Genomic DNA, 71,719 nt, shown 5'->3' on the forward strand with positions numbered 1-71,719 from the left:
CTGATACCATAAAAGAATATTTTCATCAACGATTTCATTCACTGACTTGGAATATATACAATGTACAAGGCGTAATCTCAGGAAATTAGGAAACTAATAATAATACAAGAAACTCAGAAACTAAGATATATGTGAATATATGTTGTTATTGTTATTTAGGTAAGCATATATTTAGGAAACAAATTATATGCTTAACAAACTAAATATATTCACATATATCTTAACAGTTTTAAGCAAGGATATAAGTAGCCATTATTTGCTTTTGATAGCTTTGTGACTCTGCTAAACTTGATGACAAAAATGTAGTGTGCATAAAAAATTGTTGCTCATGATGGGTGGCACGGGCAAAAATGCTTGAGGCATTCTATCTGCAATGTCTAATGTCCAATGACATTGCTATGTGCTTATTGGTAAGTAGTGAATACCATTCCATGGATATAACACCTTTCCCAAAAGTGTTGATTTTATTCAAAGTCATTGATTCTAGTGGTGTAGCTTGCAAAGTCCAATACCTAATCACGCCGTTCCCAATGCCAATTATTGTAGTCATTGTAGCTTGCAATGATTGTAGTCATTCCCAATACTTTTCATGATGATTTTGTGACCATGTTAGTATGGTAGCATGTCTACAACGGTTTTAACACCAAACCGTCTTAGAAGAGGTTTTTTATAAAAAAAATTAAAAAAAACACTTGATTCTAAGACAGTTATTTGAAAAACTTTTAGAGAATGCATTTTCTAAGATGATTTTTCAAAGAATCGTCTTAGAATATCTTTTTTTAAAAATAATTAAAAAAATTGAGGATTCTAAGACAGTTTTCCCAAAAACCGTTTTAGAATGTAGACTTTCTAAAACCATTTTTCAAAGAACGACCTTATAATGCATTTTAAAAAAATGTATCTTGTAAGATCAAAGAGGAATAGTACATAGCCTACTCATAAGGTTGTTGGTACTTCAAATTTTGATATTCTTTGGTTACCATTTCCTGATAATATGGTATATGAAAAGATAAATAAATTAAAAATCAAAACAACTTTTATTTTAATAATGTTGGCATGGATAAATTATAAATCAAATAGTCCTAGACAAGAACAGGTTGACCTCAAAACATTCCTCGACAAAAATAAAGACATTCCAAAGTATTAAATATACGCTTCCTTGGGGAAGTAACTATTAATATTGTAGATGTAGCTAACATGTTGCTAATTGCGAAAAGAGACAAAATAGTATTGGATTACATTGGAGGCCTTCCAAAACCAAGCAATTGACCAATTAGATTAGACACCTAGTCAAAAAAATAAAATTGTTTAGACAATAAGACAATAATTATAGTCAACATTTGTAGTTTCCCATGATTTCAGAAGCAAAAACCATAATTAAGTCAGAATTTTTGTGATCCACATATAACTTAATTTGCCTTGCCTTGCATGAAATTATTAAGTCTAAGCTGGAATTTTATAAGAGATCACAAATTTAACCAGGTACTAAACCCCAATAAGATTTTGTTGAGACTTTGGCAAGTGCACCAATCGCTCTTAAGTAGTAAACCTCGGAAGTCCGAGTATCGTTTCGCAGGGATTTTATTGCACTTATTAGATACTTCTCAATTTGTAAGTAAGAGTAAAATAATAAAAGCAGGAATAAATGTAGGAATATAGTGCTATTACTAAAACAAATAAGTAAAAAGGAAAAACAATTGATAAAGATGCCAAGACCAGACAAATCCAATTGGCCTACGATGCATGTAACTATGATATTCATTATCAATGAAATGGTATTAGTTCTACCCACATCTGTTGACTACTTGCCCCTGATGCCTCACGTTGGCAAGCCTATTTTAACTACCTATCTCCCAAATGCCTTTACGAAGATTCAATAATTAAAATGCATTAAGGTTAAGTTCTAGATGTTGCTTAAATGCATGGGCAGTGTGTTATCATTCTATGCCTAGCAATGGTAACCCAAGGATTCTTTTCTTAAGATGTTCTATTAGGTGTTACCCTTTCCCAAGCGTATAACCCCTAAAACTGATGCATGCATTGAATCTTAAATATTTATTGGGGATTATCCTCTCCCGAGCGAATAAAACCCAAAAAGAAATCTAAGAATGAATGCAAGAATACAAGAAAAGAATTAGAACAGAAAAACCTGGAATAAATTCCTTTGCATTGATAACTCTTGAAGCTCATCGTACATCGTTGGCTTTTTAGGCCTGCCAGGCCCTAGCTAGGGGATTAGCCACTCATGGCCATTGAGGGCTTACAACTGGGGGTGAAAGAAGGAATGGGGATAATAAAACAAAGAATAATAAGAGAGGAAGGAAAGCTTAGGCTTGAAGTACTGGGAGTGGTGCTCTGAGACGAGGTGAAGTTTCCTTGGGACTGCCTCTCTATTTATAGTTGCTGAAGTGGGCTTATAGGCCTTCGTAGTCGCACTCAGCGCCACACCTCGCGCTTAGCGCGTTCAGATCGCGCGCTGGGCACGCCATGCACGCTTAGCCTGTGCTTCTGTTGGATCGCGCGCTGGGCGCCTAGCTGGGCTTAGCGCGCGTAACGGTTTCTACTCCTTCGTGCTTAACGCCACGCTTAGCGCCTGCAGCTAGTTGCTCGCTTAGCGCCTGTGCGCGCTTAGCGCCACTGTTGGGCTGGGCCTGCTTCAGAATTCCTTTTTTTTCTTCCTTTCTGTTGCCACTTTTGCTTAATGTACCCTTTTTTTTCGTATCTGCAACTAGAAATTCAATTAAATTAATTTTTTCAACTTTTAAATATAAATAAATGCTAAATAATTAATTTTAAGTCAAAATTTGACTATTTAACTACTATTGATTCACAATTATTTAGCAGTTATCAAAATCCCCCAAATTAAACTTTGCTTGTCCCCAAGCAAACCAAGAATAAAAATAAATTTCCAAACAAGTTCTGAGTGTTTCAACACTGTCAATGGCCTTAGTTCCTCCTTCTTCCAGTGGTCCTTTCCGCATCTGTCAACATCTCGAAATGAAAGCATAAAACACAAAAGTGGAATTAGTCAGTCCTTTGGAATCTTGATCAAATCTGGCTTGCCTTACTTTCCTCATAAGGCTGGTGTTTCCCTCTGCTCACAAGTGTACGGTTTAGTGTCTGCAATTTTGCTAACAACCTGCAAGTAAGACTCCAAAGTTTTGCATTTCCTCTTAAGTATAGTTATCTTTAGTTACCTTCAGATGGATCACTAAGGACTTTATTGGCTTGTATTGGGGCTTGGCTTACAAAAAATCATGGTTTTTCTTGAGAATTCAACTTAGGATTAAGAGAGCAAAAATTCTAATACTTTCGATGCCTTCTTCTTAACCCTTTTATTTCCCCACAACACTTTTCTTTTGACACCTCTCTTGCTCTTTGTTTCTGCCCTTTATTTTACTCATTTTCATTCTTTTTTTTTTTTGGAATGGGCTTCTAGTTTGTGAGAGGTGTCTTCCTATATGCTGTACTATTGTCTTAGCTACCTATTTTCCAAAATCCCCCAAATTAAGACCTTTATAACCCATTTTTGCTCTCTTATCATCCTAAAGGGTAGGACTATCATTTTATTGGCTCAAGGTTTAATTCAAAATAATATATAGGCTCAATCATGGGTGCAAGGGGAAAAAGATGATGTCGGGTTGGCTTTTTGGCTAAGTAGCTAGATATAACAAACATGGCCTTGATCATATCCACCTTAAGTAACTATTCTAACAATCCAAGAGTGATGCAAAACCAGGAACTTAAAAACAGGCGTTTTCTCTCACAATTAAGTTCACACTCTCACCGGAATTAAAGCAAGTATACGACATACCAGTTATGACCTTGTTCCATCAGACTAACCTTCCCACCTTGTGCTATTCATGTTCCATTTCCTGACCTGACTTGTGCTTCCAGAACCAATGTTTCCAAGGACTAGTGGCATCTCAAGTGTTTGAACCTTCCAGAACAAGCTCAAAAATTATGATTGCTCAAGTTTACCATGCAATTATTACTCAGAAAACAAATACTGAAATTCTAATATTATTACTACTACTTCTTTTTAATACCTAAACAGACCACATAAACGAAACATAAGAAAGAAGAAAACAAAACATAAAAGAAACAACAAAACATAAAAGGAAAACATCAAAAGAAAAATCAACTGCCTCCGCCCAAGTCTGCCCATGGGCCCCAGTCAGCGGTGGCTAAGTCAGCAATGAGGTCCTCATCGACCGCAGGATCCTCAGCGGCTCCAGAAGGCTCTTCCCCCCTGTCAGTGGAGGGCTGGTCTCCTGGCCAGGCAACTCGCTGACGATAAGCCTCTGGAGTGGTGAGCGAGGGGTCCATCTGCAGGTGTAGGGACAGCCTGTGCATATTCTCCATGATGAGCTGTTGTCCAACGTGAAGGGACCTCAGCATCTGCCCATGCGTGTCCATGGATGCTGAGGTGGAAGCAGATGGATGTCGCGGTCTCTGAGATGGCTGAGACGGAGGCTGGGTAGGAAGAGGGGCCTCGGATGCCGACGCTGAAGCTCTGGTGCGTGTGCAGCGAGGCCCAGGAAAGGTGATCGATGGGTCGGCGGGGTTCCAGCAATTCTTCTTCACATAGGCCAAGTTGATCGCAGGGCTGAGTGACTCAAAGATCAGGGTATCAGAAACCACCACCTGAATGTCACACAACGTTGTAATTAACGTTGGGAACCCGAGCCTCGAGGTGCTGGACTGGGCAATCTGACTGATCTGCTGTGAAATAAAGCTGCCCACATCCATATCCATGCGGCTCACCAAACCGTAGATCAAGCGGGCCCTGTCAAGATTAACATCATATGTGTGAGAAGTGGGCGCGATATCATAATAAGAAAGGACACTCTATGTCTGTGCGAGTGTCGTCATGTCCTTCCTCAGCAGCTTCCAGGGGAGTCCATCAGCATTAAGGACAAAACGCCCCCCTGGAGTACACAGTGTGGCCGCGATGGTATCAGGATCGGGGTGAGTGCTGAGGTATCTGGTGTATGCTGGGTACTCCTCCCCGTCCTCTAAGATAACCGGGGTGTCGAGGAAGTCGTTAATGGTGTCAGCATCAAAACGAACGACCTGTCCTCGCACCCTGCAGAATCTGGGACTGTGGTCCTCTGGATCATAAAGGTTCGAATAGAACTCTTTCACCATAGCCACGTCGATCAGCTTCTCCGGTAGGTGAGTCAGCACCTGGTCCCATCTGCGCCGCCTGAGTTCCTGGAGGAACTCGTCAAACATCCCGGGCCCAAGTTCAACATTCCTCTCCAGAAGGATGTTCCGGAGCTGAATGTTGTCTTGGTACCTGTGCCAAGCGATCTCAGATGTGAAGCGGGAAGTGTCCCAGTTGGACGCTTCCCTTGGTGTAGGCACGGCTCGGCGCTTGCGAGAAGCCATCTGAAAAAAAAACAGAACCACAAAAACAGACTGCAGTCAGTATACATAGGGGTGTAAAAAGCAGAAAGAGAGGGGGTGCAGTTATGGAAAATGGGGGTGCAGAAAGTAGAAAAAGGGGTGAAGTTATAAAGAATGGGGGTGCAGAAAGTAAAGAAGAAGGGGTAAGGAGAGTAGACAGGGGGTGCAAGAAGCAAGGCGCGAGGCTGCTGGGCCTTGAGGCCCAGCTCCGCGCTTGGCACGCCTGTCTGATGAAGGAGGCACGCGCTTAGCGCCACTAGAACGCGCTTAGCGCGTTCGCTGAAGTTGATGAGCGCGCTTAGCGCGGCCGTGCTGGCTAAGCGCGGGCTTCGTGGTGGCTCCTGCGTCTCGCGGCGGCTTAGCGCGCTCCTCGTTTTGTTCTCCCCCTTGTTTGTTCCCGCTAAGCCTATGTGCAAGGCTTAGCAGGATGATACCTGCAAACGCTACAGCACAATCTAGATTCAAGTATTACCTAGTTGTTCTAGTTAATCTGCTTGAAAAGCACGAGAACTAGGTGAGTACAAAAGTAATGCAGAGAAAGAGGGTTCTGAGAGTTAGAAGGCGCAGAAGAATGAAAAAAATGTGGGGTACTGGATTAAAAACCCCCTGGGAGGCAACTGAAGGGTTGGGGGGTTTCGAAAACTCCCCAAAATTAATTATACTTGCGCTTAGCGCGCCTGTGGCTGCTAAGCGCACCAAGGGAAGTGCCCCTTGGTTGCCCCTCAGATTTAAAATTCAAAATTCAAAAATTCTACCTGGGCGCGTAGCGCGAGGTCGCGCGCTAAGCGCGTGACTTCGTGCAGCCCATTTCACTTCTGCTATTGGTACCCCTCCTTTTGCTATCTATACCTGTGGGCCTTTGCTTTTCGTACCCCCTGTTTGCTGTTTGCACCTGTTGGGTTTTTTTTTTTTTTTTTTACAGAAAAAATAAAGGTACTACATTTTTACACTAAATGTTGGGTTGCCTCCTAACCAGCGCTTAGTTTATTGTCCTTAGCTAGACAGTAGGCCCTCTCAAGGATCATTTAAATAGATAATGGTCGTCAATCGCTCTAATTGTCCTCCGTTATACGGCTTTAAGCGTTGGCCATTGACGATCCATTTCTTCTCGAAGCTCCCTTCTCTAGGGTCCACCAATTCTACTGCTCTATGAGGTCTAACTTCTTTTATGATAAACGGCCTTGACCACTTGGACTTCAGCTTACCTGGGAACAGCCTTAGTCTTGAGTTAAAGAGCAATACTCGCTGTCCTGGCTGGAATTCTCTCCTCTGCAGCTTCTTATCATGATATGCCTTCGTTTTTTCCTTGTAAATTCTGGACGATTCATAGGCATTCAGTCTCATCTCTTCTAACTCCTGAAGCTGCAATTTCCTCTTTTCCCCGCATGCATTATTGTCAAAGTTAAGCAATCGGAGAGCCCAATATGCTTTATGCTCCAGCTCCACTGGTAAATGGCATGACTTCCCATACACTGGCTGAAACGGTGATAAGCCGATGGGGGTCTTGAACGTTGTCCTATAGGCCCAGAGAGTATCATTGAGCTTCAAGGCCCAATCCTTTCTGGATGATGCAACTGTCTTCTCCAAGATTCGCTTAAGCTCCCTGTTAGAGATTTCTGCTTGGCCATTCGTCTGAGGATGATAAAGTGTGGCCACCTTATGTCGGACATTATAGTGCTCCAGGACTTTCTTCAACTGGTTGTTGCAGAAGTGCGTTCCTCCATCACTGATCAAGGCTCGTGGGACTCCGAAGTGAGAGAAAATGTTCTTCTTTAGAAATTTGATTACTACCCTGGCATCGTCCTTCGGCGTAGCTATAGCCTCCACCCACTTGGAGACATAATCCACTGCTACCAAGATGTAAATATTCCCATATGACGAAGGCAGGGGTCCCATGAAGTCTATGCCCCAACAGTCAAAGATTTCCACTTCCATGATGTTCTGTAAGGGCATCTCATTTCTCCGCGATATCCCCCCTGTTCTCTGGCATCTATCACAACAATGCACAAACTCGTAAGCATCTTTAAAAAGAGAGGGCCAGAAAAAACCTGATTGTAGCACTTTTGCTGCTATTTTGTCCCCGCTATGATATGCGCCGTATGATGAACTGTGACAATGCCAAAGAATGCTTTGTGCTTCTTCCTTTGTGACACATCTTCTCAATACATTATCTGCCCCTGCTTTAAACAAATGGGGGTCATCCCACACATAGAAGCGTGCATCGTGTAGAAATTTCTTCCTCTGATTCCAAGTGTACTCCTCTGGAATGACTCCCGTGGCTTTGTAGTTTGCCATGTCTGCAAACCAAGGTCTGGTGGCAACCTGCAAAAGAAACTCATTAGGAAATTCATCTCTTACCTCTGGCTCTTCCTTGGTGACTTCTTCATTCTTTAACCGAGATAAGTGATCGGCTACCACATTCTCGGATCCTCTCTTATCCTTGATGACGATGTCAAATTCTTGCAATAAAAGGACCCATCTAATCAACCTTGGCTTCGAGTCTGTTTTGGCGAGCAGGTGCTTGATGGCAGCATGATCTGTAAAAATGGTGACCTTCGATCCTATCAAGTATGACCTGAACTTCTCCAAGGCAAAGACAACAGCTAGCATTTCCTTTTCCGTGGTGGCATAATTCAACTGTGCTTCATTCAGGACCCTGCTAGCATAATAAATAGCATGAAATACCTTATCGTGTCTCTGTCCGAGGACTGCTCCTATGGCATAATCACTGGCATCGCACATCAGCTCAAAGTCTTTACTCCAGTCGGGTGCAATCATCACAGGTGCAGTAGTGAGCTTGTCCTTCAGTGTCTGAAATGCTGCTGAACATTCTTCATCAAACTTGAAGGCCACATCTTTATTCAGCAGGTTGCTTAGGGGTCTAGCAATTTTCGAGAAATCCTTGATGAACCTCCTGTAGAACCATGCATGCCCTAAGAAACTTCTGACACCTTTAACATTCAATGGTGGTGGCAGCTTCTCTATGACATCTATCTTTGCCCGGTCAACTTCAATCCCTCTAGCTGAGATCTTGTGGCCCAGGACTATGCCCTCTTGGACCATGAAATGACACTTCTCCCAGTTCAACACTAAATTAGTCTCTACACACCTCTGAAGTACCATCTCTAGGTTCCTCAAACAACTGTCAAATGAGGATCCGAAAACCGAGAAGTCATCCATGAACACCTCGATGCTTTTCTCCACCATGTCTGAAAAAATGGCCAGCATGCACCTCTGAAACGTGGCTGGTGCATTACATAACCCGAATGGCATCCTTCTGTAAGCAAAGATGCCAAAAAGGCATGTGAAGGCCGTCTTCTCCTGGTCTCTAGGGTCCACCGCAATCTGATTATATCCCGAGTATCCATCCAAGAAACAATAATACGCCTGCCATGCGAGTCTCTCCAGCATCTGATCCATGAAAGGTAGAGGGAAGTGGTCCTTTCGGGTGGCCTCATTCAGCTTGCGATAGTCGATGCACATTTGCCAGCCAGTGACAATTCTTGTTGGTATCAAGTCATTCTTCTCATTCCGCACCACTGTCATTCCACCTTTCTTGGGAACCACCTGTACTGGGCTTACCCAAGCGCTGTCAGAGATGGGATATATGAGCCCAGCCTCCAAGAGCTTGAGCACCTCCTTTCTGACCTCTTCCTTCATTGTCGGATTTAGCCGTCTCTGGGGTTGCCGGACTGGCTTGTAATCCTCTTCCATCATTATTCTGTGCATGCAATAAGCAGGGTTGATTCCCTTGAGATCCGATATATGCCATCCAATAGCTTCCCTGTGTTTCTTGAGGATATCTACCAACCTGTTTTCTTCTTCTATCGTGAGCGCATTGCTGATTACTAGAGGCTTGTCTTCCTCCAAGAACACATACATTAGATGATCTGGCAATATCTTCAACTCTACCTTCTTCTTCTCGGACGGAACTTTCTCTTCTAGCGTCTCAAACTTGGCTTCTCCCTCCGGAATACTGTCTTGTCGATCCAAGTCTTCCAAGCAAGCCTTTAGATCTTCCTCCTCTTCACTGGTTAGACAGTCCAAAGCATTTATCATTGCTTTCTCCAGTGAAGATTGTGGTGTCTCAAGAATACTGACGTCTTCTTTATCAATCTCTTCTACTCTGAAACACTTCCAACCTTCCTGTGGATACTTCATTGCTTTGAAGAGGTCGAAGGTGATCTTCTGGTTGTCAATACTCAGCTCCAAGTTCCCATTCCCCATATCCACCACACAGTTGGCAGTCAGCATGAATGGTCTGCCTAAGATGAGGGGAATGTTTGTGTCTTCTTCGATATCCATGATGACAAAGTCCATCGGGAAAGTAAAGTGGCGTGCCTTGACTAGGACATCTTCTACCACCCCGTAAGGCCTCGTAATCGAGCGGTATGCTAGTTGAAGCGTCATCTTGATAGGATCTATCTTCAGATTCCTAATTCTTTTACACATTGACAAGGGCATCAGATTGATACTCGCTCCTAAGTCAATGAGGGCCTTGTTCACCGTCTCCTTCCCTATGGTGCATGGGATGGTAATACTTCTGAGGTCCTTAAACTTCTTGGGTAGCTTCCTCTGTATTATAGCACTGCAGTTACCCCCTAACACAATGTTCTCATTGTCAATGTACTTCCCCTTCTTGGTGAGGATGTCTTTCATAAATTTGGAGTAGAGGGGCATCTGCTGTAAGGCTTCCCCGAATGGCATAGTGATCTCCAGCCCTTTGAATATTTCCAAGAAACGCTTGAAGTAGCGTTCCTTGTTCTTCTTGGTGGGCACCACAGGATATGAGAGATCTTGTGGTGGGGCTGGTGGTTCTTCTTTCCTGGCTTCCCGCGCTTTCTAGCTCTTGGTTGTAGGTGGTGATGTCACCTTCTCTTCTTCTTCTGTCCTTACCTCCTGTGTCTCTATCCTGTATTCCTCTGTTTGGTCTTCTTCTTCAACCTTACCTTCCTCCTGTTCTTTCTTCTGCCCTCGAGTTAGCACAGCCTTGCATTCTTCCTTTGGATTCTTCTTTGTGTTAGCCCCGAAAGTTCTAGTGGGCCGTTCAGCTTTGTCTTGTGCCAATTGGCCCATTTGAACTTCCAGATTCTGAATGGCTGCATCTGTGCTCTTCTGATGGGATCGTGTTTCCTGGATGAATTGCAGCAACAGTTCTTCTATGTTGGTGGGCTTGTCTTGCTGATTGGGGCCCTGGCTAGGATGCTGGTATAGCGGTTGGTATGGTTGTTGATTCCTTTGCTCCTTGTACTAGTTTCCCTGATTCCTCCACCCTGAACCTTGCATGAAGTTTCTTCCTTGATTGAATCCTGGTAGCCCGTGATTGAATCTTGTTCCCCCTTGGTGGAATCCAGATGAGTTCCCCTGGTTGTAACCCTGGAATCCGCAATTTGGTATGCCCATATAGTTTACTTCTCGAGAAGTATCCTGTTGGCTTACACATTGTCCAAGCTCATGGGTTCCTCCGCATGTGGGGCATCCTTCTACCTGCAAAACAGATGAGTGGGAAGAACTTACCGCTTGTAACTGTTGAGGTAATTTGCTGAGGGTTTCGGTAAGGGCTTCAATCTGCCTCGTCAACAGCTTGTTCTGTGCCAATGTCGCGTCTTGCGTGCCAAGTTCCAAAAGGCTTCTTTTTGTAGGCACATAGCTTCGATCACGAAGGATTGCTTGATCACTGGCCGCCATGTTCTCGATAAGCTCCATCGCTTCTTCGGGAGTCTTCAGTTTGATTTTTCCCCCTGCGGATGCGTCTAGTAGCTATTTCGAGTGAGGTCGCAAGCCATCGATGAATATATTCAATTGTACCGGCTCGCTGTATCCGTGTGTCGGTGTCTTTCGTAACAGCCCGTGAAAACGGTCTAGTGCTTCGCTGAGGGACTCATCCGAGAATTGATGGAAAGAGGAAATCTCCATTTTCCCTTCGGCGGTCTTCGACTCTGGGAAGTACTTCTTTAAAAACTTTTCCACTACTTCTTCCTAGGTTCTTAAGCTGTTGCCTTTGAAAGAGTGCAACCATCGTTTTGCCTCTCCTGCTAGAGAAAAAGAGAAGAGGTTAAGGCGTACCGCATCTTCTGGGACTCCAGCGATTTTTACGGTGTTGCATATTTCGATGTACGAGGCAAGGTGAGCATATGGATCTTCACTTGGAAGACCATGGAAGAGGTTCCCTTGGATTAGCTGAATAAGGGAATGCGGGTAGGAGATATTTGCGGCTTGCACCTCCGGTCTTGCAATGCTCGTGAAGAACTGAGGAGTGGCGGTGTTGGAGAAGTCCTCTAGGGTGACTCTCTAGGGTGACTCTTCGTGCCGGTTCCCCGTCCATTTCAGCGTGATGTGGAGAAAGAGGAGGTGAGGTGTAACTGCTTCCTTCGGTGTCTTGTTCCCTTCTTCTTCTTGCAGCGTTGTTACGCCGACAAGTGGCTTCAATTTCTAAGTTGATAGGGACAACGTCTCCAGATGCAGTCCTAAGTCGCATAAAAACAAAAAAGGCACTACCCGTGCAATTATGGAATAAAGAAAGAATAGAAGTAAAGAGAAAAAATACTAAAAGAATAAGCCAAGAAAAGAAGAGTTGGGCTTACAAACTGATATAGTATGGTAATTAAGTGCGAAAATAAAATCCCCGGCAACGGCGCCAAAAACTTGTTGAGACTTTGGCAAGTGTACCAATCGCTCTTAAGTAGTAAACCTCGGAAGTCCGAGTATCGTTCCGCAGGGATTTTATTGCACTTATTAGATACTTCTCAATTTGTAAGTAAGAGTAAAATAATAAAAGCAGGAATAAATGTAGGAATATAGTGCTATTACTAAAACAAATAAGTAAAAAGGAAAAACAATTGATAAAGATGCCAAGACCAGACAAATCCAATTGGCCTACGATGCATGTAAATATGATATTCATTATCAATGAAATGGTATTAGTTCTACCCACATCTGTTGACTACTTGCCCCTGATGCCTCACGTTGGCAAGCCTATTTTAACTACCTATCTCCCAAATGCCTTTGCGAAGATTCAATAATTAAAATGCATTAAGGTTAAGTTCTAGATGTTGCTTAAATGCATGGGCAGTGTGTTATCATTCTATGCCTAGCAATGGTAACCCAAGGATTCTTTTCTTAAGATGTTCTATTAGGTGTTACCATTTCCCAAGCGTATAACCCATAAAACTGATGCATGCATTGAATCTTAAATATTTATTGGGGATTACCCTCTCCCGAGCGAATAAAACCCAAAAAGAAATCTAAGAATGAATGCAAGAATACAAGAAAAGAATTAGAACAGAAAAACCTGGAATAAATTCCTTTGCATTGATAACTCTTGAAGCTCATCGTACATCGTTGGCTTTTTAGACCTGCCAGGCCCTAGCTAGGGGATTAGCCACTCATGGCCATTGAGGGCTTACAACTGGGGGTGAAAGAAGGAATGGGGATAATAAAACAAAGAATAATAAGAGAGGAAGGAAAGCTCAGGCTTGAAGTACTGGGAGTGGTGCTCTGAGACGAGGTGAAGTTTCCTTGGGACTGCCTCTCTATTTATAGTTGCTGAAGTGGGCTTATGGGCCTTCGTAGTCGCGCTCAGCGCCACACCTCGCGCTTAGCACGTTCAGATCGCGCGCTGGGCACGCCATGCACGCTTAGCCTGTGCTTCTGTTGGATCGCGCGCTGGGCGCCTAGCTGGGCTTAGCGCGCGTAACGGTTTCTGCTCCTTCGTGCTTAACGTCACGCTTAGCGCTTGCAGTTAGTTGCTCGCTTAGCGCCTGATGCGCGCTTAGCGCCACTGTTGGGCTGGGCCTGCTTCAGAATTCCTTCTTTTTCTTCCTTTCTGTTGCCACTTTTGCTTAATGTACCCTCTTTTTTCGTATCTGCAACCAGAAATTCAATTAAATTAATTTTTTCAACTTTTAAATATAAATAACTGCTAAATAATTAATTTTAAGTCAAAATTTGACTATTTAACTACTATTGATTCACAATTATTTAGCAGTTATCAGATTTCAACCTATATGAGAAACTATCATAAAGCATAATGTTGAATTTAATGAGAAAAAAGAATAAGCTATAGACAACTCAGAAAGATTTAGTGATACATCCAAAAGTAAACAAAAGAAAATCTTACATGTTAGTCTTTTAAAACATAACGATCAATGCAACTATTTTCACCCATATTTAGCTCGGACTCCTTGTACTTGAGAAGAAAAAGTGATAAACATATATTATAATAGCATTCATATAGAGCCATCATCAAAACAAAGCAACAACAGACAACTCTCTTTGAGAAATTAGAAACTAATCTCCAAATTGACATTTGGAGGGCATCAAGCATGACACTTTCTTAAGCAGTTTACGTAATTAGATAAGAGTTTGAGTTTCCCTACCTATTGTCAACACACATTTTGAAACAGGTCTGGGTCATCCTGAATGGTAAAAGCAATAAAATGTTAGCCAAATGAATTATTGTGCCACAGATAAATCTTCTCAAACAAAATGCAGTCATTATTCTACATTATACTTTGTAATGGCAAACACTATCAAATATCAAGGTAAGCAAGAGCAAGGAAACCTACTTGTTGAATAATTCAAATCGATACTCATTCTCCTTTTCCAAAAAAGAAAGTTTAAACTTGGAATCACATTGGGGTGTCAAATTAACAACATCGACATTTAGATCTGTTTTTCCAAAATATGAACAAGAGAAAAGACAACATAGGTGAATCCAATTGTGTCTGACTTGGTTTCCATATAAACAACCTCTGCATAATAAAAAAAAGAATTTAAGTTCAATAATAAAAAATGAAACCAAACAAACATAATTAATTCATCCAATATTTCTGTGATAACCATCCAAAACTGAAGCATAAAACACAGTAAGGAAGTCAAAAAAAAAATACCTACAATTACGATCGATATAGTAGAGGCCATGGGTGGAGAATCCAGAGCATGTATCCAACTTGAGTGCTTGAAGTATGTGTCTGCACGAACGAGCTAAAACTTAAAAATCTGAATCCCTTACAATCATATGCCGAAAGTGAAGCGACTTCAAGCAATCGAAGTATTGAGGGATCTCTCTAACCCATGATGTGACGAAACCTCGCCAATCCTCCGATATCAGGTTGAACATCATCGCCTATGGCTTTCCCTTCAACTTTAGTGACTCGAGGTGCGGGAACTACCGTCTTAACCGGTCGGGCATGGTGGTTTAACACAATGCGATTGTCATGTGCTTACACGTGCTGCAGCACACCTACAACACGGTGTTGCGGTCCTTGGAGTCGTATATGTATAACATCACACAATCTAGCACCACATCCGATAACCTCATTGTCATTTGCTTTGCGTCTTGATCCTCCATAAATGCAAAAAAAATGTGTGAAAAACGTCACCGTCAAATCAGTTTTAAAATAACAAGAAAGGAAGATTGGGCGTTGAACGAAGATGTGAGGAATTTTTAGGAGGAGGAATTTTGCATTGAAGACGAGCCAATCGGATCATAAACGAACCGTTGAACCTGTCATCAGTGGCGAAAAGGCCAGAGTCAACGAAAGCAAAGTTCTAGAGGCCAAGGATTTGGGAAGGGGGAGAGAAATTAGAAACCCTAACGCAAGAGAGGGAGAGTGAAGCACAAGAGTAGACAAAGACATTTCAAAATTAAAAATGCATTCACTTCTAAGACGGTTTTTACAAAAGTGTCTTAGAATGACAATCTTTTAAGACGGTCTTCGAGAAACCGTCTTGGAATGACAATTTTCAAGACAGTTTTCATCAAACTATCTTCATTAAAAAATCTCGTATTTACAAAATTTTCACCACCTTATATACTAAGACGATTCTTTAGGAACCGTTATCATTTCGCCGTCATAGAATCACTTTTTCTAGTGGTGTTTTTTTATCAAACAATATAAAAAAGGATAAAGAAATAACAACGCTTTGTTATTAGAATCGGAATTAATTACATGATGTATTGGATCTTAGGCATACACAATTATTCCCAACACTGCATCCATTTGATTTTCTATAACTTCCTAGATTTCAACATGCTGCCAGACTTGCTTTGCTCTATGACAACTAACAAATATATGTAAAGAATTTTTTTTGTCATTCAGACAAAAAATACATTCAACTGGACATGATATACCTTGTTGATTCAGCCTTTCTCAGGTAGGTAAACAACATCTTAGAATTATTCATATGAAGTGTTTGATCTTTGGTTGGACTTAGAGCTTCCTGATTTCAAGTCAATTACCAACAATCTTTATGTTTTATATTTCTCTAAACAAGATCACGGTGGGATACATGAAAATGGAAAGAACGAAGTGAGAAACTTACTTCTCAAAAGATAGCCCAAGAAATGCTACAAGTTTTTTTTCGGGTTCAAGAATGTGAAAAAGATGTGTAACAGAGGGGCACCAAGATGATCCAACAAGAACAAGCTCAATCATACATACGAAAAGTTAGCGGGCAAGGAAGGACACTTCTTCCTCTCACAAAAAAGGACTATCACACCAATGGTTTCAAAACTACAAGATAACTAGCTACTACAAAAAGAGAGATAGGCACACATTAGTGAACAATGGGTAGATTGTCTTGTAATGATTAGGGTCAAGGTCAGGGACTTGAGTTACAATGAGTTACAAATAAAGCTATATTTGACAAAAGTTGGTTTAAGAGGCAAATACTTACTAATATGGCATTGTGGTTGTTTTTGTATGCACATGGGACTCCCTTATGCTCAAGCTATTCCATATTTAATAAATCTTTAATTTTAAATTGATATAACTTATGTTTAGAAGTTTTTATCCAAAAAAATTAATTAATAGTAAAATTAATTACAAAATATTTATCGATTTTTTTAAAGAGAGGTAATCTAATGGTTATCTAAAGTTGTTTTTAACTTGTAATACATGTTTAGTTTCCAGTTTCCTACATCATGTGTGCAAAGTCTCAAGTTAGAAAGAATTGTATGTGTTTTAGCCTATTTGAGGCAATAATAAGGTGCATTTCATGTCCCTAACAATTTGAAACCTACAATTAACTCCTTAGTTTAAAATTAAACACACATAAACCAAGTGATTAAACACAAATTACTAATATATTGAAGTTAAGGTTGAATGTTTGAGTAATACTTGAATTCAATCCTTGGTGGAAACAATTCTTGGTCAAGCTTTACTTACCTTCTAGTTGAACTCTGGATTAGTCAGGGTCCATTTCTCCTGATAAACTGGAGGGTTAAGATAAAAAAAAATTAAACATATAAATACTTACTAGCATGAAAGTGATTAGAAAGAAGCAAAATAATAAAACTCAATGTTACATAGAAGAATGAGATGGAAAACATGCTAAAAGCATAATTGCATGTGAGTTGAACTGAATGAAAAATTACAAAAATTGCTTAATTCTATTTTGGGTTAAAATAATGTTAAAATTGAAATATTGTTGGTCATTTGTTGTCCAAGAAATTGACATGATTACAGAATGTAAGACATTTTAGAACTAAAAGTTGTTATTCAATAGTAGAGATGTCATAAATATTGTCAAGTTAAGCCATCTCAAAATATTGAGCATTTTCATTGTTGGTTCAAAGTAAGGTTTGGGTTGACAGAATAATCAAATGACTTAAATATAGGAGGCAAACAACATATTAGATGCCGTGAGAATGTTTGCAGTGTATTAGATGTTATGCAAGCAAATTTGACGAGTAAGAAGAAGTTGAATTACTCATGTAGAGTTTAGATTTTGTTTGTTATCATCACGCAATTATCTATGAGCATTAAGGACAACCTCTTCTCAATATCAACCAATCATGGATTTAACACAATTGTGGTACTTGAATTTTTATAAAATTTGTATAACAAGCTTGCTTAACTCTATTTATTGGTTGCAAACATTGAAACTAGGAGATTTTTGGTTCCTTTGTGATAAGAACACGAAAATGGGATGGATCGCCTTGAAGATTTCAAACTTAGAAATTGATTTAGTTTTCTTTTAGAGAAGGATATTGATGTCATACTCAAGAAATATGTGAGTGATAAGTCATAGGTTTGATTGTCACAAGTTACCTTGATAAGATTAGATCCAGTTCTTTGCCCAATAACCAAGGAAAGCTCGCACAAAGAGAGAAAACTCAAACTTTTATTCACACTTTATCTCCTCAAAGCTATAAAGTTTCTCCTATTTATAGGCTAGGATTTTCTCTAAATATCTAACTAGGAATTAATTCCCACTAAAAACTAAATTCCATTTGCATTTATTTCCCACAATAAAAACCCCACTAACCAATATAATGGCTTAGGAAGCCTAAAAATATAAAAACTGACCCAAAACATATCATGAGTCATGAAATTATTACATGATAAATAAATATGAAAATTCATAGGAAAATTAGAAAATGATCTTTAATTGATTCTTTATCCCAAAAGTTATGTAATTCATCCAAATAAATTTCAACTCAGAGTTGTATCTTGAGTATAAACTCTTAAGCTCATTATGCTCTTCAAATTATTGCCTTTAAGTTTATTAAATTTATCTTGTTCTAAAAATGACACAATTTTTCATTTGTGAGCTTGCATCATATCACTTTGGAATATCTTCTTTTTCTTTTCGATCTTACTTTAGACATTGGGTCTTTCATCAATTACAAAAGATACTTAAGTAATTGAACCTTTCTAAAATGATATCACTTTGTTGTCCAAAGACTTGACACAATTACAAGATGTAAGACATCTAATAATGATTAGAAGACGTTCTTCAATAATAGAGATGACCCAATTATTAGCAAGCTAATGGGATATGATGATAAAGTGATTTTGCATTCACTTGTTTCATGTGGTGGTAAGATAAATGAGAAGTTTGTAATAATGATAATAAAAGAGAAGATTTTTAATTTTTTTATAATTTGATTTAAATATATTTTTAATCTCTTTAATTTAAATATAAAAATATTTTAATAATTTTAGTCTTAAAACATGTCTACAAAAATAATAGTTGACGTATTAAGATAACACTTCAATTGTCAGCTCATCTCTTAATAGGATATCTTATCAATAAGAACTAAAAAAAGCGCAAACAAAAATGTTTCACAAATTAAAATAACTAAAATAATTTTATGGGAATATAAAAAAATACCCAAATTATTCAGGACTAAAAGATATTTTAGTCCAAAATTAAACTAGCATGTAAAATTTGATGGAGCATGAATAAAACAAACTCGAATAAGACATTCATAAAATTGACTTATGTTATGACTTAAAAGTGTTGTACTTGTTGGCAAACTCTCTTTGCATGAGAGGTGCAGGTTGAAAATGCTTTTATCCAGTACCATGATTCTCTCTAATTCTCCAATTGCATCCCCTTCACTACCAACTTCAACGGTAAGATCTTCTTGAACACTCTTACCCAATTGCCAGAAAAATTACATAAATAGCAGAAAAGAAAGGCTTAATTTTCTTAAAATTTTGCTCCAAAATTCCCTACCACTGTACCCGAATGCTAATCTGAACCTGTAGGGTGCCAAGTTGGAAACTTTTTCCCTGAAAAATGATGGGGTTATCAGAATTAGAGGAGCTACTGCTTCTTCAGTGGCACCCAGAATCCGAAAAACAGCAACATGTTCTGTATCGAAAGATGGTAATGCCTCTGTTGAGACTGATGTACCTTTCCCTGCTGATTACTCTGAGCTTCTGGAACAAGTAAGTGTTTCATTGTCCTCCCTTTGCACCAATCTTTTGTTCATTGCAACATTCAACTTTGATATTGATGGACCGATGTAGTGGTGGTTTTGTTAATTTGTTATATGTCAATCCTGTGTTGATCGACAGAGCAGGTAAATTTTACTGAATAAAAAAGGTTTGATTTTCGAACCTACAAATATGCAATTTTTGTAGTCATAATCTAGGAAATATTCAAATATTTCATCAGTCTCCTTTACATAAACATTTATTTGGTTCCATCTAATGTTGCTATGTAAGCAATTTGTAACGTGGCATTCCTATGTGGCAACACTTCGAAGGCATTTTTTTGTAACAGAAGAATAAAAACAGAAAGTTTCGACATTATTGGGATTATAAACAAAAGAAAGAAAATTACAAAGATTAAAAGTGAAAAAAAGTAGTATATTTACAAGAATGGAAAAGGTATTTAAACCACCCTAAACAATATTAAGAAAAAATGGTTGGATTTGTATCATGTACACTCAGACACATGCTAATTGAACACTAAGATTGGTGTCTTTGTTATTGAATCAACCAACAGGCCAGAGTAGCTGCAGATTTGGCTATAAAGGATAACAGACAGCTAATGGTGAGTAATATATGATAGTAGTTTTATTAGGAATTAGGAATCCAGAACTAAAGTTGCACACACTAAAGTGAGGAGCTAATCTATTATAGAGCCTGTAATGAAACCATCTTATACAGGAGATTGAGTTTCCCACAGCTGGACTCGGGTCTGTGCCAGGTTCTACATGTTTCAGTTTCATTTTTTTTGGTTTGACCCCTGTTTTATCATTGTTTCAATCTAAATGGAAATTGATTCATCTCACTCATTACATCACAGGTGATGGGGAAGGTGGAATTGAAATGACTGAGAGCATGCAATTGATTCGTGAATTTTGTGACCGCTTCATTAGTTCAGAGAAAGCCACACGAACAAGAATAGTAATCTTCTTGATTTAAAGACTTGTTCTTCTTTGTGCCCCTGGAATGTGTTTCTGGATGAAAAGCTTTCTCTACATGTAAAAAAGGGTTTTGTGCTCCTTGCATTTTTCAAATAACTAGGAAGTTTTTGTTGTTTAAGTTTTATTTTTCTTAGCATACAATCTAACTATGTTTACAGTTAGTTACAAGTCTCTTGCTGTATAATTCCAACTCAGCATATATACATCAATTATGATCGATACACCTAGATGCCAAGATTTAATTCCATAGTTTGATTGTTCCAAATAGCTCTAACTTTCTTGTTTATGTATGCGGTCTCCCCCTTCTTCATATGTTTGTTGTCTAGAAAAGTTAGTCCTGTTCTCTAAAGATGGCCATGCAAAATGTTTTTATTGACATAATTCAACTTCATCACTTCCAGTTAAAATTGATGCAAAACCTTTTGATCAGTTTTTTCCAGAGGCTAGCGAAGTTGACTTTGCCAGACAATCAGTTTTTAGTGGATGTTCTTTTAAGTTGGACTATTTGACAAAGCCTTCATTCTTTGAAGATTTTGGCTTTGTTGAGAAAATAAAAATGTCAGACAGGGTGAAGACCGGAGATGAACTTTTCTTGGTTGGCTACCCATATTTTAATGTCAATGGTAAATCTAAATACCCCTTGTTCTTGTTGATTTAAACAATGAAAGTATCATGATTACTGCTCCCTTGTATTTCAGAAATACTTGTTGTGGAAGAACTTTATAAAGAGGCGGTCTTGAACACTGAACGGAAACTGATTATTTTCAATGGAGAACTCGATCGCATAAGATCTGGATGTATCCTTTGCCAAATTTTGCAGCTTTTTAATATGGATCTACCTGCTCCTATCCCGCGTATATTAAGAGTTATTTTCTTTCAAAATATTTGTTAGGTAGTAATTAGAAAATGAGTTACCAAAGAAAATAGGGTCAAATATGTGATTTTGAGAAAACAACTACATCAGAAAGTCTCAGTCTCTTTCTTGCCTTTTTTAGAAAATAGTTATCCTTGATTGGATCAAGATTATCCATCATTCTTCTACCCAAAGCTTGCTGCACTTACGAAGACCTTCCTACCTATGATGGAAACTGTGTATTACATTCATAATTTCAAGGGCCGCAATGGAGGAACACTTTTTAGGTCTGCTAGCTAAATTAACTCCCATTGGTCTAATTATGTTGCAAGGTCGTGCTTAGTATTGCAGTAGTTTGAGAAATATTCAATATCTTGCTTTGAGATGAAATGGAATTTCTGTTAGTAGCTAGACTTTGGTTTAGTAACTGCTTAAGTGCTTAAGAAATTTATTTGTTTTTTCTTTGGGCATATGTACCACTTATGTGTTGTGTGTTTATTACAATTTCCCTCAGGTGCTATCCAGGACCCTGGAAGGTCCTTAGAAGAGTGGGGAATAGGAAATATGTTTGTCTACATCAGCAGAATAGTATGCCATCCCTCAAGGAAGTTGCCCTTGAGATTCTTCCATCTGCTTGATAAATACTTATGGTAAGCAATTCTAGCTTGTTATGTGCCATAACTGAGGAAATCCACTATGGTGTCTTTTTCAGAGCCACAATATTGTTTTAATGTATATGTATTAGAAAAAACATTGACATTAACTTAAGACTGCTGATTTGTTGACACCCCAAACAGTGCAAACACCTACTTGGCACCCCTTATATTAGCTTTCTTTATTCTTTTTTTTTTTCTTGTCACATCACATTACCAATCTTACTAATAAGAACTACTATCCTACTTTTAATGTTAATTACTATCCTACTCTTCTTATCTCTGTTGTCAATGAATCTTTTTCCTTAACATAATGTCTATACGAACTACTATCCTTCTTTCTATGTTAACATAATTTATGAAGCTACCTTATTATGTGATGAGCAACAGGGGTTGGTCTCCAGCTCTTTTGCAGAGATTTTGAAAGGACTCTACACACTTGCCATTTGATTAACGAAGTATTGAAGTTGGGGCCCAAAGAAATGGCGTTTTCTAGCATAAAAGTGGTGTCAATGAGTAGCAAGTTGTTACTTGTACAGTTTATAAATTCATCTTTCGTCATTTGTGTGTGGACTATTGTGTAGAACTTTATCAGACCATCACAATCACTGATTAAAAGAATCACTTTGTGTTTTTCGCTGTTTTTTTTTTGTTATAATACAAATGAAGATAAGGTCCTGTATTTTGGTAAACAAAAGGTGGTGGCTTGTTATTAATCTTTGCTATTGACGATAATTGGTTCAATGTTGTACTTGTATCTTTTTAATTATGAATATATATATTTTGTTTGTTGGCTTTGTAACTTTTTTTACACCACATTGTAACGTAATACGTAGTGTGTTTGGACACAATGTAACTTAAATTTGAAGTTATCATCTAGACGGTGTTTTACTTCCAAATAATTTTTTTTTTACTACACCAGATTAGTTTTCTTTTATCTTTCCGTCCAAGACAAATAGTAGAAGAAATTGATTTTGTATTTTTCTCTATCCATTTTGTTGTCTTTGTTTCATTTCAAATAGTGTTGGAGTGATTATATGTTGACACCTTTACATGTCATACACTCTATCAATATTATTTTTTTCAATTTTTCCTATAATATTATACCATTGTACCTATATATTCAACCCAAAAAACATATTATACATGTATTTCTCTTGCGTTTTTGTTTCCCCTCTCTAGCTATTAATAAAAAAATGTATATCCACTAATCTTTTTCCAAGCTTTTACGTATAGGCTACAATATTATCTTTAAAGGTTTTTTAGAACTATATTCATTACACGTAGTAAAAATCTAATTCACACTCTTCATTTCTCTCTCTGCTATAAGCACTTATAAGTGTTTCCAGGATAAAATTTGTTAATTTTAATTACATTTCTATTACATGTTAAAAAACTATCATTTTATATATTTATTTCAGAAATAACCAAACCACCCACTCATTTATTCATTATCCCATTTCCGTAATTCGACTGAAAAATAAATAAATACTAATCTAAAATTATTTCCCTCAAAAGAATTAAACTCAAATACTATTTGAACAATTTATCCTTTAACTTCAATATATTAACCACTTATATTTAATTATTTGGTTAAAATGTCTTTATATTTTTTTTTTCATTTTAATCCTTACAAAATATATATTTTATTTTTCTTCGTTAAAGCATTTTTAATAATAACTTTTTCCACAATTCAAAACATCTTTTTACTGTTTAAAAATCTAAAATACTTTAAAGACAAAAAATAAAACAAACACATTTTGTATTAAAATAGAAAAATTATAATGACGAAAAATGAAAAAGAAAACATTAAATTACATGGACGAAAAAAATATTTAGACCCTCAAGAAATAAATATTGGCCTTGAATAAACAGAACAGATTGGTTACTCAGTGGATTATAGTGAAATCAGGTCATGCAATTTCCAATGCATAAAAAATTAATCTTATATGAGAGATATACTCAATGGCAAACAAATGAGTAATGACACCATTCATTCTCATCCAATCATCGTGTACCACTTGTTCAAATAGAAAATTAAAGTGAAAAGAAATAGGTAAGTAAAAAATAAAAAGGCACTCCTAATCTATACATAAAACAACAAAAAAACTTCGGAAGAAAATGTTAAGAATGACACCATTCGTTCTCCCCTCATTACTAAACAGGAAGTTGGCAACCTTTTCACATATAAAACCTTAGAAATGAGAAAGAAACTGCATTACTACAAAATGTAGATACAATCTTTGGTGATGAGAGATGTCATGAAGGAGAAACTATGTACATTATTACACGAGCAAATTCCATGACGGGATGAAATGACCGAAAACTTTCCCTTTTTCTTCTAACTTACTGGGAGTTACAAAAAAAAATGTTTAGAACTATATGGCAATACTTCATAATCAGATGAAATATATCCGAATATGAATACATTGACAAAATACAGATCCTATCAGCTTAACACTTAAATGAACTACAAAAAAAAAAAAACCAAGAAAGGGGGAAAAGGAAAGAAGAATTTCCTTTTAAGATTTCATAGAAGAACCCAATTATAAAACAATGAACCTAAATCACAGTGGAAAAAAAATGGTACACCTGCATATTGCAAACAAATGATTTTGTATAGAAGAACAGAAACGACTCGGTCAGTCATGATGGATCTGGTTCCAGTTTTGGGACGATGGCAGATTTGAGCTCTAAATGAGAAATACGAACAGCTCCAATAAGCCTCTCGGGCAATTCATCAGGTGTATTTGCCTGTCAATAATAATTTTGTCGCAATTTCACAATACACACTAAAACATCAAAGAACAGTCAAACAATCCATTGTGAAAATTAGTTTAACTTGTCAAGCATTTATTCAGAACCAAGAACAATTTTTACCTCTCAAACGCACATGCCTAATATTCCAAAGCTCCCGGTTCAAAACAAATTATAGGTCGTGATAGAAAAATCCCCAACATTTAAAATTTGAACCCATTCAAGATTTTCACACCAAATTGAGAACTTTTAGTAAAAAAGCATCTGTTTTGATACAAATACTTAAGCAACAAATTCAGACCAACATAGATAGCTATTATTAACAATGGTAATGAAGAAAGCAAAGCTAGTGTATTTTCCTTGATCATAATTCGGCATCAGAGTATGTACCACATCGTAGTATCCACTATCCATCTCTCCCATACATATTAGGTAAAGTAATGGACACTTCTTGGACACAATACAACGTGACCTCAACTCAATTAACAACCAAATTCACACTTCCACTACAAAGTTTGCTATCCATCTTATCATTTAGTGCTTAAAGATTTACAAAATTTTAATTTTAATAGAAGACTTCATCTACATAATAGTATCACCACCAGTGAAACTTTTTTTTTAGCTAAATCAAGTGCACTCAATTTCAGAATATACATACCATTCCCAAATACAAAAGTGCAAACATAAAAGCAGCAGCATGCAGTGAATCTTCAAAACACACACAGCAGAGCAAGATATTGTTACTTTGGAAAAAATGTTTTTGTTACGCATAACTAGCTCAGCTTCATAGAGTATTTATAATTCCTAGCAGTTGTAGGAAAAACAGGTAATGAAATTTAACACAATTCGTAAAAACAGTAACAGATTTGTTGTCATGTCATTTAGCAGGTCTCCACAATCTGAAATATTGAAGACCTACAACCTACCTAAATGATTTCAACTAAAATCAAGTACGACTAGAAAATGTGAAATCAAAGCCATTATGCTTGTGCAATATGAACATGAAAATTTCACTTGAAATGAAGGTGAGGAGGAGTCAAAACCTCACTTTCTCTCACAGCTTTATTAGATTCAAAATGTTACATATATATAGGATACAAAAAAGAGAGAGGAGAGATGACAGTGACATCTCACTGCTGCCTTCTGAATAAGGCTTACAGATTAAGCTACCAAACAAGGCTAAAATACAAAAAGAAATATTCAACATTCAACACTCCCCCTCAAGCTGGAGCATATAAATCATATGCACCAAGCTTGGAACATATAGTCTGAATTCTGGGTCCTCTTAGGGACTTAGTCAAAATATCCGCTGGCTGGTCATTAGAACCAATGAACTCAGTGACAATCTCCTTGGACAGAAGCTTCTCTCGAATGAAATGACAATCAATCTCTATATGCTTAGTCCTTTCATGAAAGACTGGGTTTGAGGCAATATGAAGAGCAGCCTGATTATCACAATACAACTTCATTTGCAACTCTTCACAAAACCTCAATTCTTGCAGAAATTGTTTAATCCACATGAGTTCACAAGTAACCATAGCCATCGATCGATATTCAGCTTTTGCACTAGACCGAGCTACAACCGTCTGTTTCTTGCTTTTCCAAGAAACAAGATTTCCTCCAATGAAGACACAATAGCCTGATGTAGACCTCCTATCCATGGGACAGCCAGCCCAATCAGCATCACAATATCCTGATAATTGCGTATTACCTTTGTCTTCATACAACAACCCTTGTCCAGGAGCTCTCTTAATATACCTCAAAATACGCATGACAGCATTCCAATGGTCCAAATGAGGATTTTGCATAAATTGGCTAACCACTCCCACAGCAAAGGAGATATCAGGTCTAGTGATGGTAAGGTAAATGAGTTTTCCCACAAGCCTCCTATATCTCTCGGGGTCAGGATAAACTTCACTTTGATCTGCCATGAGCTTCAAATTAGGATCCATAGGACTTTCAACAGGTCTACAATTTTGCATACCTGTTTCTTCTAAAATATCAAGGGCATACTTCCTCTGAGAGATCACAACACCATCTCCTGATTGAGCCACTTCAATACCAAGGAAATACTTCAAAGATCCCAAATCTTTGGTCTGAAAATGACTGAATAGATGCTCTTTTAGCTGGCTGATCTTAGTAGCATCATTCCCTGTAATCACTATATCATCAACATAGACCATTAGATAAACACATTTTCCAGGAGATGTATGACAATAAAATACAGAGTGATCAGCTTCACTTCGTTTCAGTCCAAACATGTGAACAACATGACTAAATTTACCAAACCAAGCACGAGGAGATTGCTTCAACCCATAGAGAGATCGATGAAGCTTACACACAAGGCCATACTCCCCCTGAGCAACAAACCCAGGTGGTTGCTCCATATAAATATCCTCCTCAAGATCACCGTGGAGAAAGGCATTCTTAATATCAAGCTGATGGAGGGGCCAGTGACGAATAGTAGCCATAGCAAGAAACAGACGAACAGTGGTGAGTTTGGCGACAGGAGAGAAAGTATCACAGTAATCAATGCCATATACCTGTGTGTAGCCTTTAGCTACCAAACGAGCCTTAAGCCGATCAACCTCACCAGTGGGCCCAACTTTAACAGTGTAGACCCACCTACAACCCACAGGGGTCTTACCAGGGGGAAGAGGAACAAGCTCCCAAGTACCATTATTTTTAAGGGCCTGCATTTCATCAATCATAGCCTGTCTCCAGCCAGGATGATCAAGTGCCTCACGGACAGTGGAAGGAATGGCAAGGGAAGACAATGAACAAACAAAGGAACTGTATGAAGGAGACAAACGGTGATAGCTTAAGAAATTATAAATAGGATGAGGATTACGAGTAGAACGAGTACCTTTTCTGATGGCAATGGGCCAATGTGAATCAGAATGAGGAGAAGAAGTGGAAGGAGAGGGCGGATCCATGAGTGGAGGACTGGTTGAAGAAGGACGAGAATCACTAGGAGAGGCTTTAGGTACTGGAGATCCAATCTGCCTTGTCCTGTGTTGATCTGTAGTCAGAGGTGGTAAGATGACTTCAGGTGAATTTGGTGAGGAAGATGGAACAATACTGACATTTTGGCCTGAGTTATCTAGGGGATAAGGAGAAGGAATAGGAAGAACTTCCTGAAGAGATGAAGAATGGTCCACGGAGGGTGAAAAGAAAGGTGTGTCTTCAAAGAAGGTTACATCTGCAGACATGTAGTATCGTCTCATGGTTGGAGAGTAGCATTTGTAACCCTTTTGAAGACGAGAATAACCCAGGAAGACACATTTGACTGACCTAGCAGAGAGTTTATCTAAACCAGGAGACAAATCATAAACAAAACAGGTACAACCAAACACTTTAGGAGAGACATGAAATAAAGGATCATGAGGAAAGACAAGTGAGTGAGGAATTTGGTTTTCAAGAGAAGAAGAAGGCATCCGATTTATTAGGAAACAAGCAGTAAGCACCGCATCTCCCCAATGATGTATCGGAACATTCGAATTTAGCATTAGGGAGCGTGCAGTTTCAAGAAGATGACGATTCTTCCTTTCTGCAATACCATTTTGTTGTGGTGTGTGAGGACATGTGGATTGATGTAGAATACCTTTGGAAGACAGAAAAGAAGAAAGATCATGAGAGAAATACTCTTTAGCATTATCACTTCTGAAAATTTTAATTGTTTTTCCAAATTGATTCTCAATTTCATTGTAGAATGACACAAATATAGGCAAAAGTTCAGATCTGTCTTTCATTAAATAAACCCAAGTACATCTGGAGAATTCATCAATGAAGGTTACAAAATATCGAAAACCAAAAGATGTAACACGACTTGGTCCCCAAATATCAGAATGAATGGTAGAGAAAGCCGAGTTACATCTTTGTACAGTTTGAGGAAATGACGACCTGACATGTTTTCCTAGTTGACAAGACTCACAATCTAAGACTCGAAGATTCTTAAGACCAGGGACCATCATCTTCAATTTTGATAAACTTGGGTGTCCTAGACGATCATGCAAAAGTTTGGGTTTTGAGATTGCAAAACAAGACCCAGGTGGACTGGATTCCAAATAGTAAAGTCCTCGTGATTCATGTCCTTCTCCAATCAGTCGCCCCGTCCCATGTTCCTGAATAACAAAAGAATTAGCAGTAAAGGTTACTGAACAATTTAACGAACGAGTTAATTGACTTAGTGAGATTAAATTATAGGGACACTGCGGAAGGAATAAAACAGAGTTTAATTTCAAGGAAGGAGACAATGAAACTTGACCACTTCCTTGAGACGCAACCTTGGAGCCATTAGCTACAGTGACGAGGTGAGGAATTTTTGGTAAGGAAAAGGATGAAAAGGAAGACTTATTACCAGAAATATGGTCAGAGGCACCTGAGTCGAGTATCCAAGGACTAGGACCTTCAATTGATTGAGAGATACAAGCTGTTGAAAAACATGGTACAGATGAGGATTGAGCTTGGTTGCTGGGTCTCTCAGATTTGAGCTTCAAATACTCCTGATACTCCTCATCAGAGAACTTAGACTCTGCTTTCTCTGATCTAGAAACCTGTGCAACCTTGTCAGGAAACCCATGCAACGAATAACAATTCTCTTGGGTGTGACCCATCCTCTTGCAGTAGGTGCAATGAGGACGTCCACCCCTTCCATTGCGGCCTCCTCTGCTGTTGCGACCGCCTCCTCTACCACGTGATGCAACCATTGCTGACGTCTCCACACTATCAGTAGGATTTTCATCCTTCGATAAGTGAGGCACACGGAGAAGCCTAGTGATGAGAGAATCCATGGATGGAACCTGATCCCCAGCGAGTACTTGATCACGAACATGATCAAAGTCTGAGTGTAAGCTTCTCAGGATAAGGACCATGTAAAACTTGTCCAGTTTCCTGTTCACTTCTTCTAATGAATCAGCCACAAGAAACTTTCTCAGCTCTTCCACGGCAGCCCGAGCCTTACCCACATGAGCAATCATGTCATGGCTGGTTTGCTTAAGGGCTGTAACCTTCATGGTTGCATCAAATAAGCTCTGAATATCATTGGCAAAAATTTCTTGAGCCTTCTTCCAAAAGGAACGACACGTTTTAAATGATCTAAGGATATCCAAAATATCCGGCTCAACTGATTGCCATAACACAGCACACAGTTGATAATCAAGCTTCTCCCATTCGGCTCTTTTGTCACTTGAAACAGAATCGGAAGCTTTCTCCAAGTGGTCATGGTGTCCTTGACCAAGAAACCAAAGTTCTACGGAAGCAGACCATGAGGGGTAATTTTTCCAATTGAGTTTAGCAGCTGTGATGGTTGGAGTCCCGGAGAAGGAGAAAACAGGTCCAGGGGAAACCATTTTGACCCACAAGGTGAAACCCTAAGGGAGCAAAAAGGTGGAGAGAATAGGACTGTAGCGTTCCAGGTGACGAAACTGGAAGCTGAGGGCTGGAACGGACTCAGGAGAAGCCGACCAAGAGAACGGCGGAGGCGCGGCGCGATTCCGGCGCCGGGACGGCGGCGCGTGGACTGCACGCGCCGGAGGACGCGCAGGACGGTGGCGGCGCGTGGCGGCGCGTGGCTGCTCCGTTGCTGACGCGAGTTGGCCGGCTGGCTCACGCTTCCCAAGGCGAGCCTAACCCTGGCTTCGCCGGAGAAATGGCCGCCGGAAAGTGACGGCGGCGGCGGCAGACGGCGGCGGTTGCGGCGGACGGCGGCGGGCGACGGCGGATGACACCTGCTCTGATGCCAACTTGAAATGAAGGTGAGGAGGAGTCAAAACCTCACTTTCTCTCACAGCTTTATTAGATTCAAAATGTTACATATATATAGGATACAAAAAAGAGAGAGGAGAGATGACAGTGGCATCTCACTGCTGCCTTCTGAATAAGGCTTACAGATTAAGCTACCAAACAAGGCTAAAATACAAAAGAAATATTCAACATTCAACAATTTCCACACTGAATGCAACAAAATAGCTCTAGCCCAATTGCTGCCACTTAATCCCATGACTTGTTTAAATGTTAATTACTAGTATATCAAGCTCACCTGTACAAGAAAAGCCATATCAACCACCAATGTTGTAATCACACCAATAACCAGACCCAAAACTCCATTAGCAACAGTAGAAGAACCAATATCAACATCAATCTACAAATAAAAAGTAATTGATTAAAAAACCATGGCAGAAAAGTTAGGATACATACATCATCCATTAGTAGGAAACTTCCTACAACAAGACAGACAAAAATTTATAAAGATATTGAATGAAAATTTACTTCTAAATACTTGGGACCCCGAATATAGTTGCAATCAACCGCCTTTCCCAGTAAACAAGGAGTACTACCAACACTCTGGCGTACAATCCATGAGCCCTGCATTTTTAAGATGGAAAATCAATAAGGAGTGCAAAGAGAAACATATGCTGTTTCTCCATCCTTTAAGGAAAGATGGTAGTAATAAAATACAAATAGAAGTTGAAAAGAAATAAAATCAAAAACCATAAATATAAACAGAAGAAAATGAAAGAGAAAGTCATAAAAACCAAAAATATGGTAATGATAAGAGATTCAGTTATGCGGATTGAGCTTTAGACCAAAATACATATGCATCAACTTGGTAGCAGGCAGCTCCACAGCTGCATATACCAACTTAAGGCGCATTTGTTTTAAGGACTGTACAAACTAATATACACACACACACACACACACACACTGGCTATGCACATCAGCCCATCAAGCCTTGCATGGTAGCGACAAAACAAAGGAATTAAAACTCAAATCCTCATTATATGGTCAATTTTGAAAATTGTATTTATGATAAGACGTACTGCAATCCTACAGATGGTAAACAAACCACCATGCCACCTTCATTGGTCTAAATTGTTCTATAATCTAGACCTAAATCAGGCATAGGGTCAATAAACTTCGAATGGGAACTCCCCAGTCCCCACAGATGCACAGCAGCACTTGAAACCTTGGTTTTCAAACCCATGGTTTAACCTATGACCACTTGGCTAAACCAGTTACACTAAAACACAGCTGATAAAAGTTGGTGAAATTCAATAAATTATAAATTCAGTAAGCCCAAATATTTGAGCCAACTTTTCTTCATTCTTGTAAGTGTTATGTGCAGGGCAGAATAACCCAACAAGCAATTTGGCAAATATGAAGGAAAAACACTTGAAATAAGAATATAGACTACTGTTTACTTATGTAATGCATCATGAATATGCAGTGAATCTTGTTCTAGAATCTAGACTATGAGAACTGTTTTGTTCCCTTTTTTATTTTTCCATTTTGTGAAGCCAATGAAGTGTAAGGTCAATCACTAGAGACAAAGGGAGATCAAGAAAAATATAAGCAAAACAATTTAGAAGAATACAGAGGTTGATAATTTGTCTATACTATACACATGATTAACGCAACAATATGGCGTCACGTCACTTAATTCATGTAGCTAACCCCATCTATTTGGAAAAGGATTGGCTGTTGTGATGCATCCAAAGTTATTAAGAAGAATCTCAGTAAATAATATATTTGAAGTTTTAGTCTTCAACTGAGCCAAATGGTTTGTGTAATCCATGTAGCCGACCTCACCTAGTGGGTTAAGGCTTTTGTTGCTGTATTTATCATTTAGGACAAATTCCATTGACATCCTGTGTGGTTTCTTGAAATTTCACACGATATCCCTGCCCTTGTAATGCTTACAACAGTAGCCCCTCTTACGAGGTACACGTTTTAATGTGTTCGAGTAACAAGGGTACACAATGCAATGTATTTCAAACAAATAAGGGGGTTACTATAGGAGTTAAAATGGCGGGGAAATCGTGTAAAACTTCAAGAAACCACAGGAAGTGTCACTATAATTTGCCTACCGCTTATCAAACTGATAAACATTATGAGTTCCTCAGTTGAATTTACCCACCTCTTCTAACCCCCCCAGACACACCCAAAAAATAAAAGCCCATTTGGTACAGAGCATCTAAAATTTTATTTACAGTACAAATGGTTTACTTTCTCTAGTAAATTACAAGACTATAACACCAAATCTAACGAAAAGCGGAAAGAAAAAAGCTACTGGAAAGAACCAGATGACATAAAAGCATCCACCTCAAAATTAATCACATGGAGAATATTAAACAAAGATAAGATAATGAATACAAGAAAAAAATGGCAAAGCCCATATTAAGACTTAACTACATAAGAATGATAGCCACAAATTATAAAATAGACTAGCAAAGGCAGTCAAAGTTGCCTAATTATAATGATGACAAACTTCAGTAAATACCTTTGGGACTGATGGTATGAGCTTAAACCTGCTGTTTCGAAACTCATCATCACCATCAACAAAGCGATGCAAGAGGGATCCAGAAACTAACTCCTTTGTCACAAAATAAAATACCATACTATAGTGTGTTGATGCAGGCACCTACAACCAAACAACATGCATTTGTTAACTTCTAATTCTAAACCTTCGAAGTTTAAAGTTGAGTAGTTGAGTCAGTCACATGAAGAAAGGAACTCACTTGAAGATTAATAACAATGGAGAAAAATCCTTTTTCTGAAGCAACCTACATAGACACAAAATTAGGACTATTGTCAGCAAAAGCCTTAATAAAACATACAACCCACTCTACAACTTCAATAAATAATAAAAATGGAAATCAAATTCACCTCATTGTATATTATAACTGATAACCATCCCGTTTAAGCAAAGATATTATCCTCCCTTAATTTATGTGTTTCAATTGCAAATGTGTGGGTTTGCAGGTTTGGGGGCTATCTTGGTCTGCAGTAAGGTGTTTAAAAAATAGTGCAGGTGTGGGGTGTTTTAAACCCAGAGAGCATTTTAAAAAAAAATTACAACAGTAGCAGTGTGTTGTATACATTCATTCCATTTTGCAATCACCACCCACAGCAGCCTTACAAGGATGACAAGGATAAGCCATGGAGCATACTGTATACTGTATTTTAATCTGGGGTTGGTAGGGTATAAAAAAAATTCAAATTGAATGAGGGATTTTGGGTTTAAACATTCAACTTTAATGAATAAGTTCATTATCAAAAAACAAAGATGGTGTCAACAATAGTTTAGAAAAGAGAGGGGGGTGGTTCTGCTCCATCTTTGTATAACATTTTTAGCTAAAGAGTTAACATGGAATTTCATTAAATTCTTAAGCATCATCATGCCCCATTTCAGTTAACAGGGGTTGGTGTTTTTATGTCCCAAATAGGATGGCTATTTGGTGTAAACAATAAGCACCAACCATGAGGAAGGAGAATTTAATTTTCCCATAACGATTCACTCATTAAATATTTATGCAACAAAATACAATCATGTATACAAGTGACAAGAAGCAGACATAGAATAATGAAAAATAATCAAATTATTATTAGGCTTCAATTATCACTTCATTATTGTGCTTCAAACAAAGGGAACCTGGTAAACTTTCAGTTGCTACAGGATACTTATAATGACCTCCCAGACCACCTAGAGGACAAGGTGGATCTTTTGGGAGAAAGTAATGTTAGCAACTACTCTTAACCACAGGGGAATTGAGTAAGGGGCAGAAGAGGGATTTGGATCTTAACAACCTGGCACACCTGGCTAGGAGGGTGGGAAGGAAGAGGGAAGGATTAGAAGCAAAGATAAAAGGGAAGGGTGGCAGAGGGATAGGGGATTCAGTAACTGATTGAGTTTTGGGGCCTTTGGATAGGAAAATTTGCAGATCCTTGAAGTTCTACAATCATTACAATGCCTATCTTTTGTTTTCTTTTGTGCTATGCATGTTTGTGATGGACTTGTGATCTCTGTAATTGAGTTTACCCCTATTTTCTGTAACAAAATAGCTAGTTCAAATCACCAACCAATAATCTTCATCAAGTAACAAAAAACAGACAAGGCTAAGTTAAATAACTCACTTGCGCCGCACAACCATGACGCCTAGCCACATGGTCCATTCTTTTTGAGTCTTTAAACCAATCAACAGCAACAAGGTCCAGCATATGTTTTCCAGCAGGAACCTTCTAGGTTAACCACGAAGGAATATGAATACACCCAAACAATGATCAATTTTGATTCAGGAAGCGTGCGTATAAAGAAATAACAAGAGAAGACCTTTGTTTTGTCATAGCAATAATGCTTGCTTCTGACTCTGAAGTTGTTTCCATCAGAAATTTTCCAGCAGTCCCGAGCATTATCACGGTCATCTCGGCGCAAATTGCCCGAAAAGGAAGAAAAGTCAATTTCATGTGCCGGTTCTTCTTCCAAGGCTTCAGTTTAGGAAAATGTTATGATAAGATTTAATTGAGCTTCTAATGTGCATGCATCTTTGTATGCAGGTGCTTCATGCACATGTTTGTAATTGTAATATTATTAACTTCATCAAGGTATAGCAAGCAATACCTGTTTTTCTCACATCATTCTCAAGACCAATTTGGTATGCCTGAAAAGTATTAAAATATTAACACTTAGAACTTATGAAGCAAACCTCAAAAGTATAGATGAGGGAATGCAAATACAACCTCTTGTTCAGGTTCTGCTATTTGAAAATCTTCTTCATCATCAGAATATTCATCTATCAAGGCAGAACTTCTGCTTGTAGCATTCATTTGATCAAGAGAAGTAGGATTGACAGAAAAATCATTTGGCTTCTGATTCTTCTTTGAAGAAACAGCTGTTGAGGACATATTAACCATGACAGGAATTCTTGGATGAGCATTTCTTTCATCTGATTGAGCAAACCATTCACGTAAACCTGTAGAAATAGAAGGAAAAAATACAGGCATTTTGAAACACATTACACATCAGGCTCTCCCACAAAAGAAAAGAAAAATCCAAAATGGGGCAACCTCCACTCCTCAACTTTTAATTGTCAAATTGATAGAAAGAGAAAGGTATATAAAAGGAGCCATGATGATAGAAGGAAGAGTGTTACCAATCTATAAGAAAATTGTCGCGTAAAACTGTAAAAGAAAATGAACTCACCAGCTACACTATTTAACATTTGACGGACACAATACTGCTGAAAAGATGACAAGTAACCCACACCCCATCCCTTCAGATCAATCTGCATAAGATGCTGGACTTGTGTCCTGGGCCTCCCATTTCGAGGTTTTAAGGGGGAAATATTAAATCCTCCACCTGTAGAAAGTAGTTCTTAGACCTAAGAAATTTCAATAAGAAAAACAGAACCATAAAGAAAACTATACATGAGATGCATCAATCAGTAGAAACAAAAAATAATTCTTGAAAACTAGTGCATACTAATGATAATGATAAAAAAATCACATAAAATCAGTTTATCATAAAGTTCAATCTTCATTTTAAGCTGACAGATAACACACTGCAAGGTTCCATTTTTATCTCTTAGATCAAGAAAACATTTCACATGTTTCAATTCATTAAAAGAGGGAAACTTCAATCCTAGGCAACCAACAACCTCAATATGATAAACAACAGGCATCCTAGATGTAGTAGCATTTCCATGATATTTTCCAACTAATTAGCTGTCCCTAACCAAAGATCATTATTATATCCATTCAATTGGAGGTAACTAAGGTAAGGTAATTGTTTGTCAGAATAAATATTCTAATGAAATTAACAAACTGCCAAACATAGATCCATTAGTTTTAAGATTTAAAATTGGGTGTGTTCATATGCGTGCAACATCCTAAAAAATAAATTAGAGGACCAAAATAGAAATTAAACCTCTTTTTTTATTAAAAAAGAAATAAATACTAATACTAAGAGGAAAAGGAGCTAAAGGAATGACTCTCCTTTAGCGGAAAAAAGAAAATAGTACAATGTTTAATAAAGAAAAAAATACTCAAATCAGAAGAGGCAAGGCTCTTAAAATAAACTATTAACAAAACACCAGAGAGGTCATATGCATAACCTATTCCATAATAAATTGAGGACATCAAGACCCATTGAAATGTAGATCAATCCTACTCTCTTGAACTTTGAAGGACAGAGTCAGATCTATAAAGAATTTAATCTTACTTTCAATATGTGCCCGAACACACCCAGGCTGTGGACCACAGTTTTCATGTTCCCTAGAGCGAAATAAAACAACTGCAAGAAGAAGAAACATCAATGCAAACTTCCAAAGTAATAAACACAAGGTAGGATCTTGATAACGAGTGCTTTAAGCACATCAATTAAGGAGCATCCAATGCCATCCATAAAATGTTTATGATCACCTAAAGAAATGTATTACATGTTTGAGTTCCCAATATAATAAATAATAAATTATTTATTTAATACTCTCTGCTTTTGTTTCCTTAACAAGTGTCATTGTTAGCAATTCCTATGAAAATATACCAAAATCTTTGAACAAAAAAAGAAAATCCCTACCATAACTTCCATCATCATTTCGGCGCCAGTATCGCACATAACAAAGATCACGAGGCCACACAAACCTGCAATAATAAATGCATAGCAGTTTGGGTCAACACAGTTAACCACTTTACTTCGGGGATGTGCAACCATTTCTTAAATCATTTAGCCAGTCCCATATTATGCTTTCATATATACAAAAAAAAAATAACAGATTTAAGTGGGAGACCCAAATATAGGCTTACATGTCAAGAAATAAAACAATTTATTCAGAAAACTTATGACACAAGATACAAATAAATTTGGTTCTCCAAGAAAAGACATCTCCATTCATTTATGCAAAAATAATAAATAGGTTAACTCTAATATAAACTACAAACTATTATAAACGATAGAGAAGATAGATTATCTTTACATTGGGAACCAGTCTAGCTGAAGTCGGTGATAAAGAACTGCCGTATGCCCATCCACCTCCTCAACTAAACTACCATGTAGGAAACTGCAATCCCATCTGCAGACATGCGAATAAATATTTGCAGATTTATGGAACATCAAATATCTAAAACAAAGAAAAACTTGTTTTCTGTATTTCCCTTATCACTACAGATTAAAGCATCCTTGACCTGTTGTAGATCTGCAGGAGCAGTTTTACTGCCATCTGGTAAGTTTTCATTAAGTTTAACTTTTGTGTTACGGTGAATATTTTTAATTTAACTCAAGTGATAACTGGAACAATTTCTGAAACAAACTGGGTGATGCCAGAATCTTGCTAAATTTTCCAAATCTTTTCTATATTCCAGTTTATGTTATCATACTCAGACTCAGTGCATCAACAGTAATCAACTCATCTTTATCACAATTATGAAGAAGATAATAGAGGTTCCTAACTAATTACTCCTCTGACCTTGCAGTCAAAACTAAACAATTTGTACCTCACAGTCCTCAATCCCCTCATCAATCAGAATGATCTTAATAAGACTCATCAGTTTACCATCTACAATAACAACCAAGTGTTAACCCACTAGGTCAGGTCTGCTATATGGATCATATAAAAATATTGAGCTATTAGGAAACCAAACTTTCAATTAATTCATTCAAAATTAATTTATTTTTCAATAATTTTTTGCCTATTTTTTTCTTTGGTCTTCCTCCACCCTTTTTAATGTAACCCTCTTCCATTTGGTCCACCTTTCGCATCACGGCCTCTGTTGGTTCTTAGCTGTTTTCCTCACATGACCAAACCCATCTTAGGCAAGTTTCTATCATCTTCTCAATAGGTGATACTCCAACATATTCCCAAATACTTCCATTCATAATCTTATATTCTTATCTTAATATTCAACTTATCCACCTCAACATTCTCATCTCCCACTACTCCAGCATCCACCAAAAAAAATCATTCCTAGTCATAGAAAACTAACATACCCTGGTGTCAGAAGGCTCCTCGCTACGCGAAAGTATGGGGGAGGGTCATTGTACGCAGTCTTTCCCTTGCATTTGCAAAGAGGCTATTTCCAGATTCAAGCCTATGACCAACCGGTCACCAAAGCACAACTTTACCATTGTCTCAAGGCTCACCCTCATTGCTAGTCATAGAAATAGCAGAAAAATATGTAAGTAGCTTTCACCACTAACAATACCCCATTCATCACCATTTATAACATAGCAATGCTTCATTTCTCTCCTTGACCAGTCTCCCCTAGTATTTTTCTCAACATTCTGACCACTTTACCCCCTTTAGCATCTAAGTTATTAAATTAGATGGTTGTCCTTTCAGAGTTATTTACTGTTTTTATAGGATACTAGGGTAGGGCCATTCCTAGTCTTATCAAGAAAGGCATTCCTAAGGTGCCAAGAATAGATCACCCTTGCAGGAACCTTGCCTTAGTACCCTGGACATATGGTTGGGTTCCTTTGACAACACTGTCCAGGATATAGTAGAATATGACCCAGCTTAGATTATTTCTAATTTATGGGTGTTTTTCAATGGTAAAACCTACTGGGACTTCTCTTAGACAAGAGTGTCAAGCCTTGTTAAGTTTATAGGTGCTTATGTAGAAGTTAAATGAGCGATCCTCTTCAAAATTTGAGGTGTTCAAGTTAATTTAAACTTACGAGAAAAATTTGATCTATTTACTCCTTGATTCATTTTATTTTCTTCTCCTATATGTGTTTGGTTTTTTTATAAGCTCCTATATGTGTTTGTTGAGAAGTTTATCCAAAGCAACTCTATCTAAAGTAGTATTAGCTGACATCACAATCTCTTAAAGTGTAATTGCTCTCCCATACATCACAACAATATTTCTCCAGAAACAACAAAAAATAACAACCTGCCATATACATCATATGTGCCAACTGCCAACCACAAATATGCAGAAACATAAAAACAGTGGTAATACTGTGGAAAACCTACTCAAACCGTGTCCCATCCATGCTCATCACAAGTTTAAAAATTTCTTCACAAGTTGCCTCCACGACACCGACTGCCTTCATAGCTTTACTACAGCTTCTTGGCTACATAAAAAAGCAAATTGAAGATAATTGTGTTTCCCAAACTATCCTATGAAATGTAGTTCACCATGAAAATAAAGAAAGACAGGAAATAACGCACAAGGTAATCAACTTCACCAAGTTCTTCAAAAGTACGAAGTCCTGCAGATTTCAGAAATAAAATCATCTCAGTTTATACAACTTCTACATATCAAATCATGTAAACACTAGAAATCTAGAATATATCACTAGAATAACTTTTCTTTTATGTAATCAAAATAGGAATGTGCTCTATCATGTAAATAAATGTAGCAAACCATCTTGACATTGTAAAAGACGCCAATGCTTTCTTGAGAATGCTTGATTATTGATATTCTGATTTGACAAATCTGAGTCTATTTCCCGTGTCCAGTCAAAAACTGATTCCGGAGGACCTGCATCTCAAGAAAGGAAAGGTTTAAATATAGACTGTAGGAGTAATTGCAAGCCCACAAGCTGTAGGGAAACAAAGTAGACCATTTCCAATTGTGGTCCTCCTTAACAAATTTGGATGAGGTTCATCTTCATCCTCCTGAGCACTGAACCTGGTGATCCAAAAAATATATTGGATGTTATGAATATATAGGAGGATACACACAATAACATTGGCATCCAACAATTATCTACAATGGAGCTATTTGCTCGGCAGTGCAATAAAAAATGGCCTAAAAAACTAAATCATGTTCCAGTATATCCCACTCAATTATTTAAGTAGCATCTCCTGAGAATGGACATTGGAATGAGAGAAAACAATCTAAAGGAAGACAGGCATAATTCAACACAATATGAAACAACAGCACAGAAAAAGCAGGTAAACTTTACACATTGCCTTCTTCAACAAGCAGTAAGTGGTAAAAAGCAAACACAAAAATACTTACTGGCTTTCTCGGTCTGAGGAAGAAGCTGTCTTCCCATTGTCCATCCCAGATTTGTACTCAAAAGAAATATATTTGTTGCCATTTGATGGTTGTGCTCCCTGATGCTGCATGCATCAAAGTTCAATAGCATCAACTCACACAACAGGAAAGCATGTCTTACTAAGATGAGTTTACAAAGTAAAATTGCAATATATCCTTGTATCAAGTAAATGCTTTTCATGTTTCAAGCCAATATACGTCAGGGAGAGTCAAGAGAGAAAAAGTCTACAAAAAATTTAGGAATATGGATATTGTTCCATATTTAAAGAACATAATAGGATTGTGCAATTCAATGAAACAGACCTGATCAATGACATACTCAATTTTTTCCTTCCAAATTAGGGCTTCTTGGATGTTAAATGCTGCCATCTGTAGTAAGAACCAGAATAATATAATATTACTCAGCAAAAGCAAAATTATAAAATAAAATAAAATAGAACAAAATGTATAATAGTAATTATGGATAGAATTCATTTATTTGCATCAAGTTTTTGTGGGGCCCTTTCAAGACTTACTAAAACTATTACACAACACAAAATTAAAGCTTTAGTTTCGGCTTATCAAAATAGAGATAGGAAAGAAAGAGATTTTCATGGTTTATGGATTAGTTGAATAAATGCAGTAATCCGCGAGAATCAAAAAGTATACTATATTCATAGGAATTTAATATTTTTATCCATACATGAGGCAACTGCAGGGTACAAATATATGCTGGATATATGAATGTGAGGAAAATCCACTCACCATAATTCGATGGTTCTTTTCTTTCTTGTTGTAAACAGACAAAACATAAACCATCTGCACAAAAAAAAAATTGTGGGCATATAAAAAGAACAAAATCATTGTCAATATGGAAATTTTTTAAATAGTTTAAAGAAAGCTATATTTTAACAACAAATACGACTACTAAAACCCAACATATAATGCACTTTCGAAATCACATCCACAGCCAAATTGTTTTCTTCAACTTTACATGAAGGAGAAAAAATATGATACCAAAATTCTTGAAATATCTTTCCCTCCTTTGAAATTATTCATATAAAAGAAGAAGAAAAAATCTGCTAGTTTACACTGTGACTAAAAGGATAATCCAGTTACTGGACGACCCTGCACCAGGTGAGCATGCATACCTCTCATTCTAGTGAGCTTGTAAGGTTTGATTTTAATCTGGATGAGGGTACTAACAAGAATAATACAAAAAATATATGTTTACACAAAAACTCGGACAAGTTCATGAGTTAACTCACGAGTTTGACGAAAACGGATAGAAGTATAGAACAGCTTTCCCCTCCCCCACCCCCTTGGTGTTCAGCATATACATTTGATAGTGAGATTTCTCTAGTAGACATGAGGAGAGATTGCAGAGTTATTGTATCTTGTCCTCCTACTTTATAATTATTTTTTTCTTCTACTGTCACATTGAAGAATGATACCTTGTCCTCTTACTTTAGAATCATGTTGTTAAATAGCAGCCATGGCAGAATGGCATGGCAGATTTTTTTCCAACTGCCATAGGCAATTTGTGAAGGGAGGCCCAAAATAACGGCACCATAAGGCACAATGGCGTGTTTATGAGGCAGAATTTTGGCCTTCCACCATTGATAACACTGCTTTAGAATTCTTTTCTAGATTTCCTTTTTAATCTAAAAAGAAAAAAATAATAATAATCTATCTTGGACAACTCAGGACCCTACCCAGCTCCATAAGTGAATCTGATGGTAAACAAAGGGGTGCGAATTTTCATGTATGTCTAGCATAGTAGCATTACTCCCCAAAAAGTGTTGAGGCCTGTTTGCTTTTTCTCTGTTTTACTAAATGCCGTTGGTATTATTGATGAACCATCTTTGCATACATCACACATCATAAACCATTCCACAACCATTTACCTCCCTCCATTCCACACATCCAATTTCCTAATCGGATTAAAACTGACACAAATGCATACCAAACATGCAACAAGCACAGTTCATGTCACTGATCATTTCAAGACTAGAAAGCTCACACAACAAGCATAGCTACCGACAAAACAAATATGTGCGTGTATGTGTTCACACGTGCGTATTTAATTGCAGAACCCACATGTCCATGATGAGTCTTCAAGCCTCTATCATCCACTCTACAGTTGCCATCAATTAGCAGTGTTTTAATTGGTACCTAACAAAAGCAAAAAAAAAAAGTTAATATCCTCAAGTTTGCGAGCAGCATCTACTCTCCAACACCCACCCTTCCTCCCACAAAGTAAAAGATGCAAAGCAAAAAAAGTTCAGAAAGCATAAAAAAAATTATAAAGTCGAAGAAGCAATCTCGCAAATTCCCCATCCTTTTCCACAGCATAGTATGCCCCCAAAAGGTGATTCCGGGGAGTGGAAACTTCAACAGACAATAAAAATAGAAGAAAAAAAGAATAACAATAGTAATAATAACTGAATTCCCCAAAAAACTGAAACGAAGAAGCGAAATTCGATAAAAAAAAAAAATGATAGAACCACCTGATTATCCTGCGGTTTCCTCTTGTAATACGCGAGCAGCCGCGACTCCAACACGAAGTACCTCATGTGGATAAACGATCGCCCGATCTTGCGCCGGCCGTACCGCACCATCCACCCTTCGTACACCACCTTCGACGACATCGTTTCGCCGCCGGAACGCGAATTTCAACTCTCGAAAACCACACAAAAAAACGAAACAATTAGGGGACGCGGTTCCGGCCGGAAGCTGGAGACGGCGAATCTCTGCTTGGGCGAGATCAGTCGCGAGCTACAACGCGAGCTGAGGAGTCATCACCGGCGCCGGAGCTGGCGACATAGTCATACAGTGGTTTTCGCCACTTTGACTGGCGATTTAGGGTGCAGAGGGCGTAGGCTAGAAGGCTAGGGTGGTTTGGTTTCGCAGGCTAGGGTGGTTTTGCCACAAGGGCTGGCGAAACAAGATGCTAGTTTCTGAACCTTGAAAATTTCTCGACCTTCATTGGTGTTGCTTTTAGTAAAATATGAATAATATATTTTTTTTATTCATCTGTAGGTCCAGGCGCACATAAAGGAAACTGAAAATAAATTCTAATGGCATCCTTTTTTATTACTTGCCCAAAATAGTGTATTCTGTTCAACAAATTTTAATATTCTATTATTATTTATAATAAATACCCTATTTAAAATTATATTTTATTAGTTTTAATTTTTAATTAATAAATATTTGAACTAACATTAAATATTTAAATAAAATTAACTTATTTAATATATAGTTACAAATAATATAAAAATCAATTATTACTTTCATAAAACATTGCATAGTGTTTAACAATTTATGGTGTTCCATTTAAAAATAATTCATTATAATGTTGTTGTTGTATTGAGCAAATAAAAAACAAGCTTCCATTACAAGGCCCATGATCTAAATATATATGAAAAAAGACAGTTAATTTATTTATTGATTTAAAAATATAATAGAGACGTTTAATTTTAAAAATTTGTTAAGATTGCTTTTGTTTCCCCTTCATTACCTCCTTTAAAAATTATGGCAAGTTTTATATAATTTAGATAAATTTAAATATATTTTTAGTTCATCAAATTTAAAGTAATTAAATTTGATTTTAATTTCACAAATTTAAAATTAATCTTTTTAATCTCTGAAATTTAAGAAAATTATGTTTTAGTCTCTTGAAATGTCATTAGAAACTTAGGTTACCTGATAAACATGCAACAAGTTTTTTACATGATAGCTCCTTTTGGTTTTGTATTCTTATAATCAAATATCCTAGCGTTTTTTTTAATATTCATTCAAATTTGGATAGAGATTTAAGTTTTTTTGTTTTTCAAGTTATAAGGAGTAAAAAAAATAATTTTAAATTTGGATGATGAAAATTAAACTTACTCCAAATTTAAGGAAATAAAACATATTTAAGGTTAAACTAATGATTTTTATAACTTAACTTCCGTATAAAAAAAAGATTTAATTCCCGTATATTTTTTTTATAGTACGAATTGATTTTTGTTGTTATCATGTCTGCTAAGTCTTGGGTTAAGAAGGCATGCCTTAAAAAAAAGCTTAAGAAGACATAAAATTTAGTATTATTCTAACCGTTCTATACATGTTGTGTTACTTTTAGTATTTATTTTGGACCCTGTTTCACCAGCCTCATCTGCGAAACCACTTGCAACCCTGCACATGCGCCTGCCACCTGAGCCTAGCTTGCTGCCCCTGACCTCATGCTGTGTCACCAGTTTGACTGGCGAAATAGCTCATGATATATTGCAAACGACAATGGCGAAATACCCGCCACGTGTCGCTCCCATGCACGTTTCGCTAGCATGCATGGCGAAATGGGTTTAAAACAGACCCCCCTTGAAATTTATTTTGAAACAGACCTAGTTTGGAAAATAGTTTGTAAAACTAACCCATCTAGGTCAATTTGCCAGTAGGACGTACATCCATCTTCTTGCTTTGCTTCCATTTTGGCCAAATATTTGTGTGCCAAATTTAACAAACCATTTTTTTTTAAGGAACTTAACCAACCATGCTAGTACTTCATAAACTTAACCAAACTTTGTAACTTATAAATAAGTTTCGTATATAAAATTCTTTTAGACGTCCCTAAAATCTAAGGACATCATTGGTCTGAAAAAATAAACATTTTCTATTTGTATTTCATATTTTATTAACTTTATTGATAGCTATAAAAAAGCTACACTACACTTTATTGTAGTATTACTTAATTTTTTTGTTTTCAAGGATTCGGAAGTAAACGACAAACGCAACAAAAGAGAAACTATACTCTAAATGGAAGGATGACCCTAAATGTAGACATCCACTATTGCATCAAATGAATGCCAAGAGCTTCTATTCTATTTTATGTTAACCTCCACAACTTGGCTTTTCAACAAATACATAAGCAGTAGGTTACTAAACCAAAAATTAGAGAATGAACGGGAAAATTAGAGTTTTTGAGGCCAAAAGCATTTGGCATTTGGCACGATAAATCTTTTCTTTCCAACTAACCCATCCAATTTGTTCTCCCTTAAAAGTAGAATCGGTTGTTTTATACACAGCCAAACTATTAGTAGTATCATAGATCCTTATGCCAGAACTGGGTAAACGGTGCAACTTAACACAACACTCCCAAGTAAACCGATACATACATAGTATTATTATTCTGTGTGTATTTCCAAAGTAGTTTGGACCCAAGTGATAGGTATTTTGGGATCCTAACTCCATTGGGATTGTGGTAAAAAAATGTCTAACCCAAATGAGAAGGAACGATTTATAATAATTCATCAACCTGAGAAGTAGTTACTACGAATTAATGGAACATAACGCAATATAACAGTGACAGTATGTTATATTGGGAGTAAGAAACTGAACAGGCGAAAAGAAAAGAGAAACATAACATTAACAATAAGAAAATTGTGAATTTCCCTTAAACTCGAATATTTTATAGCAAAAAGTACATTCCATAAGCGGCAAAGGATGAGAGAAAAAGTTGGGTATCAGAAGACTACGCGAAACTGGGGGGCGTTAGACTGAATGGCGGGGAGAATCTCCTAGTGGCAGGGCTTGAGGTCTTTGAAGACGAGGCAATAGCCGGTGAGCGTGACCTGGTCGTTGGAGGCGACGACGGAGCTGAACTCGAAAATCGAGACGGTGGTGTTCGGGGGACGGGGAACCTCCATGGTGTTGTTCATCCCTGGGGCCTCGGTGAGGGGTTTCATTGCATTTGTGTCGTTCGACTTTGGAATAGAGGACAAAAGTAAGCATTGTTTACCTCCAGAACATGGCTTCCTTATCATTCACAAACTTTAAACCTCGTTCTAGATCACCAGGAAAGAGAACCAAGGCTATATCATCATTGTGTTTGCTAACAACAATCTCAATAAAGAATTCCTCTGATATAAGAACAACTCCATTAAAACCAATCTGACAACCACAAAAACTTTAGTTTTTTAATAGCTACTGATTATGTTCCTAGTTATGGTGATTTATAAATACTATAAAAGGAATATTGCAACAAAAAAATATATTTATTTTTCAATATGTTATGTTAAAACTTTTCTACTAAGAAAAGACACACTACCTCTAGAAGCATTTCACGGAAGGCATAATAGTGGAGCGCAAAGAACACAACTTCAAGTGGAGCAAGACTAGTGAGAGAACTCTGGCCGCTGACACAACAAGAAAGTAATGAGTGACAAGTACAAGCTGTACTGCGAATGATAAAGTAGGATATGCCTATATGCTAAAATTTCTATCACGAAGCATGCCAAGAACCTAGTAGCCAACTATACCAAAAGCATAAGCCATAGCGTAAGGCACATAAATGGTTTATATGTCTAAGTAAAGTGTCCCCACAAGAGTCCTTTTTATTTAAAACATAGATAATACACAGAAGTACCTTCCCATATCCTGAAATTTAACTTCTATTTAGAAGAATGAAGATATCAAGGATCGAGTTCTGGACTAAGATGTAATTATAGAGGATTTCATACCTTGCCATAAGCTAACTGTTTCAAAATCATAAACTATTGGGTGAACGTGAAGGACATAATAGTTTTTATGTCTAACAATGCAAATCATATCTCATCTATAAGTATGCCAGCCCCTCTACGACTGACTAGTTAAACAAGAAGCCAGTAATGTGAGAATTATAACAAAGAATTTGACATATCACACACATGCATTATTCCCTAGTTTGGGCATTGAGAGTTAATTCACATAGCTGTAACAGTCAAGGCATGTAAACCAATGCAATACATAACCCAGTAATTGATTATTGGCTCTTGGATATTTCTTTGAGAACAAAACTTAGATACAATATCATACGCATCAAAGATGGCTACTGGTATTCTAGCAAACCACCACTACTGTTATGACTGTTGTCGTGGCTAGCTCTGACCAGATCACCCCATTGCAAAACCTCCCAGACCAGGACATAGCAACCAACTTGGACTTTTGTTAATGTAATGACCTATGACCTCTTCACCTGAGATGGGTATCCAACATCCACACACCCACCTTTTCCTTTGAATAGCTTAAGAGGCCAATTCATTGCAAACCAAGGGGTCACAAAATGGATTCAGATATTAGGGGTGCAACAAAATGGATTTAGATATTAGGGGTGCAACCCGACAAACTTGCTCTGGGATTACCCTTCTAATGTTTCCAATAGAGTTTGTCAGATCCAAACATCGATGGACTTTTTGCACCTACCATGCAGGGAATTGGGGCAGTGAAGTACCTTAACACAACTTACTATTATAGGAGAAGATTGGCTAATAGTAATTGGCCCTTTCCACCTATAGTATATGTATATGACTCCAACATTCATGCTTTTTTTCTTGATTTTTTTTTTAGGTTTTTCCGGAGGTTCAAAATTATGAACAATCGCAAATAATGGCTCTTGTTTTAATTTCCAAGACAAGAAAAGGCAACTCAAATAGGATATATAATTTTGGGTGCAAAATCCTTCTTGATCTCAGCTAGAAAAAAGTGAATCGCAGATCCATCCATTCACCAAATATTTATATTCGTAAGAAAGGATTGATCCATGTGTCATGTGAAATGCTATCACAACATAACAAACATGAAGAATATGGAAAGTATAACTATCAATCACAATTACTCATGACAGAATGATGAGTGATTCAACAAACAAATTCCAAGCGAGGTTTCTGAAACACATGCGATTAGCACACAAGGACATAGAAAATAGGGAACTTTTAGCAATCATCGCACACAAACGTGTAAAGGAAACACACAACACCATGTCCTTGAAAATTTGAAAAATTCCTCTGGGTATAGCAATGAAAAAATAATGAATACTTAGTTACCTTGAGACACCATTCTTAGAAGAAACTGTCATTGTTAAAATTGTCTGTATCGTCATCCAATTATTATAAGTTATCTTCTGAATTATTTTAAAAAATAATAAATTTATCAATCATAAATTATTATTTAAATTATTTTATATAATTAATAAACTTAATAAATTGTGTTTAGATGACCATATAATTTATACTAGAATGCATAATTTATTTTCTCTAATAAAAAATAATTAATAAGAATTAAAACTAAATCAACAAATGAAAATTATTAACTTATAATAGCTTCGGGTTGGGGTTGGGGTTTGTTCCCCTTTCGCCACCACAGTAAACCCATGCTTGGCCTTGCTTTGTTGTTGGCAACTTCCCCTTTCGACGGTGTACAGAGTGGGAATCCTTGCAGCCCTTAGATCGCTCAAGACCCGCTCCGTCATCGGCCTCATGATCACCGCCTCACACAACAAAGTCTCCGATAACGGAATCAAAATCGCTGACCCAAGCGGCGGCATGCTCTCTCGGCATTGGGAACCCTTCGCCGACGCCCTCGCCAACGCCCCTTCTCCCCAACGCCTCCTCCTGGTTAGTTTGCTTAGCACCAACAATTTCTTCCCACACTAGCCTTTTTGTTGAAACCGTGTTTGGCGAATGTGGTTATGTACAGTTGATAAATGAATTCGTGGAGAAAGAAGGGATCTCGGTGGATGGGGACTGGCAAGTCGAAGTGCTTTTGGGGAGAGACACGAGACCGAGTGGAGATGCTTTGCCTCAAGCAGCTAAACAGCCATGAGCAAGGTTTTAAATTTCAGTCAATCTTCCCGCGGATTTTGAAGTCTTCATTTCACAATGTTTATCGCGTCAACCATTCCCGACCCCGAAAACCACCATTTCCGTTTCCGAAAAGAACCGAATGCGACGAGTCTCTGCTTCTACATTACCTATCCAATGGGTGGCACGACGACGCGCGAAACCTCCTCCAAAATTCCTCTGGAGGTGACCTCCACTCGCGCGTTGTTCGCTGGACCTCGCTACTCTCCAACTTCTCCCGCCACGGTTTCGTGACCGAAGCTCGCACACTCTTCGACATAATGCCCCACAGAAACCTCGTCTCTTACAACGCCATGTTGTCCGCGTACCTCCGCTCCGGCATGCTTGACGAGGCTTCCCGCTTCTTCGACACCATGCCGGAGAGGAACGTCGTGTCTTGGACTGCACTGCTCGGTGGGTTCTCCGATGCCGGGAGGATCGAAGATGCGAAAAAGGTGTTTGATGAAATGCCTCAGAGAAATGTTGTTTCGTGGAATGCGATGGTGGTGGCGTTGGTTAGGAATGGGGATTTAGAGGAAGCGAGGATTGTTTTTGAGGAGACTCCTTATAAGAATGTGGTTTCATGGAATGCTATGATCGCGGGGTATGTTGAGAGAGGGAGAATGGATGAGGCAAGAGAATTGTTTGAGAAGATGGAGTTTAGGAATGTGGTTACTTGGACTAGCATGATATCTGGTTATTGCCGTGAGGGAAATTTGGAGGGGGCTTATTGTTTGTTCCGGGCTATGCCGGAGAAAAATGTTGTTTCTTGGACTGCTATGATTGGTGGCTTTGCTTGGAATGGCTTTTATGAAGAGGCATTGTTGCTTTTTCTTGAGATGTTGAGAGTTTCTGATGCAAAGCCCAATGGTGAGACCTTTGTTTCTCTTGTTTATGCTTGTGGTGGTTTGGGTTTTTCTTGCATTGGCAAGCAGTTACATGCTCAGTTGATTGTTAACAGCTGGGGGATTGATGATTATGATGGTAGGTTGCGAAGAGGTCTTGTTAGGATGTACTCTGGGTTTGGTCTTATGGACTCTGCACACAATGTGTTTGAAGGTAATTTGAAAGATTGTGATGATCAGTGTTTTAATTCCATGATAAATGGTTATGTTCAGGCTGGTCAGCTGGAAAGCGCTCAAGAGTTGTTTGATATGGTACCTGTTCGGAACAAGGTTGCATCCACCTGCATGATTGCTGGCTATCTTAGTGCCGGCCAAGTACTAAAGGCTTGGAATTTGTTTAATGACATGCCTGATAGGGATTCCATTGCGTGGACTGAGATGATTTATGGGTATGTGCAGAATGAGCTCATTGCTGAAGCCTTCTGCTTGTTTGTTGAGATGATGGCTCATGGTGTTTCTCCTATGAGTTCTACATATGCTGTTCTATTTGGAGCCATGGGTTCAGTTGCTTATCTTGATCAGGGGCGGCAATTACATGGTATGCAGTTGAAGACAGTGTATGTATATGATTTGATTCTTGAGAACTCTCTAATTGCAATGTATGCAAAATGCGGGGAGATAGATGATGCATATAGGATATTCTCTAACATGACTTACCGGGACAAAATTTCTTGGAACACCATGATCATGGGCCTTTCAGATCATGGGATGGCCAACAAAGCTTTAAAAGTGTATGAAACTATGCTTGAATTTGGAATTTACCCAGATGGCCTTACATTCCTTGGTGTCCTGACAGCATGTGCTCATGTGGGTCTTGTTGATAAAGGGTGGGAGTTATTTCTTGCCATGGTTAATGCTTATGCTATTCAACCTGGTTTGGAGCATTATGTTAGTATTATCAATCTTCTGGGCCGAGCAGGAAAGGTGAAGGAAGCAGAGGAGTTTGTCTTGAGGCTACCAGTTGAACCAAATCATGCCATTTAGGGAGCATTGATTGGAGTATGTGGGTTTAGTAAAACAAATGCAGATGTTGCTAGGCGTGCGGCCAAACGGCTGTTTGAGTTGGAACCTTTAAATGCACCAGGTCATGTGGCCCTTTGTAACATATATGCCGCAAATGATAGGCATATTGAGGATACTAGTTTAAGAAAAGAAATGAGGATGAAAGGTGTGAGGAAGGCACCCGGATGTAGTTGGATATTGGTGAGGGGGACAGTTCATATTTTCTTCTCAGACAACAAATTACATCCACGTGTTTAAGAGATAAGGGTATGAAAGCTTCAGAGCAGGATTACTTTGAACAGCTTTCAAGCTCATTCAGGTTAGTCCAATCCTGATATTCTTGTGGTAGATGAACATTGCTTCATGTTGTTCCTTTCTTTTGTTGATTTTTAAATCATCACTGAGCACATCCTTTTAGGGTCATTGTGTGATTGGATCAGGTGCTTAGTGGATTTGATCCCAGCTGAAAAATGTAAGTTTGATGGGGTGAACAACAAAGTGGTCGTGGATGGAGCTAATGGGGTTGGTGGAGTGAAACTTAAAGATTTAGGGAAATTGTTGAATGTTTTGATTATTGAGGTTCGGAACAGCAGTGAAGATGGAGGTGTACTGAATGATGGAGTTGGTGCTGATTATGTGCAGAAAGAGAAGGTTCTTTCAAACAACTTTGGTTCTAAAGACACTGGGATAAGGTGAGTCTGCTGATAATCTTGTGTTAGAAGTGAAGTTCATGCAGGCATGCTGCTTGACATTTCTATACTAATATGAAATTATGAAGTGTATATCTGCATCCCAATAATATTCCAATAAATAAGTTGAGATTTTCTTTCTAACAATTTAATCAGTCTGCAATTCTGCATGGTTACCCCAAACCAGAGCCAGAGTTGAATGTTATGTTACCTCAAACCATAAGAACTTGAACTATGCACTATGCAAGTTGAGAATACACAATTATTCTGGCTGCTTAAATTGATCCATGACCAAATAATAATGATAATAATCTTAAATTGATCATTGGTCCAAAGCCTCAAAGTGGATTCCATGTCATGGCCGATGTGGATCAAGAAATTTCTCGTACCAATCTTTGTGTGCGCTCAATATATGCATCTTTTTTAAACGGAGAGATGCTTAAATATTTGTGTATATTATAGGAAGGCTTTCTTCCTACCCTGGGAATAACTAGAATTATTTTTTTTGGGTGCTACAAACTAAAAAGTATATATATTAGAAAATAATTGTTATCCCAGTGTATGAAAATCAATTCATAACAGAAAAATTAATGGATTTTTCCTTGATATGACCGTGTAAATTACAAGGTGCTATATGGAAACATGGAGAGGAACCTCAGCAATTTCGTTTTCTTGTCCTTCCAAGGAACTGAAGGGAGTCTGCTCCTTCTTTTGCATTGTGTCCCCCTATAATATGTACCTTGAAACAAATTACCTAAATTTGATTGATATTATTCATGCTTTTTATTTCAACATTATGTGATGGCTTCATGGCCAAGTGGGAACACTAGAAGATGCCTACATGTAGGGTTATTATATCAAAGTGCAGAAGGGCCTAACTTTTCTCCTATTACTGCATATATATTCTCACATTCAGAACAATTGAGTCTTTGGTTTTACGCAGCTGTTAGGTGTTCAAAGGTCAACTGGCTCTCACATTCAACCTGACTCTAGCTTTGGTTAATGCCATTTGAGTAGCATTAGAGTTTCTTAAAGCATTTTTCTCTCAAATTTAAAAATAAGCCACCAGAAGCTTGTCTGCTTAGGGGAATTGAGTCCATACCAGGATTTCACCTATCTGGAAATATCATTTCTATTTTGTCAACCAAAAATATTAATAGATCATACAAAAAAAAGAAGAAGAAAATATTGCAGTTTTGAAAGGTCACAAAGTGATTTTCAACACCATGTACTCGAGTATGTGCCTTGTACTCTAATTAAACGGGTAGCTGAGAAACAATTACATTTCTCATTCAGATTTCAGAATGTGAATTTTTCTTGTTTTTGTAATGCTTGTCAAAGTTGGTAAATTGACCAAGTTCTCTATAAATAGTAGAAATGTGATTCGTTCCATGCATCACCTAAGTGTCCTTAATCTCCACTTGATCTCTTGCTTTCCCCTTCTTCACATATGGCGCTTTATCTTTTCTGTCTTCTTCTTGCTATCACCTTGATTTTCATGCAAACTCTGGCAGATACTTCATGCACTGATTGTTCATTCATTCTTGGGCAGCATATTATCCAAATTCTAAAGAACGCGGAACAGATGGCAATAAGTTAAACTGATAAGACGATATTGAAAAAAAAAAAAAAACTTAAACTGTTATCTGACATGTTCTTGTTGAATTCATTGCAGTTGGTGCATGTGGGTTTGGTTCCTTTGGTGCTACAGTCAATGGTGGAGATGTATCAGCTGCATCTTCTCTTTATCGAAATGGTGTTGGTTGTGGTGCCTGTTACCAGGTGAGTACCAACTGCTGATTAAGCTAGCTACCATTGCTACGTTACGTTTGAAGAGAATTAATGCCATAAAATTTATGTATATGGCTAGCCGTAAATTGTGGTTATAAGCCGTAAACTTATATGCAAGTTAATTTTCAAAAGAAAAAATGAACCCCCCTCATTTAGTCCCACATTGGAAAATATTGGGAAAAGTTTCCTCTTTATAATTATTATTCTGCCATCGCCGGAATGTGTTCGTTAAAAGGAGAGATGATTGGCAATTTTTTTTTCTTACCACACCATGTTTTTGACCCATATTATGCCATATTATATTATTATGGGATTATTTCTGCCATTTGGTTCGCACAAGTAATTCTTAAACAGCTCTCTGTAACTACTCATCACTCATGAAAAGTATCTAAAGTTTGAAACTAATTTATTAATCTCAAGTTATACGATGGACTTTGGTCAATAATCAATAGGTGAGGTGTACCAACAGTGTATATTGCTCAGAAACTGGTGTGACTGCAGTTATAACCGACCAAGCTTCAAGTGATAACACTGATTTCATTCTTGGCAAACATGCCTTTAGCCGAATGGCTCAAACCACTGATGCAGCTGCTTCTCTATTAGCCCTTGGCGTGGTTGATATTGATTTGAATATACATAAAAAAAACTCTCATCATCATATAACCCATTTTGCATCAATATTTGCCTTTTTTTTTACTTAACTGAGGCTTTTATCTTTCTATCTGTCTCCAGTGTTGCATGCAGCTACCCAGATAAAAACATAACAATCAAGATAGATGAGAGCAGCAACAACCCATATTACTTGGCTTTTGTCATTTGGTATCAACAAGGAAGGAGAGACATAACTGCTGTGCAGCTCTGTGAGGTAGTATCTATCTGCCAATTAACTCCTTTGTTTTGTGATAACTAAGTTACAATTTTGTTAAATTTTTAGACAGAATTAACTCAATTTTTTAATCTGATAATTTTAGTAGGAAGGACGTAGGTAAAACGTTTACTAAATTATATTTTCAACTAAATAACAATTGCTTGCTATATTGAAATCACTAGAGATCAATCACCCAGCTTTTTACCAAACCATTGGAAACTATCCCTTTCTTTTATTACAAGTACAAAATCTCAATTGAATTATAAATTTATAGTACTATTAGTTGGGGGAAAGCATTGAAGATAACCAACCCCTTTAACATTGGGAAACAGTGCCAGTGCATAGCAATGGCAATTAATGACAGTAATTTCTTTACTGTGTGCAGACTCAAAACTTTGTGTGCAAGTTACTAGATAGAAGCCATGGGGCAGTGTGGACTACTACCTCTCCACCGAGTGGACCCTTTGTCTTTAAGGATGTTGTTTAGTGATGAAGAAGAGGGAGAAGAAACATGGGTTGTTCCTGTTAATAACATACCCGGAGACTGGAAGGCTGGTGAAACATACGATTAGGGGTGCAAGTGAACCAATAGAGAATTTAGCAGCAAAACAAATTCATTAATATGGCATTACTATTATGATTTTATTTTTCTACGAATAAGTAGTGATGGCATAGTAGGGCAGTACATACTATGCATGTCACCCAATTCCATTGTATTGAAGTAATTTTTTCATTTTTACATCTCTAATCATACAAATTTAATAACAATGTTGAAACGACTTGACAGATCACTTGTTTTTTTTTTTTTTTTCATGTAGCATTCATTTGTTGATACTGAGCCACTGGACTCGTCATATTATTAATAATATAACTCAGAAGGTAGACCAGAGAGAAATGTCGTCATTGCTTCAATGCATCTCAGTATGGAAACCAAGATAAACGAAATGAGTATCAATACCTTGAGATCAGAATTAACATCTGCAAAGAGAATTAGTTAAAAATTAACGAGACAACGAATTTTATTTTTAAAATCTATGCAACATTCTTAGAACACTGATTAGGACTTAGGAGAATGAAGCATTTTCCAAGTCCACCAAGTCAGGAAACAACTTGAGCTTTTAGTAGAGTTCTTTGACATGGTTCAGAACTGCTCAAGTGCTTCATCTTTTTCCACCCCATTGATCTAAACAAAGTTGAATTGGGCATGTTAGAGATTAAAATCCAGCCATTCATGGGCCTCTATCTACAACCTCAGCTTTGTTGATTGACAAAAAGGTCACATTTTCCATCCACTTAGATACCATAATTGAAATTATTGTCTCCTTCAAACTCTGAATTCGCTCACCTTTCTGTCCTGTGTCACCCCCACAAGCTCCCCTTGCATTGCCCTATAAATTAGCAGTATTTATAGTGGTAGTTATATAGAAGTGTTCCCAATACTTAGCCGCCTGAAATTATAATTTATTTTACATTAAAAAAATAAATATACACCAATAATAAATAGAGAAAAATAAGTTTGTGTATCCGGTTATGCATTTTTAAGCAACAAAATTTTTCTTTAATAGTACGAAGAACAAGTATTCATATCGAGACCAATATTTGCTATTTGATAAATGGAACTCTAAAAAGTAAATTCAAATGTCTAAAACTAACTTAACTTTTATAGGAGTGGTGTATGATGCATTTTGACTCATGTAAATGCTTCTATTTATAATGTTAAAGAGAGATGGATTTAAGTCTTCTTTCAAATAAAAGAACGGAAAATTTTTATTTAAAATGATTTCATATCTCTCTTTATCTTTATAAAAATAAAAATTATTTCATATCTTTTATTATAAGAGATTCACAAAGATCATTCATAATTAATCACATGACTCAGTATGATAATTAATCAATGATGTGATTCTGATATGTAATAATAGAATATTATTCTTATTTTATGGACAAGTTACACATTTATAAAATAGCACTCCCTTTTGTATGTTAATTATATTTTTTGGTGTTTTAGCAAAAAATATAATAATATTGCACTAAAATATTTATTTGATTAAATTAAATTCTCTAATTTAATTATCAAATAAATTATTTTCTTTTGCAAAGATTAAAACATTAGTTTGTGTGTGACCCTGTGAGTTCAATACTAAACCAATAGTAAATTAATTATAATTAGGCATTAGGTGTCCAAAATTAATATATAACAAATAGTTTGTTAATTATTTTAGTAATCTTAAATCAAAGAAAACTATTATATTTCTTATTGAGAGCTTCCTATTGACATATCAAGGTAATATTAACTATTATGCATACTTAATTAAGTCAGTTCAATGGTGACATCCACTGATCCACATATACATCATCTATATATAATGAGATCTATTAATTTTTATCTAATAAAAATCATTACATATATATTGATCTATCTGAATTATTGATGTCTTATTTATAATAATCTTATTATCAATAACAATTTAGATTAAAATTATAAATAAATTATTTATTATTATTATAATCTTTATCATAATAACAAATCTCTAATTTTAATAAAAAAAAAACTTGTTAAATTAATAATTTAATAAAATAATAAGTATGATAATAAAATAAAAATAATTTTTATTAAAATTAATAATATAATAAATGAAATCTTATACATACATATTTATCCCACAAGACAAAATATCATCAACCTTCTTATGATCATCGATAGAAAACCCATGATCCCACATGAAAACCGTGATCTGTTAAACTTACTCCTCAATACCAAAAACACATGATAGACTCAGGTCAATCATCATAATGGTCAGAATAGTAATTCAGTGAGGTGCAGCATTTGTTGTCATTTTCTTTGCCCTGATCAATGCAAACACATTGAAACTTAAAAAATAGCTGAGAAAGTGGATCTGATCACCTGATAAGTGTTGTCAAATTTGTCATTACTGATCACCCAAGAACACCAGCTTGTACTTTTCCAAGAGGCGCCATTTTCACTGATGCCCCCAACATAGCACACCTCAACTCAACAAAACGCCGCTTCTCATTCAGATTTCCTCCATCCTCTCCATTATGCTAAACTTATCTTTGTTACTGTAATTTAACCAAAAATCTAACTTTTGGGGGTGCACTACTTCAAACAAATTTATTTTTTCTATGTGTTGATTTAAAATAAGATGAATAACATTAACTTTCACATACATCAATTTAATAATATAAATTTCTTATTGTAATTAAATATAAAAAATATATTCAATCAGTTAACGAGTATACATATATAGTGACAGTCTTAGTTAATCCAAAAACACTTAGCAATTTCTTTTCATATCTTCACTGTACATATATACTACTGGAAAACTCATAAGTAGTAATTGAGCCAATAGTTTGCCAGATATTTGCTCGACATTTATTTTACTTTTTTTCTGAATCCCTCTTCAGCCTTCATGCTGTTTGTCACAGTTTTTCTACAGCAAGTCGAGAAGGAAAAGCAATGAATAATGCTTTCTTTTTCAGTACATAACAAACCAAACCCTTCAAATATTTCTTTTTTTTGGGTACAGATTACTAGTGTCTTTCACCGTAGATAATCCTAATCATGCCAGATAAGACCACTGTGAACCGTCACAAATGTGCTTCCTCTAATGGATTTTCTATTCATTTGGAGGTTTTCTGCGGACAAAATTGTCATCTCTACAGTTCTTGACATCGTAATATGTTAGTATGAGTGGGAATTAATGTTTGAGATGAGAAGGAGAAAGAGTAGAGAGTTAAATATAGGAGGTTTTGAGAAAGAAAGAGGTTGCTTCTGTTTAATGTTGAAGTACTTTCCCGTGTCTTTGAATATGAGCCGTTATTGCAACAACATATGGCGCGTGTTTTCGAAGGTTGACGGAGTAACGACGTTAGGAAAAAGGCTGTGGCCGTTAGACTTCACGGCAGAATCTACGAGGAAGTTTCAACCCTGTTGGGAGGAAGTTTCAACTTTCAATAGTTGCCGCAAATTTATATTAATTAACTATTATACTACACCTCAAGGCTCAAGCTCCAAGGTTCCTTTAATCTTTGTATAGTGTATTTAGCTTTAGAATAAAGAAAAATTTTAAGGTAAAGGTAGGTATCCTAACGGGTAAGACTTGATTGCAATTTACTATATAATAGGTTTAAATATGTGTTTGATTTTTAATAAATATTTTATTTTTTTTGTTTTTAATAATTTTTTATTTTATATTGATTTCTTAATAAAATAATAATTTTATTTTTAATTTTTGACACTTATTTTTAGTTTATAATAAATTAATAGATTTTGTATTTGTTCATTTATAAAAAAAATCATTTATTATTAGTTGAGACTAAAACAAAATTCGTTAGGAAATAAACACAAAATTCATTAATTTATTAAAAATTAAAATAAAATATCAAGGTCTAAAAAATAAAAATATTATTTTATTAAGAAACAAACAAAAAAATTAAGTATTTATTAGAGATAAAAACATAAGTCTAAATAATATTCGGATTTAAAGCAACTGAGTGTATGTGCTAAAAAAACTGGGTGTATAATTATGTAATTTATTTGCTATTTTTGTATTAATTATGATACTCTCAAATAAAAATATCTAGAAAAAGAATCTTTTTTAGTTGACTGTAAAGAAAATTCTAATAGTGCACTAATTATATTTATTTTTAATTGTAATGCTTTCTGAAGTTGGATAACTTTTTAACGAAAAGTCGAAAATCCTTGAGAATTGAGATGTTTGATATGGATAACTTGTTTTAATTGCACTTGTTTTTAATTGGTTATGGTTCTACTCCAAAATAAGTAAATCCAAGGGAGAGAGTTCCATCTTTTGTTTTGTTGTGTTTTTTAATTTTTCTTTAATGGGAAGTTTCTTCTAAACCAAGTCAACTGCCCTTGTTGCTCTGAAACACAACAGGCTTGACTGTTTCTTTGTGGACAACGAAAGGGATTTACGGATCAACTTGACCCGTAAGCCTTTTATGGAACAATACGGATCAACATGATCCGTAAAAGTCTTACGGATCAAGTTAATTCGTAAAAAGCTTACGGATCATGTTGATCCGTATTGTTCCGTAAAAGGCTTACGGATCAAGTTGATCCGTAAGAACTTAAATGGCTTACGGATCAAGTTGATCCGTAAGACTTTTACGAATCAAGTTGATCCGTAAGGCTTTTACGAATCAACTTAAATGACTTACGGATCAAGGATATTTTTGTCATTTTACCTTAAGTGCTGGGTGCATCAACAATAATGCTAGGTGCACCTAGCAACACCCGGAAGCTTATTAGTTTGAAGACTATTACTCATGTGTTTTTTGTTAAAATCTCTAACCCGATTTTTTTTCATACCCCACCATGTTTTTGACACAGTATTTTTGGGTTATTTCTGTCATTTTTGGTTATCAAATGTAATTCTTTGAAACTGATCTATTATCTCACTAAGTTGTACTTTGGTTGGTCAATATAATCAACAGGTGAGGTGTATCAACGGTGCCTATTCACTGCAGTTATAACTAATCAAGGTTCAAGTGATAGCACTGATTTCATTCTCTTAGCAAACATGCCTTTGGCCGGATGGCTCAAACCACTGGTGCAGCTGCTTCTCTATTACTATTAACCCTTGGCGTGGTTGACATTGAATATAAAGGCTAACATAAAGCTCTCAGCATACGATATTATAACCCATTCTTTCCACGCACTGTATACATATCCCCACTGTTGCTGGAATCCCACAGAGCGCTCTTGGGTGTGCCTTAGACAGCACTTGTTAGTGTTGTCTTAACAACAACAATCTTATCTCACTAGGTAAAGCTGGTGAAGTCGTATACATGAATCACACGATGTCATTCAATTCGGTTAAAAATCAAACTTTCAAGAAAATTACTAAGTCATGAGATCTCTCTTGATAATTTCCTCCAATGTCTTTTTTGATGTCCCTCTTTTCCTTTTCACACAACTAAAAATCATGCAATATTCTGTTGATGGTTAAAAGTCTTGTCTTAAGGCCCCCCAAAAAATATATACACAGGAACTGAAGGCCATAACATCATTCATAAATCACATTTTTCAGTTCTATATTTCCTCGGGTTTGGACATCTTGACTTACAGTTTCAAGAGGAGCTCTTAATAATAATCTAAGCAAGCAAAATTTGATCCAGGCAAAGTTCAGATGACATTTCAGAACTGACAAGCATTTTAAGTCCAGCTTTAAGATCTGCTATCCCTTCCCCCAAAACAGCACACACAGGAAAGATGGGAACACCCTGGACCCTTCTCTTTAACTCTTTATACACTTCTTCTGCACCTTCCTCATCAGTCTTATTTGCAACTATCAAGGATGGTCGTTTGGATAAACCATCTTGATGGTACTCTAGCTCTAGAATTAAGTCTCTCAGCTGTTCCCATGGTGGAATTCCCTTTCTTCCATTTAAAGCAGCAGCCAAGTCTACCACATAAGCAAGAACCTTTGTGCGTTCTATGTGGCGCAGAAACGCATGTCCGAGTCCACGATTTTGGTGTGCGCCTTTTATAAGTCCAGGAATATCAGCCACAGTTATTGAGAGATCATCATAGTTTAGATTCCCCAAATTTGGCCTAAGAGTAGTGAAGGCATAGTCACCAACAGCAGGCTTAGCCCTTGATATAGCCCCAAGTAAAGTGCTTTTACCAGCATTAGGCATTCCCACAAAGCTCACATCAGCAATACTCTTGAGTTCTAATATAAGAACAGTCTCAGAACCAGGTGAACCTGCTTGCTGAGAGGAGAGAACACTGTCAGGGTCCTGAACATTGTCCATGTGTTGGCATGAAAATGCCATAGTCACAGGCTTCCTTGAATCTTTGACACAAGACACGTTGCCCAGACCACCCTCTCCTCCACGAGCAATGACAATTTGTTGACCTTCTTCTGTTAACTCAGCAACATTGTATAGTATCTCTTGTTTCTCTCCTATATCCTCTGTTCCAAATTCAGGAGCTCCATTAGAAGTGGAGAGTTGAGAAAATACATCTGTTAATGCAACTTGTCTTGATTTTTCAGATTTCTTAACATCTGTTTCTTCATCTTGTGATGAGGAGCAGCTAGTAGAATGCATTGCTTTGACTTCCCCACTAGTAACACTGGAGGTAGAACCATTGCCAGGGTTAGGAAAATCATCAACAAGTGCTCCGGGAATATCCCAAGGGTCTACATCTGTTGCGGATTGAGTTTTGACAACAGAAGGAATATCACCATTAACGAGATGTACTACAGAGCCAATCGGTACACGGGCAACCTATAAATAAAGCATATGATTTTGGAATGAACTTGCAGTTCTGTATTGCAAACATGGCCAAATAAGAGAGAAGAAAACTATGAATTGTTTTAAAATAAAAAGAACAGGTAAACATCAATTACCTTATCAGCACCCCTGCTACCTATCAACTTTTTTGATGATCCAGGTCCTCCTTTCTCAGCTATCTATTGGACACCATTACCGTCACCAATCTTTTAGACATGAAAAATCTCATCATTTCACAAAATATTTTGGCAGAAGATACAAGTGCATACCAGGTGACGCTGCAAACCACTGAAGTCCCAAACTCTGTGAGAGCATTCCAGAATCACATCACCACCTCTCCCCCCATTGCCACCTATGTTAAACACAGACACCAAAGTAGAATCGTCATAAACTCCGTTGCACACCATCCACATTTCTTAACATCAATCTCATAATAGTACTCGTGATACCACATTTCAAACTGCTAAACAGTTACATTATAAAAAATAACAAAAAGGATGACAACAACAAATCTGATACCATAAAACACTCAAAATTAAAAATAAATAATTAAACTTTGAATTATGCTAAACACATAGTTTCAAATTGTGGTCTTCAACCACAACTACAGCTGCAATATTGCCATTTTGAAAGTCTCTACCACCTAATTGCAACCACAACTACGGTTGAATTGGACCGCAATTTCTGTAATCACAACACAACTGCATCTGCAGTTCAAAACTTGGCTGTACATCAAAACAAAGATAAGTAAAGAAAACACACCATCAGGTCTTCCCTTGCGCAAGCTAGAACAACCATTACCTCCATCACCTGCTTTTGCAAATATCTTACACTGGTCCATCATTCTTCTCTCCTACAAACAAATACCCAAAACCCCAATGCAGTGCTCAGCTCAGAAACTTTAAATAAATCACATTTTGTCCTTTTTTGTGCATTAAGTGAGTGGCAGAAAAGAGTTGATGATCAACCTGCAAAGGAGCAAGCTTAGACTTCTTCTGAGGAGTATCAGAGTAACGAGCGTAAAGTGTAACGGACCATCTAGATATAAACCTTTGAGTAAAAGCTTCCATGTGTTTAATGCACTTTGCTTGAAAGACCAGCATTGTGTTTGTTGAGTTATATTTGCATAAACTAGTAACTTGTAAGAGTGGAACCAGGTTGGTACTCTATGTTTTGAAGCTTCACGCCTTCAAAAAAATTGCCCAAAGAAAATGCAAGATTTAAGTTAGACCAACACCATTACCTTCAGTGAAGAAAGTTATTTCCTATAGCATTAGCCGAAAAAGATTTAATTACAAAATTTTATGCCATTTCCCGTTGGGGAGTTTTCTCAAGCAAGTTTCGTGCATGGCAGTGTGTGTTACTAACAACATGCTGAGTTATTTTTAGAAGAAAAGTAAAAACGTGAGAGATCACCAAACCTTGATTCAGTAAGATGCAGTGCAGAAGCAAAACCTTCAATTTGAGACTGCCTCCAAAGTAGTGGAGTTTTAGGGTTTTAAAAATCATCCCTGAACGCCAAATGCCGTTTCTTTGCCAAGAATCCCGTTTGAAACCCAAAAAAAATTAGAGCAGAAACCAATAAAATGGATAATGGGGAATCAGAAGAAACAAACGTGAATAAAAAAATTGAAACTTGAAAGTGAAAAATACACTTTTTTTTTGCTCGGCAAAAATATATATATTATATAACTGAATTAGTACCAGTGGTACTATGGTTACAAATTAGTAGATATGTGTCTAGCAGGATTCCAGTTTTTAATTTACCAAGCTGAGGGCACAATGAAATGTTACATAAGCCATCTTCACCCATTCCCTCCTAACTACTAAACCCCTCCTTGAGATTAGATGACCATTGATTAAAATGCATTACAAAATCCTTCTCCATTGTTTTGATCCACGACCAAAACCCTTAAAAGTTAGAAAAATAGAGGGGAAGAATAAATTTAAGCACTGCAGCAGTTTCAGGATTTTATTTTTGCATAAAGTTACAAATAATTAGGGATTTTCTTAATTTATTAAAATATAAGAAAAATAATATGTTAATAATAAAGCCATAAATGAACAAAATTTAATACAATTTAAACAAAGTACACTACTAATTAAGCATGAAAAAAAGATAAAATATATTTACATATTCCATTGTCTATATGGATAATTATCACAATAATATCTTTTAATTTGACATCTTGAACATTTCAAAAATTTATTTAAAATTTATTCATCTATTTCATTATCATGTATAAAGGTAAGCCTCCCTCTTCTTTTGCATAATTATGCAATAACTTACTTGTTTACCGTCATCATGTAATGATTAAGAGAAATTCTATGCCCATTGAGCCCTGCACACATGCACTTTGTCATTCTGATTAACCTTGGAAAAATAGTTGGAATTTTTTTTCTGGCATGAACTGTATAACTCTTGCATTGTCATGGGATAGATATTTGGAAATGGTTCAAATGTGGGATTGTAAATCACATCCATATAAACTATGTGTGATGGTTAATAACCTTGAGATATTATTATCTACTTGTCAAACAAAGTTAACTATCATTAGAAGGCTAACTGTTTCAGTTATCAGATCACCTTCATTTGCATGCAATCCATGCATGTTTTACATTTTTCCCTGTTTTGGCTTATTGTTATATTTAGGCCCTCTTTCTAAAAATTGCTGCTGCATTACCTGGAATGGAAACACTATCCTCCACAAAACAAGAAGATATCTTTGACGTGAACCTAAGATCTTCTGGTGGCTATCAATCTCAACCTCAGTCCGGCGGATGTGCTTGCAGAATCTGCCTTATCTTGAAGTTCTGCACCTTTTTGCTTTGTGATATTTGTTTTTAAATGTACGTTTCTCAGATCTGTAAAGGTTCATTGTCTTTTAGACTTTTAACGGCATTTTATGATAAAACACTTAATCAAGATCTATGAAGCACGGACACTTCAGCCCTTTGCCGTGTCCGGTGTCCGACACGCGTCCGTGTCAGTGTCCGACACCGACACGACACCCGTATTACGTTTTATATTTTGGACATTACAGGTGTCCACGTGTCCGTATCCGTGTCGTGTCCGGTGTCCGTGTCGGTGTCGGTGTCGGTGCTTCATAGATCAAGATTCAAGAACTAAGAACTAATATTGATACAGTCGGTTGCCTGTTTAGTTGACTGTTCATTATAATTTTATTATGCCTGTAATGTGAAATATAAACCTGGAGAAATTCACTTTCTTCTTTTATTATGCTTGGAATTCATTTCATTTACATATATAGTCCAGGTCCCCTCCTCCATTTAAGGCACTGTTGTTTTTCCTAACGTTATTTCTCAAGCGATGGATGTTTGGAGTCTTCCAAAGTTGGTGAAGACAGCACCATCTAAACCATTGGTCATCAGAATCAACTTGGTCTGTCTTGCCATCTTTGATGTTAAGTAGTATCAGGCTATATTTTGTATCTTTAATCCTTATATCATTCTGTTCTTTATCTTTCGAAGGTAGACATCTTCCTATGAATGACTCCTCCAGATGCTCCAACATTTGGGAAGGTATTTGGTGGACAGAGAGTTGGACAGGTATGAAAACACTACTTTATCTTCATAGTACAGTATGCTACTCATGTCACTGCCACTATGTTGGCAAATCCTACTTCTTGTTTTTCATCACCAGTTTCTCTTTACTAGTGTGCATGTTTGTTTTGGTTGGAGTGCTTCTATTGCATTTTTTTTATTAAATGGCAGTAAGTAGTTTGAAGTTCTTTATGGGTTGTTAGCTAAACTCAATGCTGTTAAGTTAAGTAACTTTAATGTTTTGCTTGTCAACAATTGCAAGCTCTGAATCGTTGACTTTCTATAGTCTTCTAATAAAGTTTCTATCTTCTAAGAAGACATATCTGATAGACTCAACTGGGAAAAGAATGCAAAAGAGTGAAGAAATTAGGGATTATTTACTGCTAATTCATTGGTTTGTTAGCTAACAATGTATTTTATTCACTTTGTTGGCTTCATTTCATGTAATCCCCAATTCCTCATTGTTGTTGACTCGGAATAAGATAAAATCTCAGTCATTTTTTCTGTCTATTTAACTGTGAATCTGGCCAACTTATGCTTTCTCTCAATTTCATACGTTTCTAGTCTATAATAAGGGGAAATTTTAGCATTAATCACATGCAGTTATCTTTAGTTTAACATTTCAGACTAGTACTGTAAGGAATGACAAGATGAATTGCCATTTGGAGGAATGGGGACCATCCAGCCTGAGGATTGTGCAACTATATAACATGACATCCCTGTCATTGATACAATAAAATTAGTATCAAATTTATAGTGAAACCCAGGCGCACAAGTGGGATACCTTCTATAATTTTGGTATGAAAGGGTTTTTAATTGAGTTGGGTTATGGACTTATGGTCAGATAGGCTTTTTAATTTTGGTCTAAAATTGTAAAAAATAGTAGAATATTTAATTTCCTTCAAATTCTGAGCACCATTTTGGAGCTTAATTAAACTTGGCGTAAGTTCGCCGTTCATGATTTCTACGAAATGGTTTAATTCAATCTGTTTTTGTGTTTGAGGGATAATGTCCTCATTTTGGTATTGTCTCTGCATGTCTTATCTCTTTGTTAGAGAGAAGTCTTAAATTCAGTTAGTTGTAAAAACTGTTTGTGGTTACTATTAGTTGTCTCTTCTTAGTTAGTTAGTATGCTGTGATTCTGTTAGTTACTAACAAAATCAGTTAGTAATTGTTAGAGTCAGAGTTAGGCCTCATTGTGAACTCTGCTCTATATATAGACCTTTGTTGTAATCATCAAATCAATAATGAAAACACAATTATGATTTCTATCAGTTCTCTATCTCTCTCTAAATGTAACATGGTATCAGAGCCTTTGGTTGTGCTTGTTATCCTCTTCTAACCCCTTACAACAATCCTAAGTTCCAATACAGGTCAAAAGAATGCATCTTTCTGGGCTATTCTACTTCTCACAGGGGTTACAAGTGTCTTGACAATAAGTCTGGCCGCATCTATATCTCCAAGGATGTGTTGTTTAATGAGAAGCACTTCCCTTATCAAATCACTCCACCTACCACCTGCTCTCCTAACCAAACTGTCACATCAGCAGCTCCCCTTGGAGTTGTCAACCATATTCCCCTACAAACTCCTCACACACCAAACAATCTCACACCAAACAACCAACCTACTCCTCACACACCTACTCCTCACATACCAACTACCTTTCCCAGCCACACATCTTCACCATACATCAGTGCCTCTGCCTCTCCAACTCCAACCTTACCCTCCACAGCTTCCTCCACCATTGATCCTAACTCCACTCCCACTTCCTCTCCTTCACCTACAACCAACACCCATCATATGCTTACAAGATCCAAAACTGGCCATCTCAAACCTCCTCTCTTTCCCACAATCAATCTAACAACCACTGAACCAACCACTGTGCAGCAAGCTCTTTCATCTATCCACTGGACTGAAGTTATGCAACAAGAGTATCAAGCTCTTCAAGCTAACAAAACATGGAGCTTGGTACCTCTTCCTCCTCATAAAAGAGCCATCGGGTGCAAATGGATTTTCAGGATCAAAGAGAACCCGGATGGTACCATAAACAAATATAAAGCACGCTTGGTCGCCAAAGGATTCAACCAGAAATATGGTCAAGATTACAGTGACACCTACTCTCCAGTGGTGAAACCAATCACAGTGAGAACTGTCCTCACCATTGCTCTTACTTCCAAATGTCCCCTTATTCAACTTGATGTCAACAATGCCTTTCTTAATGGGCAACTCCATGAAGATGTCTACATGCAACAGCCTCAAGGCTTTATTCAGGGTGAATCCACTCTTGTATGCAAACTTCACAAGGCAATATATGGTTTAAAACAAGCCCCAAGGGCTTGGTATGAGAGTTTGACAAATACTCTCATCTCCTTTGGTTTTCAACAATCCAAGTGTGATCCCTCTCTTCTCATATTCAACAAACATGGCTGCTGCCTGCTTATTCTCATTTATGTAGATGATATAATCATCACGGGTTCCTCCAACACTGCTATTAACCTCATTGTGAACAAGTTGAATGCTACCTTTTCTCTTAAGCAGCTTGGCACTCTTGAGTACTTTCTGGGCATAGAATGCAAGCTTACTCCATCTGGTGCTCTTCATTTATCTCAAGCTAAATACATTAGAGATATACTTCACAGAGCAGGCATGGAAGACTGCAAAGGGATTTCCACTCCTTTACCTGCAAATCTTAAGTTGTCCAAAACTGGTGCTGACCCCTTTGACAACCCCACTCTGTACAGAAGCATTGTAGGAGCCCTGTAGTATGCTACAATTACCAGACCTGAACTTGGATACTCAGTCAGCAAGGTGTGTCAGTTTTTCGCTCAGCCACTGGTCTCTCATTGGAGTGCAGTCAAAAGGATCTTAAGATACTTAAAGGGCTCCATTGATCATGGTCTCACCCTTCTGCCTGCCACCACCAGTGCCCCTCTCAGCATTAATGCTTTCTGTGATGCAGATTGGGCCTCTGATATTGATGATAGGAGGTCCACTTCAGGTGCTTGTATCTTTTTTGGTCCTAATCTTGTGTCCTGGTGGTCTAAAAAGCAAACTCTGGTTGCTAAATCTAGTGCAGAGGCCGAATACAGGAGCCTAGCACATGCTGCATCTGAAGTTCTATGGCTCCAGTCTCTTCTCCATGAGCTCAAAGTTCCCATCCCTCCTCCAGTTATCTATTGTGACAACCAAAGTGCTGTTGCTATTAGTCACAACCCTGTGCTTCACTCCAGAACGAAACACATGGAATTAGACATTTTTTTTGTGAGGGAAAAGGTTCTGAACGAGTCTTTGGTTGTTTCCTACATTCCTGCACAACTCCAAGTTGCTGACATACTTACCAAATCACTCAGCAAGCATTTGTTCTACAACTTCCGCTCCAAACTCAGAGTACTTAGTACTGCTGAGCTTGTGGGGGGAGTGTTAGAGAGAAGTCTTAAATTCAGTTAGTTTTCAGTTAGTTGTAAAAACTGTTTGTGGTTACTATTAGCTGTCTCTTCTTAGTTAGTTAGTATGCTGTGATTCTGTTAGTTACTAACAGAATCAGTTAGTAATTGTTAGAGTCAGAGTTAGGCCTCATTGTGAACTCTGCTCTATATATAGACCTTTGTTGTAATCATCAAATCAATAATGAAAACACAATTATGATTTCTATCAGTTCTCTATCTCTCTCTAAATGTAACTCTCTTATGCAGGGGGACATTATTTTGGTTTTGTTGGGGATATATTTGCTGTTGAGAAAACAAACTCCATGCCCTACTTTATTGGCTGCTGTAAAGGGTGTTATCAACTCTGGTATGAATCTTACTAAATATTATCTAGCTGTGTAGCCTAAATACTTTCTACCTGATGGAGTAGTTCTGGATTTTCTTATTACTGGCAGCTCATGCTTTTTCCAGCCAATTCTGGAGGCAGATGGAGCCTTTCTTTGGTTTGATAAGTGAGGAGGATATTGCTTACTGGAAACAGAAGGTACTAATTTTTTTCCCTAATGGTGATTATGAGTTTTGCTTTTCTTTTTAAGAGTATGTGTTAGATCAGTGATCGGCATGACTCTTGTCACACTTCAATTATGGTGCTTTCGTTTGAAAGAAAAGGTAGTTTAGTAATGCTTTGGATTTGTGCTGGTGTCCATAATCTTATAGCCCTGATGAATCCTTTGGTTGATTATTCTGGGTTTAGAATTTATTATTTTTACTATAAGTGTGTGCTGATTCTGTATGGAACTATGGCCATTATATTATCAGTTTGATACGCACACATGCACCCATGGTTTGATATATATTATATAATTACCAACCAATCTTGTATAAATTATAGTTTCATTAATACTGGAGTTAAAGCATGATTTTATTGATCTGAATTTCTTATACCTATCATGGGAATAAATTATTTAAATTTCTTTAATAATTCATTCATCTTTCAGATAAATCTTGAATCAAGTGGATTGATGCCAATGGAAGTTCCTTCATATATAGATGATTGTGAAGCTGTTGCTAATGGGTTTGGGTTAACTGGCTCTGAAAGAGATTTTGAACCTGGTGATCGAATGGGTGCTGCAATTGTAGCAGAACAGTTACAACTAGCTAAAGGAGATTCTAATGGAATTCCCCTCGGTCAAAGGCTAATATCTGCTTTGATTTCGGAGGAGTGTAGCAGTGAAAGTGAAGATATCATGTTTGATGCATGTGATACTGAATCTGAGGCAGACGGAGACTTGGATCACCATTCTCCATCTAATTCTCATCTTGCTTGTCACTCTCCTTATAACGGTTATAGGATAACTAGGAAGTCAGGACATGATGAGACTGAAAGTGATATAGTAGATATCCCATCAACTAGCTTAAATTCAAGCCAGAACATGCCTACCTTGATCTGTTTAGAGTTGCAATATGCCACCTTGGGTATGAATGAAAAGCTTCTCTTGGAGCTTCAAAGTATTCGAATTTCCCCAGAATCAGTGGTTAGCTTACTTTCTTAAGAATTTTTGTGCTGTTTTTCATGAAATTTCGATATTGGGGAACTAATACGAATCTATATCAAATTTGATTAAACTATTTTGTTCTAGTTTATTCTGTAGTTCCTTCAGCAGTCTACTCATCAATAGACCTAAAGAATTTATTTCAAGATGTTTTGTCTGTTATTGTATAATCTGCTGCAGATTAAGATTAGTATGCACTTATTGTTCTTACTTTTGTTTTTCAAGCCTGAAATGTTGCAAACAGATGATGAAGGAATTTGTGAGGATATCACTTGGTTAGAGGAGCATTGCCAAGGACAGGTATCAACTGATGCTGAAGCCAAGCTATAATGTTCTGACTTCTAATCATCTAAATGTTCTTTCCCCAATGTTCTTTTTTTCCATCTGTTATGTAACTGCTCTGAAAATTTACATGTTGCTTTCCAAGTATTAAAGATACAGATCAGGTTAAGATCCTGATATCTGATTTATAGATATAATATAGAACCTAATGAAGTTGTTTTTGATCTTACATAATTCGTCTTTTGATTTTATTTTCATATATATTGTAGATCTCCAACAGGAAATGCCTGCTAGATGGATTATTGAAATCAGCTTCAGTGACAAAAGAACTTCAAGAAAAGTAAATGTCTACCATTTATTCCCGGATTATTTACTTAATTTTAACTTATGTAGCTCATAGCTCTTATTGGAAATTCAATATCTTGATTAACAGGGATTTTGAACAAAATGCTCTTGACAAACTTGTCATGATGGCTTATGAGAAATACATGGTAACCTTCTCATTGTTCAGTATCACTTTTTGCATATAATCAGGTTTACAGTTTTGGAATAAATTTTTTGCATTCTAGTCAACTATTTCCAAGAGCAAGAGTTGTGTTACATTGTTACCATAACATAGTTGAAAAGGCTGGAGATCTTTATACAACAGTACTGGACAGGACAGTATTTATAGAGTTGAGCCATGGTCTATAAATCTGATTATCCAGGTATAAAAATGGAGGAAGTAGGAAGGACAGACATCAACAAGTGTATAGGACCATGTTCTGTTGTATAGTTGTGTGTGTAGCCTTAAATGCAGGTGCTAGAATTTATCATACACATAATAGTTTGTGATCTAGATTTCCTAATAAGACTTGGATGGGATGTTGAGGTAACAGCAGCATGAAAACTTACCATACAACTGGAAATGTCATACCCTGCCTTTTTAATTCAGACTTGTCATATCTTTGACCTATTCTTATTTTAGTGTTCACTTTTATCAGAGAAACCAAACTCCATGCCCTACCTTATTATCTTGCACGAAATAATTTGAATTGTCTAGGAAGAGAAGTTAAATAAAAGCTTCCCTTAACTTAAGGAATTCCTAGGGTTCCATGTTCTTAAAGAAAAATGAAACAACGATGAGCTTGGTGGATTTCTTTCAGATCTTTCTTAGCTTAGGAATTGAAAGTAACTAATTTAACCTAGATCAATCATCAAAACAACCCAAATCAATATTCTAACAAAGATCCCAAATGAGAGTTCATGAAAAAAGGAGGATCTAGGATTCAAAACAACAAGGCTTCCATGGATTGAATGTAACCATTGTTAGATGTTGTAGGGAAAAGGGTTTCAAAGCACATGAGGAATGAAGAGGAAATGAGAGCTCTTCAAGGTTGAGGGGAGTATGAGAAGGTGGTTGGTCCTTTTTCCTATCTAAGCCCACTAACACTCAAAATACACCAAATCTCAGTCATTTAAAATTTTAAATAAACTGACATCTCAATTAACATAATAATGCACTCAAACATATATCTTGCAGAATAAAACAACAGATCATTGTCAAATAGAGGTGTTCAATGAATTTATTCAGCAAGAAAATTGAAAAAAAATGAAAAAAAAAAACGTATAAAGT

At 37.1% G+C, this 71,719-nt stretch overlaps 4 protein-coding genes and 1 long non-coding RNA gene across 12 annotated transcripts in view; 3 read left to right on the forward strand and 2 right to left on the reverse strand.

The window, feature by feature from the left end:
• Nucleotides 1–18,626: 18,626 nt before the first annotated feature.
• LOC100805878 (protein LOW PSII ACCUMULATION 3, chloroplastic) lies at nucleotides 18,627–22,324 on the forward strand. Of its 2 annotated transcripts, none has more exons than XM_003517023.4 (10): nucleotides 18,627–18,779; nucleotides 18,915–19,097; nucleotides 19,660–19,707; nucleotides 19,824–19,863; nucleotides 19,963–20,063; nucleotides 20,514–20,706; nucleotides 20,782–20,880; nucleotides 21,106–21,223; nucleotides 21,451–21,586; nucleotides 21,980–22,324. In XM_003517023.4, the coding sequence occupies exons 1-9, from the start codon at nucleotides 18,711–18,713 to the stop codon at nucleotides 21,572–21,574; spliced, it is 975 nt and encodes a 324-aa protein (XP_003517071.1). In that variant the 5' UTR covers nucleotides 18,627–18,710; the 3' UTR covers nucleotides 21,575–21,586; nucleotides 21,980–22,324. The 2 variants fall into 2 exon arrangements, with proteins under 2 accessions (XP_003517071.1, XP_006573466.1); XM_006573403.3 differs by having other exon boundaries at nucleotides 21,994–22,324.
• Nucleotides 22,325–23,791: 1,467 nt separating this feature from the next.
• On the reverse strand, nucleotides 23,792–43,123 carry LOC100806401 (protein ENHANCED DISEASE RESISTANCE 2). Of its 4 annotated transcripts, none has more exons than XM_014775302.3 (22): nucleotides 42,613–43,123; nucleotides 42,206–42,280; nucleotides 40,871–40,924; nucleotides 40,430–40,495; nucleotides 40,088–40,191; nucleotides 39,687–39,754; nucleotides 39,488–39,604; nucleotides 39,292–39,332; nucleotides 39,094–39,194; nucleotides 37,096–37,191; nucleotides 36,699–36,763; nucleotides 36,345–36,416; nucleotides 35,328–35,483; nucleotides 34,865–35,097; nucleotides 34,746–34,785; nucleotides 34,458–34,612; nucleotides 34,262–34,363; nucleotides 32,866–32,910; nucleotides 32,628–32,768; nucleotides 30,617–30,712; nucleotides 30,387–30,488; nucleotides 23,792–24,343 (listed from the first exon to the last, which is right to left on the reverse strand). In XM_014775302.3, the coding sequence occupies exons 1-22, from the start codon at nucleotides 42,754–42,756 to the stop codon at nucleotides 24,236–24,238; spliced, it is 2,181 nt and encodes a 726-aa protein (XP_014630788.1). In that variant the 5' UTR covers nucleotides 42,757–43,123; the 3' UTR covers nucleotides 23,792–24,235. The 4 variants fall into 4 exon arrangements, with proteins under 4 accessions (XP_014630788.1, XP_014630785.1, XP_003517072.1 ...); XM_014775299.3 differs by having other exon boundaries at nucleotides 34,262–34,366; XM_003517024.4 differs by having other exon boundaries at nucleotides 42,616–43,120.
• Nucleotides 43,124–48,240: 5,117 nt separating this feature from the next.
• Nucleotides 48,241–54,782, forward strand: LOC102662400 (pentatricopeptide repeat-containing protein At1g32415, mitochondrial). 2 transcript variants are annotated; one of them, XM_041015846.1, is made up of 6 exons: nucleotides 48,241–48,516; nucleotides 48,599–50,967; nucleotides 51,067–51,340; nucleotides 53,013–53,119; nucleotides 53,861–53,993; nucleotides 54,382–54,782. In XM_041015846.1, the coding sequence occupies exon 2, from the start codon at nucleotides 48,606–48,608 to the stop codon at nucleotides 50,628–50,630; it is 2,025 nt and encodes a 674-aa protein (XP_040871780.1). In that variant the 5' UTR covers nucleotides 48,241–48,516; nucleotides 48,599–48,605; the 3' UTR covers nucleotides 50,631–50,967; nucleotides 51,067–51,340; nucleotides 53,013–53,119; nucleotides 53,861–53,993; nucleotides 54,382–54,782. The 2 variants fall into 2 exon arrangements, with proteins under 2 accessions (XP_040871780.1, XP_040871783.1); XM_041015849.1 differs by having other exon boundaries at nucleotides 51,089–51,340.
• Nucleotides 54,783–59,909: 5,127 nt separating this feature from the next.
• LOC100808337 (probable GTP-binding protein OBGM, mitochondrial) overlaps nucleotides 59,910–71,719 on the reverse strand; it is a 12,381-nt gene continuing 571 nt past the window's right edge. Inside the window, exons 3-9 of one of the 3 annotated variants that reach the window (XM_026128459.2) lie at nucleotides 63,965–64,145; nucleotides 62,702–62,811; nucleotides 62,249–62,467; nucleotides 62,043–62,133; nucleotides 61,550–61,632; nucleotides 61,397–61,459; nucleotides 59,910–61,274 (exon numbers count right to left, since the gene is read on the reverse strand). In XM_026128459.2, the coding sequence (XP_025984244.1) occupies nucleotides 60,135–61,274; nucleotides 61,397–61,459; nucleotides 61,550–61,632; nucleotides 62,043–62,133; nucleotides 62,249–62,383 (1,512 nt within the window). In that variant the 5' untranslated portion in view covers nucleotides 62,384–62,467; nucleotides 62,702–62,811; nucleotides 63,965–64,145 and the 3' untranslated portion in view covers nucleotides 59,910–60,134. Of the gene's footprint in view, nucleotides 61,275–61,396; nucleotides 61,460–61,549; nucleotides 61,633–62,042; nucleotides 62,468–62,701; nucleotides 62,812–63,964; nucleotides 64,146–71,719 lie in introns of all 3 variants that reach the window. The other 2 variants (XM_003516441.5, XM_014775322.3) reach the window with 2 other exon arrangements.
• LOC102662677 (uncharacterized) lies at nucleotides 69,664–70,389 on the forward strand. Its single transcript, XR_005891690.1, has 3 exons — nucleotides 69,664–69,804; nucleotides 70,048–70,122; nucleotides 70,374–70,389. It is a non-coding gene; the product is annotated as an uncharacterized lncRNA (long non-coding RNA).

Source organism: Glycine max, chromosome 1 (assembly GCF_000004515.6).
Source record: "Glycine max cultivar Williams 82 chromosome 1, Glycine_max_v4.0, whole genome shotgun sequence".
NCBI lineage: Eukaryota > Viridiplantae > Streptophyta > Magnoliopsida > Fabales > Fabaceae > Glycine > Glycine max.

Bases quoted from the DNA above. Each gene is read 5' to 3' on its own strand.
- LOC100805878 (XM_003517023.4), top strand. From the start codon at position 18,711: ATGCTTTTATCCAGTACCATGATTCTCTCTAATTCTCCAATTGCATCC. The intron at 19,864-19,962 runs GTTCTACATGTT...ATTACATCACAG, and splicing joins TGGACTCGGGTCTGTGCCAG to GTGATGGGGAAGGTGGAATT. The intron at 20,064-20,513 runs GTAATCTTCTTG...CCTTTTGATCAG, and splicing joins AAGCCACACGAACAAGAATA to TTTTTTCCAGAGGCTAGCGA.
- LOC100806401 (XM_014775299.3), bottom strand. From the start codon at position 42,756: ATGTCGTCGAAGGTGGTGTACGAAGGGTGGATGGTGCGGTACGGCCGG. The intron at 39,755-40,087 runs GTAAGTATTTTT...TTGGATCACCAG, and splicing joins TCCTCAGACCGAGAAAGCCA to GTTCAGTGCTCAGGAGGATG. The intron at 30,713-32,627 runs GTATTTACTGAA...TTAAAAATGCAG, and splicing joins TCATACCATCAGTCCCAAAG to GGCTCATGGATTGTACGCCA.
- LOC102662400 (XM_041015846.1), top strand. From the start codon at position 48,606: ATGAATTCGTGGAGAAAGAAGGGATCTCGGTGGATGGGGACTGGCAAG.